The 68495-nt window shown below is 40.1% G+C and overlaps 1 protein-coding gene across 2 annotated transcripts; it reads right to left on the reverse strand.

The window, feature by feature from the left end:
- On the reverse strand, window positions 15420-57754 carry ENPEP (glutamyl aminopeptidase). 2 transcript variants are annotated; one of them, XM_021395700.1, is made up of 21 exons: window positions 56560-57754; window positions 49243-49873; window positions 44044-44185; window positions 41477-41608; window positions 37627-37747; window positions 35425-35579; window positions 34681-34794; window positions 32736-32870; window positions 29496-29561; window positions 27549-27614; window positions 26205-26356; window positions 22443-22522; window positions 21933-22060; window positions 21755-21810; window positions 20784-20934; window positions 19944-20017; window positions 19740-19841; window positions 19463-19633; window positions 17623-17763; window positions 16600-16678; window positions 15420-16350 (listed from the first exon to the last, which is right to left on the reverse strand). In XM_021395700.1, the coding sequence occupies exons 1-21, from the start codon at window positions 56570-56572 to the stop codon at window positions 16201-16203; spliced, it is 2859 nt and encodes a 952-aa protein (XP_021251375.1). In that variant the 5' UTR covers window positions 56573-57754; the 3' UTR covers window positions 15420-16200. The 2 variants fall into 2 exon arrangements, with proteins under 2 accessions (XP_021251375.1, XP_021251377.1); XM_021395702.1 differs by lacking the exon at window positions 56560-57754 and adding an exon at window positions 50005-50347.

Raw genomic sequence — 68495 nt, forward strand, 5'->3', positions numbered from 1 at the left:
TTGTTTTATTCCATGGGGAAAGGAACATGCTGGTGAACATAATCATGGCTAAAATATAGGATAAGAAACTCTTCCCCCCCACACCCATGTGCTATTTTAAGCTGGCATGTGTTTACAGAGATAACATTTGATGTCATAGTTGCCACATTCGACAGAGAAAAGCCTGAGAGAACCATTAACTATAGGACGAGTCAGCAATCTAAGGCATCTTTGTCCTTTGCTAAATGATTAGCCCAAAGCAATGCTTCTTCTGATGTTTCCACCCCAAGAAAATCCTGCAAACACTCTAATAGCTATTATAAAGAATCCTTTATACATAACTAAATTTTACAACTATGCAAAATCAACTCATCTTTATTCCCCACAAGAAAAAATATTTATTTTTCATTCATCTCTAAACTCATTATAGCAAAGTTAACTACAGATTTGAAAGCATCAGAGAATAAAAGAATAGGAATTAGAGACAAATAGGAGTCAGGGCGCCAGATTACTTTTTCTCCTCTACCACTTGGTTGCTCTGTAACTCTGAGTAAGTCACTTAACCTCCCCACCTCAGTGCATTTGTACACAAAAGGGAATGATGATTTCTACTTCACATAGCAATGCTTCTTCTGCCAGAGACCCCATTCCTTGAACCTCCTAGGAATAGACCTCAGAAAAAGAAATTTGCTTGTGAAAATTTTGGGAGAAGCTTTTCCTCTATGAATCCAGGTAATCCCCAATGAGCTCAGAGAATTTGAAGAGATCACATCATTCAGTGGATTAGATGTCGCTGACAAAGATTTGCATAGGAACTACATTCCCAGGAGGCTGCCAACCACAGCTGATTCAGGAGGACGCTGGTCCATGATGAAGCCTTTGGTCACAGGTCTTCTTTCAGACACCTCCAAACACCAGAGGATGCAGTGATACTTTTGCCTGCTGTTCATTTGGCTTCTGGACTGTAAAACTCCCTCCCCATAGCTATGAGAAGGCGAGGATGAGAAGAGAACAAGAACAGCTTAATTTCTCTCTGTAGGGGAGGAGAAGACAGGCAGAAGGTCCTTTGAGTAATGGGATCTGAGCAGCTGGAGCAAGATCCCACCCCCAAGCATACTAACTGCTAATGGGTTAAGAAGAACAAGATTATTTTTAACTCACTACTTGTGAAACATTTTTCCTTTTCCTTGAAGAAGTACTTTGACAAAAGGTGTGGCACAGATGCTTGTAATAGTGAACGCGGTTACTGGGAAACACAGCACTACATCGCATCCATAAGAATGTGGAGTTTCCTTTTGTAAAAGACTATTTCAGGCAGTCAAAATTTTTCCATACTTCCCTTCATGCTAAAAACATCCCTGAAGGATGTCCATATTTGGTTGATGATTTATTTATCTTTTGGTTAAAGATTCAGCAGAAATGGCTCAGCCATTATTTGCAGGGGTAATGAAATTAATCTGATCGTTGGCTCATTTTCCAAAGGGAGAAAAACACCTCTGTCCCACTGCAAAGCATTGACTTGTGTGTGCCTAGGAGCAGGTATGTGAATTTGCTGACAAGGTTACTCTGATGTCAGGAACGTGCCCTTTGCTTTCCTACAAAATATCAGCCATAAATTGTGATATTCTAGTTTGTACATACTCTGGAGAGACTTGTTAGAGCTGGGCAGCTCAATTCTCTGAAGATTACATGTGCCTCTGCCAACATTCATCAGACTCCAGTTTCTGTATGAAACATGCACTGAAGTGTTACCAACCCAAATTGCCACAGTGTGTCCCAGAGGGTTCCCTGTGGCAATAGCAAGGTTGGGGACTGCTGCTTGCTTCACTTTCTGGGACCAGCCAGAAATCCCTCAAACAGCCCTTGAGGCCTCACTGTCAAACCCTAGTTCTCCAGCCCAGGCTCCATGGGGCTGGGCAGGGCCATCCTTGGCCCACTTGGAAGATCTTGAGGAGAGCTGGTGGCCAGGTTTTGCTGGCATTGCTGCTCCTGCACCTCTTGGAGGAGGCCAGCCAAGTGCAGTAGGAAGGCACATCATAACTGGCACCTGTAATATAGAACTTGCCTAGAGAATTAAATCACCCACTCCAGGCTGAAACTAAGGGAGGGCTGAGAACTTTCTCCATAGAGACGGTAGAGAGCTTGAGATGGATGGTTATGCCCAGATGGGGGCCAGCACTGACAGAGGCACCACGGCACTGAGAAGAACTGCAGTGGATTACATCCTTTCTGGAGTTTGTAAGTGCTAGCAGTGGGCAAGCAGCATGGATAAAGGAAGTGACAACACAGCTTGTAGTTAGAAGAGATCTTCATCTGCGCAGTGGAAAGCAGCTCAGCCCAACTGGTTAACTACACAGCTGAGGAGCCTCAAGCCAAACCTTTGCTCACGGGGAGCACAGGGCAGTATTGACCTGTGTGAGGCCTTCAGTACCTAAGACTGTGCCTACATCCTCAGGACTAGGAGTGCTTCAGACATCCGCAGTGCAAGCATGTGTCCCAGGGATGTCCTCAGACCACGTCAGGACAGGGCCCTGACATCCAAAACACTCCGCTTGTGGCTTGGAGGTGCAGCAGGCCCAGGAAAGATGTGACTGTGTTGCAAGTCACTGTTGGCTGTCAGTAGCTTATGTCTGCACATAAGAAGTTTTATACTTATGCATGGCTGTTTTTACTTGTTATGATGGCTAGAGGAGAAAGGTGTGGGGAGCTGTTGTAGCAGTTTGGGGATTGGCTATATTTTCATGCACCCAAATCTTCAAGCAACAGAGTGGGAGGCTATCAGAAGTATTGGTTCTAAGGGAACACCGAAAAATACTTACTTTCTGCAAAATTATTTCTTCAAACCCCACTAACTGCTTGACATGTTACTGGTAATTAATGCCAGCAGAATTTGTACCATGTAGTGGAGAGTACCAAGTTATAGTGTCAGCTCTGAGGTATCCTAGTTTTGTGGAATCTTCTGGACTCTAGCCTTTCTGTGCTCATTTTACCATGTTAAAAACAAAGACAATACTTTTCCTTTCTTTTCTTTCCCCTGGAAAATTTTATTTGCCCTCTACCCTCAGGAAAATAGAGACAGGAGCAAAAGAAAAAAGGAAAAACAAAACAACCAAACAGAATTAGATTTCTGTTTTTTTTTTTCCTTTAAAACTCTGAACATTTAAAAACAAAACATTTTTCATAAAAAAGCTCACATCTGTTATTTATAAAATTCCATTTTTATGGTTTTTTTTTCTCCTTTTTCTTTACTGGCTCCCATTCAGATACCAACAAAGCTAATCAGACACAAGTGCTACATGTTGTACCAGTAAGTGCTAGAGTCCCTGAAAGTATATAGCAGCAATTACTTTTTTTCCCTAAAGACTTGGCAAGGGAAGTGTGTTTGGAGGAGGGATAGAAGGAAGAAAGGTAGCTTGAGAACAAAGAGAAGGGTGATTAATAGAGTACAACCCCCTTTATCTTCTTTGTCTCCAGATACCAAAAATATTCAGGTGAGTAAGGAAAAAGGCAAGTCAGCGTTACATCCCTGATGAGAGCCTGAATCAAATGAAGCAGACTTCCAGATAAATCCATTTTCTACTTCAAATAAATATATTCAAGAAGGCACAAGCCTGTCAGCTTGGGCACTAGACTTATTTTTAAACATTTATCTAGTCAGCATGCCAAGCTCCCAGATATGCTCATCGGCAAAAGTCTTAAGCCCAGTGCTTTATAGCTGCAGAAAGCCTCTCTTGTCTTTCTTGGGAAATTCACTGTTTCGTCCCTGTCTGCACACAGAAGCTGTACTGTGCCGACTGCTCGAGCATAAGAGCACCAGCACAAGCTTTCCCCTCTTCCCCCACATCGTGGCTGCCATTATACCAACATAAAGACCCCATACTGCTATTATTATTCCTCGTCAGGAAAAGGAATGAATTGCAAGGACGTTCTTGACACTGTAAGTGAATTGATACCAGAAGCTGTAGATGCAGTTAAAAGACCCCCCTCGGTCTTCCCCCCAAAGTCTCCCACGCAACCGACACAGCTACATTTGTACAAAATCTACCTGTAGAGCAGGCTTTCATGGACTAGGAGTCTTTACTCCTTTTTAATCCACTTAGATTACCAGCAGTGTACTGCTAATTCACATGGCAAAGGGCAAAGGGCTTTCTGCAAAACACTGCTGCTTCTTATAGCAGAAATAGATGAACCCACTTTCCTCCAAAGAACTGATTGCTTGATACCTTTGTGGGTTTTGTATAGCACTCTGGCCATGTGAATTGCACATAGCTTAGTGACTGTGAAAGCTTAACCTCCCTTTCTTCAACAATGTGCAGAGAAAGCAGGAATTTAAGTTCAGGATTGGAAATAATATGAAAAGCTTTTTTAATTGGTCATATTTTTGTTTTTACACATAATATCCCATATTTTAAATGAACAGATATACAAAGCTTTCTGGAGTTTTCCTGAGATGTCTGTCACATTAAGAAGCTCAATTCCCACCAAAGTGGCAGCTCATTTTAATGAGAAACAAATCAAATCACAAGTATAATAGGGACTAACTTTACCCTGTTGACACAGCTACTAATCCTTGGTCCGTAAGGCAGTTTCTTGTGATATGGACAAGTGAATGTTAGGGAATTATTAAATATTAAAGGATCTTTTTTACTTTACATACAGAACTTGTGTCGTTAGGCAGTCTGGATTTTCACTAGTAGAAATTAAGCAATTCAGAATAAATACTGTTGCTGTTGTTTCAGCTGAGCTATGCTGCAAAAGCCATTTTTAGATGTGATGTGTTCTCTATGTACAACTGACCGTTCAGTTACATCAGGGTTATGTGACCACATGCAATGAAGATAGGCACTTCAGTAATTCTAACAGAACAGAAATACACATATACCGTGATTAGTGACACTAGAAATCATGGGAATCTGGAAAGGTAACATGTTAAGGCAATTTGTGTCCAACTTAATTCACTCTCAGTGCGTCATATTTCACTTCCTCCTTGCCTGATGCCACATCTACTAAATCTCCATTCTCCTGTAGATTAAAGCAACTAGAAACAATAACAACAACAACAAAAAAACAGGACTGGATTTTTTTTTTCAGTGAAAACTGAGATTTTATTTCCTTGACAGTAAAATGCCCGTGACTGCAAAAGAAAGACTGTTTTTCCAGGACATGATGGAGATAAATATTGCACCATTCTTCTTTTCCTTTCCTCTTTCTCAGGCTCTGTTTCAGCTCCTTAGGCTGTGATAAATGGTGCTTAGGTCCAGGATCCTTCAGTATCGAAAATGCAGCCTCCTGAAGCATAACATTGTGCTCTCTGTACCAGTACACTGCCAGTGCCTACAGTGGAGTGCACACCTCCATCCAGCCTGTGTATAGCCTCCTGAAATGCAGCAAAGCTGTGGTTGTAAGTCTGTCCTCTACATAAGTCAAATCTGAGAACTAAAAATTGACTGCTGCTTGGGTAAAGCACAGAGCCAACATCATCACCAAACACAACTGTGATGTTGATAAATTCTGCTGATAATTATAACTTTGGTTTAATGCTATATTGTACATTTCTTGGGGATAGTGATGTTAACATGCTGTAGACCTTTTCAGCTCCGGTTCTATAAATATTATCCCGTGGCTGCTGCCCCATATACAGAAAATTCCTCTTTTGTGGACCAGATGCTAGGTTTAGGGCTTTTAAAAGCTGTATTCAAGACTCACAGAAACAAGCAGATTTAGTAATTTTCATCCAGTAACTCTTTGCTTGGGACATGAAACAAAGAACTATCTTCTGTATTCCCACAGATGCACAAAGCTGATCATTTTGGAGATGCAGAGAGACTGCGTCCCCATATTTCATTGAAGCACAGAGGCAAGACATAGCTGAGGCCATCAGCACGACCCAGGAGCTAAGCGGTACTTGGGGTCAGGCTGCATAAACACAGTCAGTATTAAATCTGTATTGTTTGCTTACACCGCAGTGCCTCGGGTCTCTAAGAACCTTACTGTGCTAGGCACCGTACAAGTCCAGAACAAACTTACCCAGACACAGATTTTGAATAAGGGCAACATAGAACTGTGACAGATTTAGAACACTTCAGTTAAATATATCATTAAAAATATTTTAAAACCTTTTTTTTTTTTTTTCTTTGAGCAACAACACCCCTCACTTACTCCGTTTGGAGGGGATACCTTGTCAGGAACTAAATAAATGTTTACAGAAAAGTGTTTATGACTCAACGTTAAATAATGATGTAAGGTGGAAATGTTGACAGAGCCTGAGTGCTAGCAATGCATCTAAGAATCCTGATGCATCTGAGAATTTATTTCCTTTTACAGCCTATGATAAAAAAGAGAATAACTAAGCACGTTTTAAAGTAAAAGCAAAATTTCGCATCAAGTGCCAACCAAAATGATCTGCAGCCCCTTGAAAATGGAGATATCTACTAGAAACAGGGACAGGAACTCTACTGTAGTTGGTTCAGAAGGAAAAACAACATAAAAAACCCCATCCCCATATGTTGCATGGATTCCTTTTCTCATTCACAACTTATAGTTTCAGAAGTCAGGATTTTTAATTAGTGCTGTCTTTTCTCCACTCCTCTGGTTTGTCTTCTTATCTTAAAATGCCTATTTGCTTCAGAACAGCCTTCTTAATTCTGACCCACCGGTGGCCCAGCTAAGCGCTGAGCTAATATTGACTAATATTTCAAAATAAATTGCTCCCTCTAGTGAGACTGCCTCAGCACTGATGCTGGCAGTCAGGGCAGCTCCGTGCGGCTCCACCAAGCCCGTGGCCTATCGCTGGCTTGGTGCTTGCTCCAGGCGAGCTCCCAAGGAGCCTTGCCTGGGCAAGGAGTGCTTGATAAGGCCTTCTGCATTTAAGATAACATTATTTACAAAGGGTTATGCCTCGTACATCGTTAAAGCCTTCCGTTAAACAGCAGACCAGTTAACCAGCAGAGCTTTGCAGAGCCACAAGAGCTCACTGAATATGGACTTCATAAGCATATGGGTGCCTTTTCTCTTTTTGATTTATTGGAGCTGCTCTGGCAGCTTGATGCTGTTAGTATCCCCTCAGGGGCCCCAGGCCGGGCAGGGGGCTTTACTGTTCTGCTCTGGGGACGCAGAGGTGTCTGTGTTGGGGCATGGGCTGGGCAGCCCTTGGCAGAGAGCTCTCCTCAAGATGGCAAGCAGCATGGAGATGCTGCTGCCGGTGAGGACAGAGCAGGCCTCGGTGCACACAGATGCCTGCCAGGCTGTCATGGGCAGCAGGGCCAAACCTTGGTTGTGCTCCCAGAAGAGGCTTTTTGTTTAAAAGAGAAAAAAATGGTCTCTGTGCAGCACAGCTGGAATAAGACAAGAATTTGGAAGAGGCTGCAGCCACTCCTGACCGCACTAGGAAATGACTGCCTCACAGAAGTAGGCCCAGGGGGTGTGACATGCCCGTATGTGGCAGCCTTGTGCTTCACGCTTGTGTTTCTGTCAGGGCAAACTTACTGCCCTTCCGCTGAGACATTCAGCACAAGCAATTTCCAAGACCCCTTCTTGCCACCATGCAGAGGGACAGGGCCTTCTCCTCAGGGCCCTGTGGCATTGCAACGAGGCCCCGCTGCCCAGTGCACCCACTGCACCCAGGGACATGTGAGTGATGGCTGGATGCTCTCCCCCATGGGCCACGGTCTCCTGGCCTCTCTCCTGCTCCTCAGCCTCCCCTTTTGAACAGTGTTAAGGTCTCATGGAGTCACTGAGGGCTGCAGGTGTGGTGATGAATCTTGGTCCATTTCTTGCGAGCAAAGCTCAGCTCGCCCGGTTGGCTTTTTGAGGTCAAAGCAGGTGTGTGCTTGTGGGAGGACAACAGCCACAGACAGAGATGGTTGACCTGTTCCTCTGTAAAGGCTGTAATGACTTAAAGGCAGGTGGTATGTTTTCTTAAATAAATATTTCTTAACTTCTTTTCATTGAGGAATGAAAGAACATATCAATCTTAAAAGCGGTGGATTACACAAGACAAACACAAACCTGTTTTGGAAATACTGAGCTCAGATTGAAAGCGCTTTGTTGCAGGCTGTTGTCAGCTGGGCAGGATGATCCTGCACAGAGATGTCCTTTGGGGCATGATGTGGTTCCTCAACCTGGGCTCTGCCATTCCACAGACAAACCTGACTGCAGCGTGGCTCTTGCTGCAGCTCCATCATGTTTTGCCAAGTTCAGTGAGGTTATCTGGCAAGCTCAAGGGCAACTGCTTGTTTCCACAGCTCCTTGAAACACATTTGGGTGAAAGTTTATAAAAATGTCAAGTTTGCAAGGAGACCTAATATATTTTTAAGGAACCAGTTGCATAAGTTGAAAGAGCTTACAAATATATGGTGCAGAACGGTGTGAGTTTATGTGCATTTCTGATTGCTGCAAATGACACATGGCTGTTTTTGCAAAAACAACAACAACTTTCTTTGGCTGCAAACAACTCCTTGAGGTAAAACAACCATCATTCCTGAGCTCAATGCACCTGCTCAGTACAGGTGTGCATCTTATGGCTGTCTCAAGTTCTGAGTGTTTTACTTCCTGATCCTTTATAGCAGTTCCTAGCATTTTTTGAAACATAACTTGCATTTTCAGCAGTTCATAAGAACTCATATGGCTAAACAAAATTTTGAAAAGCGACAGAGAACCTTATGGCTTTGTTTTTTTGTGTTTTTTTTTTTACATGCCTGCACATTTTAGCTTAATGATAACTGTTAATTCTAGGTTAAGCAGTCTTATGCAGTGTTCATTATCAGTGCCTATATGTCCAATTTGTCTTATTGTCTTATTATTAATATTATTAATTAATTTGTCTTATTATGTCTTATTTCTAAGATCCTTAAGGCAAATTTGTTCTCTTGGATGTATTTCAAACAGTTAGACATACTGTGTTAAAGCCACTATAATTTAATGCAATGACTGCTAACTGTCACTAGAGGCCGCTCTTAATACATTCTGGAGAAATAAAAATAGGAAACCTTTTCATTGCATGCTCTCTTGATCGTTTTCTTTCTTTTACGAGGAAGCAAAACGTTCATTTCAATTTCCACGATGCTTCTGCATATTTATCCTATTTATTTCCATCCTTTAAACTATAAAATCATTCTAGATATTTCAACCCGGTGAGATTAGGCAAGACATGGATAAACCACAAATCCCAGATCACCAATATTTGTTTTCTTTTCATTGTAATTTTTAAGTTGCATAGTGAGAAGTATTTGAGCAATAGTTCCTAATTATAGTAGTTAATCCCATAATATAAACTGGACACTATTATTTTTCTAACGTTTTCTGATGCTTGCTGTTTTCCATCCTTAATCTTCCCCATCTGATTTGTCTTTGATATATTGCATTCATCTCCTGTGTAAGGAGTCACAACTAAAATAATTTGAAAAATATGTCAGTATTTTGCCGCGAGCTCTAAAATAACTTGTGTGGATCTGTTAACATTTAAAATAGGCAATACCCAGGATAGGATATGTATGTCACCAGGACATGTACATCAATTTACTTTGGCAATTTATATGCCTCTCTGGTACCCTATCCTGCACACTGCTTCCACGTTCATTTGGACATCCCAGAAGGTACTCCAGAAGGGCTCTTTTTTTTTTTTTTTTTCCCAAGTGAAACTGCTCATCCATTAGGTCAGAATGAGCAGATTGTTTTGGGCTAAGGAGGTGTTCTTCAGGCTTTCAAAACACACAGATGGCCAAACATCTGTTATCTGCTCTCTTCTCTTTTAGTCCTGCCTCTAAAGAAGCATTTGTGGGGAGTGGACTGTCCAGGATGCTCTGTTCTGGAAGCTGCACTGTTGCGTCAGCACAGCACCACGCTCACATGAACAATGTCCTCCATCTTAGCCCTGACTTTTCTGGCCAAGCTGCTCTGGTGCCAACTACGACATGCTATTTGGCCACATACCTGATTTCCCTCTCCTGCAATCTGATCTTTGCCATGGCTGACCTTTCCGTTGGTCGTGTTGTTTCAATGCTAATTGTGTGTTGTTGGCTCTGCTGGCTGTTCCATATTTGTAATAATGGAGTCACTGATTCAGGATTCATTAAAACCAGTCCCTGCTTGCATCAGCCTCTCTCAGATTGTGCAATGGCATGTTTCTGTTTTGTGGCTAGGGCAATACCTGAGGGTGCAGTTTGCTCTGGTTCACCTCCTAGTTTGTGCTGGTTCACTTTCCTGCCTGGAGCTCGTCTTTCCTCTCTCGCAGTCTGGCTGGGGAGCTCAGCAGCCTGTATGTGAAGCCAGTGGTCCTGTTATTTCGGGGCACTCGCTAGGGGAGCTCATTTTTGTTTGTTTGTTTTTCTCCTGAACTAGGGAGGAGGGGAATGATTTTGTGCAGCTTGAACGAAGCTTTGTTTTGTGCTGAGGAAATGAAAAGCTGAAATCTTGTCTAGCCTGACACAGAAATGTTTCCTTCCACAGGACTGAGTCTTTTGGCTAGGGGTCCTTGAAGTGGTGAGGTAAAAGAAGGGCTGCATTTACCAGAGTGCCAGTGCAGAGGAACACCCGTTACATGCAGAGGTTGGAGACCTTGAGAGGGAGGTGGGAGGCGTGGTGAATTACTGTTTCTGCTGGAGAGAGTTTTTAACCACATGCCTTTCCTTTCGGGCTATTGCTCAAACCACTGTACTACAGAATTGTAGTTGCTCCTCAACATTTGTAGTTGCTTGGGGCGTACTGATGGAGATCTGAGCTTGTTAGCACCTCTGTTAAAGACATCCATCTTTACTTAAAGTAATAATAAAATATAAGGGTCTAGTGCTTCTGTGTTTTCAGATACTCATATGACAGACTGAACTATAAAGCTATTCATTTGCTTTTAATCCTGACTATTATTTAAGCACCATGTGGGAATTCGAAAGACCAGGTTCAGTATACTGTCATGTGGAAGAGTTCATGTGCATTTCTGTGGAGGAGACAGAAGTGAGCCCTGATCTGTTTGCTTTCGTTGTAAATGCTCCAGTCCAAAGGCAGCTGATGACTTTTCATCTCTGATTTTATACCTTCAAGCACACAGTGTTTTCTCCATCTGAAGTTGCTTAACAAACCTGGGTGGGCCTTAATTTCAGTTTGATGAAAGAGACTATTTGCTAAAATAAATGAATCAAATCTGTTTTTGGCTACCTACCAGACACCTGCAAAATCTGCTCCCTAGACTGCCACAGCAACTATTTCAGCTCATAAGAACGTGACCATGGCATAACAAGTTCTTACCATGACCTTGGGAAACTTTTGCTCTGGCTGATGGCTACACTGACTATTTTCTGGAGAGCATCCTGGTGTTGTTTGGTTTCAGGCTCCCTCTTGGCAAAAGACAAGGAAATATTCTCACGGTGCAGACCTACTACAGATATGAGATCTGTAGCTCTGGGGTATGTAGTTCCTGGTTGGATTGACTTCTTCACCAAACTGCAGTTTGTGAGTGCATCTAACAGCAAGCAATACAGAATGGGAATGTTGCTGTGACAGGACCGCATATGCACTTGGCCTTGCACTCCCTGGAAGAAAATATATCAGTGACCAGTCTCTTGCTCACTGTAAACTGTTTGAAAAATCCAGAAGTGCTGGAAAGAATGGCCATTTAATCCATCTCCAAAGCAAAGCTAGCATTGATGGCTGAAGCTAGAGTGAAGGTTGTATGGTGGATATCACATATACAACTGCAGCATCTATTTCAAATTGAGGATTAATTCTTACTAAGAAGAAAAATCCTGTACCCCCAGTCTTCCTCTTGTAGTTAGGTTCCAGTCTTCTCTCATGTCTGGATCTCTTGCTTTCCCTGCCTGCCTGCTTCTTGGGACCACCTGTACACACTGCTTCAGTATCATTAGATCACCTGTAAGCAGGTGTCAGCTGACAGCAATCAATGTGTGAAGAAGAGAAAGTTGATGTAGGAAGGTTTTCTGTGTGCAAGGGATTACTAAAACAACTACTTAAGAGCAGGATCTCTCAGACAGTACGTCATGGCCGTGTTTTTCAGGATTTGTTCCTCACTCACAACTTAGAATATATTCCAGGAATCCAAAACCTCTTAGATTTATCTGAACCAACTGCATTTCAGGTGTTCTTGTAAACAGATTTGTATTTTTTTCCAGGATACATCCTGGAAAAGTTCAAACATTTGGGCAGCCAGGTGAGCCTGTGAGCTGGAGAACATTTCCTTAGTCTGATCTAGCTCTACCTTCCTGAACCAGTTTTCCACACACAAGTGTACATTCAGCTGCTGTAAATGTGGGTGTGAAATTGGGATACCTCCATGTCTCCTGGCTTCTGGCTAAGTACTAGAGGAAGCAAACACAGCCTTGTTTGACAAACTTTCATACTGGACACATATAGCACAGGATGAAGTCAGCCTGGAAGTATGGTACTGCTGCTGATAGCAATGGAATGAGGCCCCATTCTTCTAACCTTGCCAGGCTGGTCTCTCCCGTGATCACCACAAACTGGTTTTCACCTTAAAAACTCAAAGCTGCTGGAAGATGCCATCACCCAAAATGGTGCTAGGTAGGAAATAGCTCTGATGACTGTAGGATGACCGTAGGGATATTTCCTAATAATGTCCTATTTCAACAGTGAGACATAGGTATATGGTATTTCTTTATGTCTGAATACACTGTAGAGATCTTAACTGCTGTTTTAAAAACTGACTCAGCTGAGGAGTTGTAGACCCCATGGCATCTGCATCGTTGCTATTCATTTTTTGTTTTCTTCTGTGAGGTAATATAATTCTGTGGGGTTTCGGTTGTTTCTTTACCTGAATCATCAAGATAAAGCATTTTCATGTGCCTATCAAGTTTATGGTCTCTTGAGGCCCACAGGCTTTACAGGACATGCAGCTGTGGCTGATATGAAAAAGATTTGTAGGGCAGGGGTAAGGCAACACTGGGACAGTCACAACAACAGTGGCCCCTCTTAAACTCCACATCGCGCTTAGGTTACTCAAAGTGTTCCTCTACTTCTCTGCGTGCAGTGGTTTTCACTCTGCTACTCTGAGCCTCCAAAAGCTGTGTGGGTCTAAGGGGCCAGCCAGTTCTGCACTCCCTCACTTGACTTTATCAGTGGAAATTCCTTCCTTGCTGATCAAATGACCAAGGGAAAATTATCTCTTTTTAAAACAGTTCACATTTCTTTGGATTCAGTTTCAAATTGGCATTCTTAAGCTTATCACAGACCATTTGTAAATGCACTGGTTCCTGACCGAAAGATTTAGCATGTACCAGATTTGTTATCCATCTAGGACAAACAGTCTGAAAGAGACACATGCCATAGAGAACATTCTCCATGAACCATTTAGAGGTAGCAAGAGCACTGCATAATCTAGAGAACATTATTTAAAATTGACAGGATCTTTATCCTGCTATAAAAGCAGCCTTCTTCTGGGGCTTTTGGATTTACTTCCACATTCACCTACCCACTTAAGATCAATGCAGACATCTAACAAACCTTTCTATAGCATCAAAAGCACCCAAGTACTTGCCTAACATCTCTCTGATCCAGTACCACTCAGACACAAACCCTGCGTATGGTCCTCTTGTTAATTCTTGAGTGGAACAGGACTCTAATGATGGGAGGCCATTGCTTAGTCTGCTACTTTAAATCCCCTTCTCTCTTTCAACACAGGCAAGGTCACATGCCCAGTGCTTGCTCAGGCTTGTCCTCAGCTCCCTGCTCCGGCTTTGCCTTGGTGGTATTTTTCTGTCTCTCTCTCCAATTGACTTTTTTTTTTTTTTTTCCTACAACAGTGATACATAATACTGCCAATATGTGCCCAGTGGTATGTCTGTGGGATTTGGTTGAAGGCTGCTTTTGCTAGAGCTTTCCAGCACTGTTGTAAATCTTCCTGACTGCTTTCCCTGATGACAGCTTCCTACTGTAGCTAACAAGGTTGGCAAGCTTGATCCCACTCCATGGTAGTAGGATCTACATATAACAAAGGATAGAAATCTCTTGAAGTAACTATTTAATCTTAGCTAATTCCCATAGTACCTCATACGTTTCTTCCTACAGTGAATTGTGGCAGAAGCATAGAAAAGGCTGTAGGATCACTTATTTCTGCCACATTTCACTGTCTTTTCTTAAAGGGGAAACCACAGATCTATATACTTGAGCATCTTCATCTCAGTCCTCTATCGTTACATGTGACACTTGGCTGGAGTTAAAAACCTGCAATCAAAGCATACAGCACTGGTAGAACAAAGGAAATTTCTGTGCGCTGATCATACATACTGCTATAGAGTCACAACCTTACGACATGCTGATAGTATTACAATGTGGGGCAACGAAACCAGTCTGTGACCTTGAAACCAAGAGAGGTGCCTTCTATTGTTTCAATTTACTCCCTGACAGAAGGAAATGATGAAGGTGAATTGGCATGTTTCTTCTGAGCAGGCAGCTGAACAAGGCCAGCCCTCTCCCCACATCCTGATCTGCTGGTGGCTTGCATCTGGGTAGCTGTTTCACAGTTCTCTGCGTGTCAGTGTGAGTGGTAAGGAAAGCTGGGAGAAATTGTTTGGCCCTTTGCTGACTCTTTGCCTTGAAGAGAAGCTGGCATCTACATTAAGTTGTTACTGCTGTTAGTCAACACCCTGTCGTGTTTTGTTTACATGAGGTAAATGGCTGCTGACATTTTCCTTTCACAGAATGACTGGCTTGGTCACCAGGTCTGTCTGGACTTGTCGCAACCGTTTGGGTATCTTGGGAGAGGCCCAAAGCTATACCAGCCTGGAATCTCCTGAAGGAAAGGGGTAAAGTCTTTCCACCTGGGGCTGTATATGCTTCTCTTGTACCCAAGAATTTCTGTACATTAGAGCCATCTCTTCAGTGCTATCCCTTGAATGGATGAAGGAAAGAGAAGTGGATGCATTTCAGGAGGCTATACACAGGCTGGATGGAGTGGAAAGAGAAGCTGGGATAATGGAAGCATGCTTTCATCATCCCAACCCCTGCAGAGTTTACAGACAGCTGTGCCTCACCTCTCTCAGATCTACCTAAAGGAAGATGCTTATGGTACTGCTCGCAGGGCGTTCAGACAGGGGCCAGCTCGAGCTGACTTACTCCTCCTGTTCCTTTTCACTCAGGAGAGCAGGGAAGGAGGCAATGGGGATGGTGCTGATGCTGATGTGTGGTGTGCCATGTCATAACACAACCAAGGGCAGTCAGGCAGAGGCTCCCCAGTGCCTTCTCCAGTCTAGCAATGACAGAGGGACTAGGAATGGGGAGTCATTTCTTTGCTTACTCTGCTTCTGCAGTGGACTGAATTGGTCTCTCTACATGATTTTTGCCATCTTTTTGTAGTTCCTCAGAGGCGATAATAAATTTTCCCTCCTTAAAGGTCACTACAGCTGTATGTACTATATAGCTGGGCTATGAAACAGCTGCTTTTCTACATGCTTTTCCCATTATTAGAAAAAGGCAAATTTCCAGGTAGATTTTTAAGTTTTATTTTTCCTTGAGAAAAGAGACAGAAAGTACCATCTGTCTTGTTTGCAGTAATGGCTGCTATAAGTTCTTTTGACAAGACTTAGAAATAAGACAAAAATAACCAAGACAACCACTTCCCTAAGCAACAGAATCTCAACTAATAACATTGAAAAGGAAGCTGATAACATTGATCACTTGTGTACCTGTAGTTAAACTTCCAAAATCAGTGGAGAAGGAAGTTTAACTGGCCTTTCTGTAGTATAAGAACGCAAAGCTAAATTCCAAATGTAAAATTTTTATGGATATAAATATAGGGGATGATTTTCAGACAAAGTTAATATTGCTGTTTAATTCCCTTTCCTTCAGAGCAATGGTCCCACAAGATGCACTTGGAAAGGAATCCCTGAGTTTAGTAGGTATACTTCTGTATGAACCAAGAAGTAGATTTTCAGAGTGGTTCTGGAAGATCTGAGATGAGCTTGATCAGCAAGGACCCCCAATTCTGCCATCACTTCTGCCTCGAGTAACTTGAAATATTTGTGCTATTTGTTCAGGCAAATTAATATCTCAAAATATAAAGCTATTCATGCGCACAGGCACCGGCAAGATCCAGGATCAGCAGCTACACAAACTTTGCTCTGGCAGTGGTCTCCTGAGTGTCTGTAGAAGAAGTATTAGACCTTGGTCCTCTAAGTTACCTAGTTGAGAAGTCCACATTGCTAAATATCTGAGGATCTGCATGCACAGAATGAATGCCTGATGTTTTTAACAAAGACTTTAAGGGCCTGGCCATGCCTCTAGCCACATTCGTATCTCCTCCTTGTTTTCTTTCAGCCACTGAATATTGTTCTTCACTTGCTCGATTGACTGACTCCTGGGCAATTGTCCTGCCCCAGCATTAGGATATTTCTCAAAGAAATTTAGCATCTGGAAAAGAGAGAGAGAAAGAACTGACCTGAAGCAAATAACGCTAGTGTTGGGTAAGAAGGTTTTTATGGGGACCGGATAAGTGCAATTTTGGCTAAGTGAAATATTAAAGCTCAGGCTTGTAGTACTGGAATAGTTTTACAATAATTCATGCTTCTATACACACTTGGTAATAAAAAAATCAAGATTTCCAACAAGTAGATTTCAAAATACGCTGACATAGAACCAAGAGAAATGCTGGCCCCATACCTGCCAAAGTTGGAGGTCAGTGTTGAAGTTTTGGCTGATAGTTACTAAGCGACCGAGGTTTCTATCATTGATAGTGAATCTAGGAAAAAAAAACACCAAACAACATTTGATGCAAAACTGTTCAAAATAAAAGGCATAATCAGTTATCTGAAGCTTAAACTTCTAAGCACAATACAACAAAACATACACCCAGATTTCGGTATTTTTGGAAATACTTGAAAAATAGTGCTCCTACAGAATAGCTATACTGTTCTAAAATATATCTACTAATGGAATGATCTTTTCTGTTTGTTTTGTTTTGTTTTGCTTTTTAATTATAGAGTTAATAGCTTATTGTCTCACGTTGGAAATCGTGTGTTTAAAGACTTTTTTTCCTCCCAGGACTTCCTGCTGTTTTGGAATCGAACTGCTGAGCAACAGAAATGCAGTCTGGTTCACCACTCTGGGCTGGCAGGTGTGTTCTTCTTCTTTGCCCTCATGGATTGTTTAAAAGGGGAAGAAAGGAGAGGAAAGAGCAAAACTAAAAGGTGCACTCTTAATTCTGCTGCTCACCTTTACCTACTGCTGCTTGCTATTACCACCAGAAGGAATTCTAATATTACCTCTCTGTACACTGTTTTCTCATTATGAAATCTATAAAAATAAAACTGTGTCAGAGTGGAGACACGACTGACTAATTGCAGAGTATTTCCGTTCAGTTACAAGATTTCTACACATTGGTAGAGCTTTTTATACTTTTTTAATCACTATTTATTGGTAGTGGTCATTTAGGGAAAGAATGGCTTCTAAGTTAGCAGCAGAATCTTTTTTTCACACCAGGTGGCTATGATTGTGTTGAATATGCTTTTGGTTTCCATAATACAAAGAAGCTGACTATAAGAACTGCTTGCTTTTGTAGAAATTAAAGAACTATCACAAACTTTGCCTTTCCATAAACAAGCAGAAGGCAGTGATTACAGCTGTATAGTGAGAATATAGAAGGACTTGGCAAATGGGAAGACACACAGGTTCCTTAGAGCATACCTGTCAACTAAGTATTCCCAGTTAAGCCGAATCCAGTCCCAGGCCATTGTTTTTCCATAGGTGTTGTAGGAAATGTACCTCACGACTGTGAACACATCTTGGCTTTTGATGAGGCTGGAGTTGTAAATGTAGTTTAGATACCTAAGAGAAATCCCATAAGAATCAGTGCGAACCTTTCAGGAATGTCCAGGGAAAGCAACTAATAAGTTAACACTTTCAGTGGAAACCTAACTGATGACAATGAGAATTAATGCAATGTTAATGCTTGTATTTCCTAAGTATTTGCTACCGCACTCTACAGCTTGTTTCCAAGTAATGATATTATTTTTGTCTAAAGCATCTTAAAGGTGTACTACACCAATCTAAAATGTAACTATCTATCTGTTGAAAACTGTATCAAGAGATAATAGTGTATTGAAAGAAACCTGAACAATTAGACATCTCTTCAGAAAACAAGCAGAGCTTATGCATCTAAAGTTTCTTCGAAATGCCCAAAAGCCATTAGTATTTCAGTATTTTAATCAAGTAGTGAAAACAAAGTTGGAGCAGTCAGCAGCCCATCCAAGCATCTAAAAGTAGTGGTCCAGGCTATAAAGATCTTACTGGGACCATGCGGACACATGCTCACACTGAAATGTGAGCTGTTGCTTTGTTTCTGAAATCCTTATTCACACAAATGAATTAATTTGGGCATAGCATGTCTGCATGTGCTGCAGTTTTACTCCCAGTCACAGCACAGATGATTTTGGCTGAATGAGAAGGTGTCCCTTATCATGCACATGTGCAGGGCGATGAGGAGCATGGTCTTGGCTTCACAGCAGCAGCTGTAGAAGACCACCCTTTGGCTGTCATGTGCTAGGATTAAGGCTGTTCCTTTTTATCCTATATGCTAGTGACAGGAACAATTTTGCTCTTTTTCCCTCCTCTATTGTTTTAATAGTAAATCAATAGATAAATTCTCCCTGATTTAGGAGCAGTTTTTAATTTCTGCAAATTTACATTGATCTAGATAATTAATTTATGTCCTCATCATGACAGTGATTAGTTATCAAATGTCTTTAGGTTATGGCTGTCGTGGATACAAAAACTATGAATAGAGTTACCTCCTACCACTATTTTAATTATCTTTTATATTTACTCTTTCTGAACCTCCTGTATTTCCTTATTCCATCTTGTCTGAACTCGAAACTCTTTCAAGCAGAGACTGCTCCATCTTGTCATGTTTAGACAGGGCTCCAACAAAGTGGTTAATGGCTCCAGTGAGAACATTTGCCAGCAGCTCTGCTCTATGATACAACTATATGCCAAGGTATAAGATACACTTAAAGGATTTGGTGCATCCCAGCATAGTGGCAGCCTGGAGAGATGCTCGCTTGGTCTGAGAGCTGCACCAGACCAGTACAGTATCCAGATTCCCCAGTGCTGCTGAAAGCAATTTTTCCCTTTGGCGGAGTCCCATTCCTGGTCTGGGATGAACAGTGCTCTGGAAGTCTTGTCTTTCTCCCCTGATTATAGAGGAAACATAGAAGAATCTTCTGATGCCTCACTATTAGGCAGCTAAAATTACACAGGGTGGAAGCACTGTTGGAAAAGCTGAAGGCTGTTGATCATGTGCAGAAACTACCTTGTGTTCAATATCTGGCCACTAAAGTAGCAAGGCTTTTTTCTACTATAATGCAGTCTCAGAAGTGGGTGTTAAATAACTGTTCTTGAGAATGTGTTGCATCCTACAGGCTGTAATCTGACAAAAATGACTGCACAGGAAACAGGAGAGGTGAAAGAGTGAACAGTGAATAGCTGCATCTCTAGGGAAGGAATAATCTTTGTGCATTTAAATCACCTGTCCAAAAGGGTGATGTTAGTCACTGATGCCAGGCCATACAGGAGTTTTTCTTTTTCTTGTGCTAACGAAGTTTCCTGATATGTCTTGAACATGTAATTCCATGATGACTCATTGCCTGAATTCTGCATCCCATAGCGGTATACCAGGAGTCGGAGATTTACAGCAATGCTAGAATAACAAAAAAAAAAAAAGTATTTTAGTATTCTTCCCACTTTTTTCTGCTTGAGATCTGTGACCAAGTCCTTCACCAGCCACAAAACCCATGAGAACTCACGTTTGTCCTTGTAGCCATTGCTCAAACTGTTGAGAAGCATTGTTAAGAGATTCTGCATCATTCATACTGCACGCAAAGTCTAGAACAGATGCACGAAGAAGCCTTTAAAAGAGAGGGGAAGAGAGAGAGAAAGATTTCCCTTCTGCTTAGCATTCCTTGAATCCATCAGTAATATGATAAAGAAAAGTAAAAAGATCGTTCAACCTGTCCAAATGGCTTCCAGAATCAGTCCAGCTCAGTTTATTCACAATGGGTTTTACCAGATAGCGAAAATATTCCTGAGGTAGAAAAAGAGAGATAATTATTTGTAAAAGTTTCATTAAAAGACAGTATAGTTGTATTTATAGTTTATTCCCTTTCATTTTCCAAGAACTACTGTATCTTAAATGAAAAGGGATACAAGCACATACACGTGATCTTTCCAGCTCACCATGATGTGTCAAATCTGAACATGTTCATGCATCCTTTTTTGCAACACTATGTGCAGGTAGGACAAAAGTCAGCCTGCTTCTCTCCATCTCTGTCTGTGCCCCAAAATGAAAGCCAGGGTATAGCAAGGGCACACTGCCATAACTTTTTCCAAAAGGTAATCTTGACTTGAGGACATAGTTACTTTAGTGACCATTAAATCATATTCAGCTTCAGGTCAGCTGTCAGTTCTTCAGACTGCCATGTTGAGATACAGTCATCCTTCGTGCTGAGGACAGGTGTCAGAGTTCTTGCTGTGCTGTATGTACTTATTTGTTGGATGCAGGTCAGCCTTGACAAACAAATCTCTGTATTGTGACTTACAGTGATTGATTATAAGAATAATCAGGCATTATTTCTTTCCTCCAAATGCATAGACCTGAATTGGCAGTTCAGGTAATTCAGAGATCAGTGCTAAGCTGTTTTCAGCATTTGTTTAAGAGTACAGTAACAAAAACTAATTACTGTTAGCTCAGCAACTTTGCAAATCAATTGAACTTTCAATATTATTGCCATTACAGATTCTCAGCTGTCAGATTCAGTGATCCCATGCAGGAATATATTTTGCTTCATCACCTGAAACCGGAGATAGAGATTTGTATCGTCTTCAAGCATGTCTGCGATGTAAGTCACAGCTGATATAACTCTGTGCCAAGGTAAATAATCTGTTTCATTTATTAGGTATTCTGTGAGATTCAGAGGAACAGAGTAATCCACAAGTCCAGCTCTGAGAAGGGAGAAAACAGAACTTGTATTATTTTAATGAATTTGGAGAACTTGCGTCTTTAAAGATCCTAAAACACTGCTCTCTTTAGAAGGTCTGAAATAATAAATTTTAGGAGGGGAAAAATAGTCTGGAAGGGAGTCTGGGAGGTGTTTTCCAGAGACACCACTGAGAATCGCTGTTGGTCAATGCCTAATTGCAGGAGCTTTTGCTGTAATTAGGAAGTTGCCCATATTATGCAGGAGCCCAGAGTGCCCAGAGGTGAGTAGCCTTTAACTGACTACATTAACTCCTGTCATACAAAAGAATTGCTAGTTCTGTAGACATCCTGAAATGCTGAGGAGCTTCAGATCTAGAGGTTGTTACAGAGATCACCCAAAGTTTATCTGCATTGGTGAGGCTGCGTACAAGAGCTAGGAGTTTCCAAGCACATTTCTAAAGAAGATAGCTGAGGTGGTGGTAACTTCCTAATGCCATGCTGTGCATTGTAGGTATGCCTCTGATTTTCTGGACGCGTAGCTTCTTCTGAAGTACTTCTATCATTGTTTCCTACATGAGAAAAGTACCTCTTTCTAAAACCTCTGCAGTTAAAGACATCTTTATTCCTCCACTGGGTAGAGAGGGAGCATTTCTTTTGACTACATTGATACTGCAAGTTACCAATGCATACTTTTATTTGCTCCTTTGAAAGGGCAACATAAGGTAAAAAACAATTAAGACTTGCAACAAATTCAGAATTTTTCTTTTGACCACTTATTTCTAGTTAATAGAAAATGGAAAGTGAAAAAACTTCTGTTGAACTCTCTGCAGGGAATTAGTTTACCTTGCTAAGGAAAAGGCATCATCCAAAATCCCTGCACGGTCAGCAGCTGAAAGAGTCTGTACAAAAAGAGGATGAGAGTCATCAAGAATATGTAGATTATTTGCAGAAAAAAAAACCAACCTGCGTTTATAAACCTCTGTTAGAGACCAACCAGACAAGTTAATATTGTGACACTCACTTTGTGGTTGCTGGTCAGAAGAGTGCTTAGTGTGGCCCAATTTTGACTATCATAATTCACACGATAGAATCCAATGTGGTCTGGATTAATATTCACAAAGGAATTAGCAGATGATGTTATTGTAATTCCTGAAAAACAAACAGTGATTAGTCAGTGCATCTTAACACTGAACTCGTTGGAGATGCCTTGATTCCAAAAGTAATATTTGGTTTTAATGAGTATCAAAACAAGATCCAAACCTCAACTTAGTTATTTTTTTTTAAATGGCATTGAGTAAAGATGAGATAGTAAAGGCATTATGAGTAAAGATGAGTTAGTATAGGCATTATGAGTAAAGATGAGTTAGTATAGGCATTATGGACTGGATACCGGCTCTTGTGTTAAAATAGTGAATTACATTGGGGCAGCTGGTTTGTTAAATTTAAAAGGGAGACCTCTGTGATTAGACTGAAGAATGATACTGAAAATCTTTATTTATTTATTGCTCATAAAAGAGTTGAGGAAGTTTACCTGCAGAATCGGAGGTGTTGTAGACCATGTAATTTGTTGAATTCCCCAGTCTCCATTTCACTGGTATATTCCATTTGTAACTGAAATTATTCAAAGAGAAAGAGAATCAAATTATATTTGAAATCAAATGCTAAAAATAAAACTTCAGTGTATGCTTTTATTGGGCTAAATGTGTACATCATGTTTTTTGAAGCCAACTGTGTGTTTGTGCACATACTCATCTACCAGATATCCCTCATAACTCACCCTCCCCAGCTTTTTACCAATAGCTGTTGTCTATGTTATAAAGACATTTCTGTACTATGATACTCTATTCAGAGAACAAAATGTCAGACATTGCTGCGGTATGATTGGGGCAGTTATTTTCCTTGAAAAGCAAAATAGAAAGCATGAAATGTCTGAGTGTGTTCATGTTCTAGAGATGGAGAATAAAAATAGCTTCTCTTATACTTTGTATTTATAGAAAGTTCTCAAAATGCATCCGGTTGACTGAGAAAGGGAGTAGAGTAAGGTTTTGTCCAGAATACAATGTTGATGTGTTAGTCTAAGTTACTGTGGTACTTTGTTGATTACGTGCCTACTGAGAATCTTCTGTTTGTTTTTTTTTCAGAAAATCAGTATTAGTGTTAGGGGCATATCCTTCTGAATACAGCCTCCCCCTCTTGGTGACTATGCTGGAGAGGGTAATTACCCATAATCAGCAATTGTGTAGATTGATTTCTGGTGTGCTGTGCTGTGTAGCTAATTACCATAACACTGGAACATGCAGCTCTTTTAAGTAGTGTCTTCATGTCATGTCAGAGAATAATCTAACAGGGAGTACAGCAATTAATATAGTAAAAGGTGATTGTACGTGGATGATTCATGTCAATGTTAATATGTCCAGGGCTCTGTGCAGGCACCAGTTAATCTTCACAATGCACACTTGAAACAAGTGGCTAAGTGTTATTAACAAGTGGTTAAGGGTTATTAAACCTTTTTTACAGAACAGAAAACTGAAATACCTTAGGCAATCACTGCTATACAGTCAGCAGGACCTCTTGCCATTTCCAGCCTCTTCTCCTTCTCTGAGACAACCGTAATTCCTCTACTATAAAGCACAGAGCGCCAAATGTGACCTTACTTCTCACTCCTCACATCCATGAGAAGCTACAGTGGCTAGATGCAGGCTTCTCAGTGTGGGCTGTGTCCCATGCCCAAATGTGTTGTGAACAGCCTGAAGGTTAGACATTATGGCTGTAAGAGAGCCATAGCACAGCCTGACCGAGACTGTGAAGGGGCAGTCAGGGAAGCAGGATGGCAGAGCATGCTGTGAGCATACTTGCACAACCACCTACATAGAGCTGCTAAAATTATTAAGCTCTTCTGAGTAGTCATCTGCTGCTCCATGTTAGCATATTACAGTCCAACCCAGGGAGATTTTTCTTCTATCTTAAACACCTTGGTGACAAGTGCTATAGGAAAACTTGTTTACAACTGTGGATTAAATGACTGGTCATTAACTTTCAGGAAATACCAAAATGAAGGTAATTGTATGTCCTGCTGCCTCCAGGAAGAAACATCAGCTATTGCTGTACATCTTCTAAAAAAATATATTTAAAGGGACTTGTACACACTGAGTTTTTATGAGTCCTCTTATGGGGCTTACTGCCATAGAATTTAGAGAGGTTATTGTTTGGCCAGAAGCCTCAGTATTGTGTTTCCTCAAGAGAAAGCACATAAAAGATTATTTTTTTAAATGGCTTGAAAATGCATTTAATAGGGGAGGGGGGAGGGATTTTATTTAGTTTTCATTATTTGTTCTTGGAACTGCACACAGAAATGCTTTTCCTGAGCATCAGATGTAATAGCTGTGTTCTCCCAGCTGTGCATGTTGAGGACATGTTCCTGATGTGCTATGCTGCAGCTATATATTTGCCCAGTAGCACTACTTTAAGAGCGTAAGGTTTCTTTTTCTTTTGAGTGCCAGCATTCAGTGGAGGACTCTTTCAAGCCAAACAAGCTTGAAACAAGCAGGTAGATCTGGATACCATACCTGAAGTTGTCAGAGGATAAAGCATATACAAGACTTAAGAGTTTTCAATGCTTAAATCAAAACCCTGCTTCCAGACATTAAGTGAGCCTGTCCCATTTTTGGGGTAGAATCTCTCAGGACCTTCCTCACCCTCATTTGTGAGTCTGGAAGGGGGAGGTACTGACTTTCAACAGATCAGCTTTTAGGCAAGAGATTAAGTCTGTCCCAGGATAGATAATATCAGCATTATGATATATATTATTGCAGTTTATTTTGAAGACATTTATAAACATTACACAGTCAAAAACAAATTCCATTCTCACTTTAGGAATAGCAGGTACAGTACAAAGCTCAGCTTCCTGACAGGTTAAGGCAGGAACCATACTGGGATTTCTACTCAAGAAATGACAAATAGTAAGGCACTCCAAGTCTTGAAGTCAGGCAAAAGTAGGATTCCTGAGTCTACTATCTCAGAGCTTAGTGCAGTAAGTCAAGATTTTAACACAAAGAGGTATTGTTTGCCTGCATAATCTGTAACACCAGTCTTCATATGGTATAGGGCTGGGGTTTGCAGCTAGAGTTTATTCAAAAAACTGCCAATTTTTCTCCTTATGTTGGGAGAAAACAACATCACAAATACTTGGGTAATAATCTCATCTTAACTCTTTTGATACCTATCTAAAACTGCCAATACTGTGGGACTTCCATTGCTCAAGTACTTTCTTTTTAATAAAAAGTACAACTATTTCTTCATTTTCTCCTTGTTCCTGCTCTTTGTATAAAAATAACTAACAGCAGTTAGTGGGAAGATGTATTTGGGCAGAGTTAGTTCCTGTCCATGCAGGCAATTTTTACTGATTTAGTTTTATCAATCTAGCTGAAGGAATTAAACCTTCCCAATACGGGTTAATTTCGATACCTTTCACTAACTACTAGCAAAGTTGTGTTGCCTAAAAATGGGGACTAAGAATACATACAATGCCAACTTGGAGCAGTTATTCATTTTTCAATACTGTCCCTCCAATCCCAAGGCAGGATTCATCTCCCCTTAAGTTAGTTGTCTGATAACATGCACTTCCCTATAGTATCCCACCTGTCTTGAATAGGGTAATAAATGTCTGCGGCCGGTTGTCTGGCTACATAAGAACCTGAGAAGGGTGCCTTTGATTCTTTCACATGGCTAAGTTTAATGATGCTAGCCTGAGCCAAGCAGGAAAAAAACAGCTCTGGGTAAGGATCAATATTATTTATTAATGACTATTTCACAGTAATTCATGTTTTTAAGAGATGTAGAGAAGACTCTGTATTGTGTTACATTATACATCCTACATCATGTAGGAAAAAGAATAAGCTTGTGTAGTACAAAATACCTGGATCGTGGTATCTAATTTCTGGGTAAAGACAATTTTGTGGCAGTTTTCTTTATTCTGACAGACTGTAATTTGCAGTTATTCAGCAGATGTCTTGCAATCATCTGAGCTGTCTACGTGTGGAAATGAGATCTTGTGAGAGACTTTGTCCAGTTTCATTCTGCTGTGCTTGATAGTGAAGCCCTGAGACAAAGGGCTGAGGCTGTCCTAAATTTGTAATATTTGCATCTAAATTCCTGCTGTTTTCTTTTAAAAACAAGCGCTGAGAGTAAGTTTACCAAGAATGAGTATAATGCTGCCTAAATGTATCTCAGTAAGAGAAGGTATCTGTACAGGATTTCTACCTGTTTTGGACAGATGTTTGCAGTAGGGTCTTACCCAAGATCAGAAGGAGGAGAAGAAGCATCTGCACTGGGATCCAAGAGAAAACGTTTCTGTCTTAGTACTGAATTATTTCCCATCTCCAAAACAGGGTATCCCATCTGCCTTGTCCATGTGTCCATGACTTCACTCACAGGTTTATTACTTGCCTGTGAATGATGGGAGAAGGTTGCAGAGCAAAAGCAAACTCATGCCAAAGAGAAAAAGAAAAAAGGAAAAAAAACATCCAATGATCTCTAATAGAATTACCTAGAAACTTGAACTCAGGTGGAGGAAATGAGAAGTATGTGGGAAGGAGACTGGCTGGTAGCATGGGCAAGAAATACTAAGGGCCTTTTGAGGCCCCTTGCAAGCTGTAAGCACTCTCTTAATAATAATAGAAGTATGTATTCTATAGTAATAGAACAGGACAGGAAGGACATAAAAAGACTTCTCAAAGCTAGAAATTACCTTGCAGCATGCCCTGTTTCAAGTGTGAATGGGGAGGCGCTGTTATCACCAGCAGCTAAACTGATGTAAAATTGATCCGTTCTGTGGATCAGGAACTTCTGTTCTAGAGGCTGGAGCTGGAGAAAGTTGCTTTTGCCTCCTCAGACTGCTGAGTGTGAGGGAAGGGTCACACTCTGCATCCTTTTTCAGATAAAAGTTGGTGACATGAAGATGTGGAGAACCAGAGAGAGAGAGCATAGTTGAGTAGGAAGAAGCATGAGATCAAGGAGAAAAAGTGAACAAGAAAGGGGACATAAGAGTGCAACTTGGGTTGGATGAGTGTCCACCTTCCTTGGGAAGGAAAGGAAATAGCATTAGGGAAGAACCTGGTCATGTGTAGGTAGGCTTCTAGAGGATAACGAGGTAGAAAGAAACAGCTCAAAAAGAAAGGGAAAGATCAGAAAGTGGTGGCACAGAGAACAAGCCCACTGGAAATTGGAAAATAGAGATGGAGACAAGCACCAAGATTAGTTGGTAATTTATAATATTGAGAGCTTGCAAACACATGAATCTGGTTAGAGATGACTGAGAGTATGGCATGCAAGTGTGAGGAGTGTTTTCACCCATCAAATGAGTTTGGAATGCAGGAGGGATGTTTCAGAAGCAGGCTGTTTGTTAACAAGGCCTCCTTTCTCTTTCCTTATTCTACTCCTCACACTCTTGTGCCAAAAATGAAGAAATAATATCAAGTTCCTAGAAATAAGTTGTGTTCTAATATGGTGGGAGGCTGTTTATCTTATAATCTCTCATTGACAGAAGAGCTATAGAATATAAAGTGTTTAGGAAATTGAAATCAGTAGAGCGAGACCTGAAAGTTGTATAAGCGAGGGTTTGGATTGCTGCAAAACATACCATTTCCAGAGCTTCCCAAAAATGTTGTGTCTTGGCATTCTGGAAATGGTGGTTCTTCAAATATGCCTAGAGGGAGGTAGAAGACTGTAAGAATACTACCAGCTCTTTCTTTGTCACCTTTGAAAACAGTACATGTATTCAAATAGGATCAGTTGCATGGGGTATCTGTGGGTGACGGTTTATTGAACTTGGAGGGACTTTGATCTATTTGTACACTGGTTTATTTCTCCATCTTTACAGGCAGCATTCACCACAACAGAGTTCCTGTACAATACCCCTGGAATGTTTTAGGTTGCTCTAAAAAAGGAGATCTGTTGCCTTAATTTCATGAGTAGAGGAAGCAGACAGTTGCTTTAAGCAATGCTTCTAGCTTTGCCTAAGGTGAAAATACAGAGAAGTTCCTCAGAGAAATACTGAAAAGGTCTCTATTAAATAAAAAGAGGCACTTTCTAGTGATAATGTTGTAGGTGGGAAAGTATTGAAATACTTTAAATCACTCATAATACAGTATGATTGATTTATCTACATATACACTCCTACACATATATCTACATATATTTTCCAGATGAGAACTTCACATCGTATGAACAATTGTTTTAAATATATCCATCTCAAGGAGAAAACCAGCAAAGTTGAAAATAACATCAAGGAGGATAAAGTTGCTCATTGAAGAGATGTTTCTCTCTGAGCATAAATCTCCCTGATACATCCATCTTGTATTACCACATGGTTAAATGGATCCATATTCATCTGATAAACTTCCTTGGTATGTACTCCATAATGCTGAAAGTCAGCGTGTTCCAGTGTGTTCTTTGTATTTCATTTGAATGGACAGCAGCACACCTTGCTGCAATTCTCTGTATAATGAAAGAGGTTGTTATAATGGGGAAGCTATTTCAGGAGGTTTCACTAGCTGTGGACTCAGAGTGGAAGCAGGGAAGTCTGGTCAACTCTAATCTGTGATCAAAATGGAATAGAAAAATAGCATTATAAGAAATAATGGCGTGTCTGCCTGCCCTAAACACTGTTTCTGTCCTGTGCTTTACCTGTCAGTTTAACGTGTGCTTTCCTACCCTGTACACTGGACCTGGTGAGGTTTAGTCAGTAGGTGGCGCTGTTTGTCTCATTGTTAGCTACAGCTACCTATTTTTCTGTTTTAAAAACTGGGTAAAGAAGAAGCATTTATCTTGTTTTGGACAATGTGGCTGCATTTTCCTATATTGTAGGAATATCCTGACTGAATATATGAAAGAAAAAAACAATGAAAATGCAGCTTTCCTGTAGCTGACCATAAATGCACTTTCCAGAAGGGGAGGAACTAAACGTATTTGGTAAATCTGCATTGTAACTTTCCAGAGACATCAGATGTTGATTCAAAGGAAAGGGCAGATAACCTTATTTCTGAATGGGCTCCACTATCCTACTTTCAATTTCTGTAATTTCATAGCACCACATTTTTTTCCCTCCAAGAGAGAAAACTATGAACTGGACAATGACTCTCTTTTCTACTCCCAGTTACTTCTGCTCACTAAGGCTGCATTCTCCAGCATCAGGTCTCAGGATGTGGAGCAGCTTACATCTGTAAGAATTTTCCTGCAAAGCTGGCTGGAGTCAGCTGGTCACATAAAGCTGCAGACATGCTTTACAGCTGAATGAAGGAATTCTAGCTGACAACAGGACAAACTGTGGGGTTGAAGAGGTTTCTCTGCTATCAGCTGTCATAAATTTTGGTCCTCATTGGCAGACTATCAAATCTTCCTGCAGTTCATGTTCCTGTTTTATAGGAGAGTGGAGCTTTCCCTTGACACTTGACACTCAGCACTGAAATGAGCTGAATGTTTCTCCTACTAATACTAGAATTTCTCATATTTACTTTTTGTATAATGGCTTTGCTACTGCCCCATGAGGAAGGGCTGCACTCCTGGCATGTTTTGGTGCCACTCATACCTGACACCCTTTCTGGAAGACTTCTGGTGTAATCCAGTCTTGAAGCATCCTGAGAATCGATGCACCCTGAGGGGAAAGAGAAGAAGGTCATTCCACACTGCTTTAACACTGGATTTCTATTCACCTGAAAAACAACTTATGAATTAATATTTTATAAAGCAAAAGTAGAAACCATCCATCTGACAAAAGAAGTGTTTTATCTCATTCTATATATATTCTATATTCTTTATCCTTTGCAGCACTGCCTTCACAAACCTGATTATGCATGTGAAAGTTGGTCTTCAGTAGTGATTCCAGCAGATGCCTGCTGCTGGAGGTGACTATCCCACTGCTCTGCCAGATCATACAAGTGGGGCTCCCTGTTTCACTTCAAACAGGGCGAGGGAGCCAGTCCCATCCAGCCCAGCAGCATGAGTAAGGAAGTGAGTTCTGCTGAATGCCCAGCAGATAGGGAACTAAAACACTGCAAGGCTGGGGGTATCTCATACTGGGGATGTCAGCTCCATATTCAGAATGAATTTTGCTGATCTTTGATGTGAGTGCTTTAGTTTCTGAAGCAGGGTAGAACTGGGATCAGATAAGTGACTGGCTTTAGTGCCACAGAAATAATTAGGACCTTGAAAGAAGAAAAAACAAAGGGAATACAGATGAGAGAAGCAGAGAGCAGTGTGGGTCAAAGAAAAATATAGGCAAAAAATGAGGAGAGCGGAAAGCAATGCAACACAAATCTAAAATGCAAAATATGATTTGGGGATTAGTGCGTTTTCATTTTCCCAACTAAATCAAAGGGCAGCTGAAAGCCTAATACTACGAATGGTTTAAAAATCCTGTTGTCCCATGAAAATAACGAATTTTATATATGAGTTCTTGGTAAATCCTTTCTCCCTTATTTCTGTGTTTGAGAATAAAAACTTGGATGCACTTGTCACAGGAGGGTAACCAAAGAGGTATGTATCAGAATGCTTTCCAACTATTGTTGCAAAGTCAAAGTGGTTAGTAGATGATTCTTTTTCTGATATAGTAACAATCTATTTGACACAAAATATGTTCAATAAATGGTTGAATAAAACTTAGTGGCTATCATAAGGCTGTTGATGATTAACAGTGATCATAAGGCTATGTGTATGCAATAGGGTATCTCAAATTTATCAGCCACTTATTATCTGATATAACCTCCCATAGACCATCTCCTCCCATTTATATTAAAAATCAGAGGAGAATTATGCACTTGTGCCAGTATTTGGGGCCAGTAGAGGTTTCTTCTCCATTAAATTGCAGCATGTACTTAGTTGCTGCATCTTAATACAGTTGCTTTTCAGTCTTTTCGCATGTCCATTCTCTAAAGTTAATAACAGTGCATTTGATGAAAAACTCATGCTAACAAAATTACTAGTTATAGGAACCCTAGTGTTTTCTTAACTTCTCTGTATTTCAAATATTTGGGAAAATTCAAGAGAACAACCTTGACTTGAATAGCTGACATCTGATGATGTCTCTACTTCTTTGATAGAGTTGGAGTAATTGCCAAGTATATGGTTGGACTGCACATAGTGGAAATGTGGAACTTTTAATTCTAAGCTTCTTTGGCTGGGAGGTTCCAAAACTGTGGGGCTCCCAAGAGAAAACTTCCAGCAGAACTCTTAAATATTTGTTTTCTTGAAAGATAATCAATGCTTGAATTACAAAGATAAAAATATCTCTTTATTACTTTAACACAATCTTCTGCATTAAGAGAGATGATTAAACTGGAACACAATTATTTATATTAATTCTGCATTCATCCAGCTCTTTTCTTATACAGTTTTCCTAGTGCATAATGCTGTCCTGATCATGCAGCAGCTAGACGTTCATTTACAGAACACACTGCAATGGCTCCACCGACCCTGGGGCATTTCATTAGACTTCTAGGATTGTGTAAGCCTTGTAATTGCTCTGGTAAAACTAACAGAGAACATTCCAAATTATGCTTTACTAGTTTATTGGTGGATATTATAATGAGGAGATTGTTTTCCTAAGAAAAATGCTAAAGAGAAGCCAAAATAAAACCAAAAAGAAGCAAGTTAATTTTATCACGCATTTATATATAAATACCAACAGTAATTTTGAGCTAAATCTACGTGAAGACTTTCTCATTCAAGCCAAATTATATCCCAAGCCAAATTGTATCCTAAGCAGACTGTTCCCAAACAATGCGTGAGTCCTCAAGTGTTTTTCCTTAAAAAAAAAAAAAAAAAGAAAAACATGTAGCAGTTATCTATGCATAAAGAGATGAGTTAAAGCTACAATTCTTTTTTCTCCATTGTTTTTTCAGACTACGCAAAAATGTCTCTTGCTTAGCTCACCAATAAAATACATTTTGGTCCAGTGTATTTAATTTAACTCTAGATGTTTCTTGACTTTTGTTAGCTTAAGAACATCAGTGTTACACAACACAGGTTTTTGAAGGGTTTATAATTTGAGTGTGAGGAATTTATGATGCAATAAATACTGATTGTATTGTTGGGTAGAGGATTTAACAATTGAAAACAGAAAACTGATGGAAATGAATGGATCAAGTCTAGCTAATAAAAGTAATACCTACGGCTATAGATTTTAGCTGAAGCACAAATAAGTTAAAATCAATGAAATACATAATTTTTCATTAGTTGGTAATGAGAACTTGGAGAGGAACAAGTAGGACTTAACAATGGTGGATTTTGCGTGTTCATAGAAAACATCAGATAGAAACCACCAATAGTCATAAGGAAGCTCTCAGTACAACCATGGTTATCAGCATCATACGCAACATGGTGTGGGAGATGGCTGGTTGAGCTCCACAACACTCAGTGAACTGTGAATTTAACTTCCCCAAATTTAGGGGCAATGCTTGTAGAGTCTGGTGATAGCCTATATTTGCTATGACTTCTAGGGTGCCTGGGATCCTTTGAGCAACACAGGACAAAAAATTACTTTTTTACTCAACGCATAAGGTGATGGGAGAGGAAGTTGCTTAGCGAGAGGCTTAGTATAATTTTAACTCTAGTACTACTAGTAGCAGATACTGCTAGTATCAGTGTCTACTCTCACCATTGTTTTTGACTGAATCATCAATGACAACAGGGAACATCCCAGAGAAAATCTCTGTGCAAACACAACCCATGCTGGCTTAGGAACTGTAACTATGAACTCCTCTGACTTTTATCTCCTCTCCTAAGCCTCCACTTCCTTTGCAGCCAAAGTCACTGCAGGAGGATGTCCTACCTTACTGTAGGATATCCCATCAAACACGGAGGTGATTTCAGCTGGAGATGACACATCAACCACAATTGGGTGGGAAGAAAGCAAAGAGTCATCCTTCATTACAGGAAGCACATCATCAATTAGAACCTGTTCAAGCTGAGAAAGAGAAGATGTTAGAAGAGAAACAAAGGCAGGACTGTATACTTTACAAAATAAGTAGCTCGAGCTGCAGCTTCTCTAGGGGGAGGCATTTGGAAATGGAATGAAATGTCACCTCCTTTAAAGAAGACTTGCAAATTCATACTTTACCCCTGAGATGGCAGGGATACATTTTTTCCTAAACTGTGATAAATCACCTTTTGCAAGTCCCATTTTGCATGTGTACCATACCACAATAAAGGCCTCAGTAGGCATAAAAGAAGCCTATGTTACCGATTTCAGCAGTGTGACAATATCTCAAAGCATTATGGGTTCCTCTTGCAAAAACGGAGCCAGGGAGGGAGGAAAGAAGGAAGCAGGCTTCTCCATCATACTAGTAATTATAATTTTTTAAAAGATAAAGTAACCTGTAAGCAAAATCCCCTTACTTTGTAACCAATATTTGTACAAGAGTAAATTTCAATTTAGTTTTCCTCTTCTAATGCTCAGCAGGATGAAAATGCTGAAATGGTGCTAAGTCTCAAATGGACATGGCATCTACGTGTGAAAAAGACTTTTAAATTCTATGCTCAGTAATGAAAGTTGTTGTTTTTTTTAATGGAGGCAATACAACAGATCTCCTACTTCAAAGACCAAAAGAAGTGGTGCAATAATGATTTTGTCCTCAGCCTCACATAACACAACAAGAAGAGAAATCTGTGGAGTAGCAGGTAGGTGCTGCCTGCTCCAGATATCACTAGACTTGATGATGGGCTCAACCTGTGCAGCACCTACCGAACTTCCTTCCAGTTTATGTGTTGTACATTTTCTAGTAGCTAGAATGTCATTACTCCTTGATGGCTAGGGGAAATATGAGTGCTATGTGCCATCACATTTGTTTGGCAGAAACCTCACTTTACTCTCACACTGCTATAATTCCTCACAGCGTAACGATTATTTAAGGCTACCCTTTTTGTCTGGGAGCCCTAGAAGCAAATTGAGTTGTTTTTGCTGAAGTTAGCATCACAGGCCATTCGCTGTCACTGCCTAACTTTGCATTGTGCAGATTAGAGACACTCTGAGTTGTGAAAAGATTCTACAACCCAACTACCTAAATAAATAGGATTTTCCATCTTCCAGTGCTGGATCTTTGAACAACCTTACAAAATCTCTAAGGCTTTGCACAGAATCCATCCAGGTATTTTTTGCCATAATAATAACTAAATAATTCACTCACTTGTTAAAAGGGATTTCTGTTCCTAGTAGCCTAAAATTTTGCAAAGTTTACTTTGATTAGTTTCAGACTATAATGTAGGGAGGTAGAAATGTTTAATCCAACTTTTTCTTTAAATTGCACAGCACTACGTTGCTGTTGTTATTTTTTTATCAGTATATTTTAAGTCCTCATCATCCTTGCCTAATTTTTATGCTACAGTGGAAATGCTAAGTCATGGGCTGAACCAGTGATTGAGCACCTGGTAGGAGGGCAGGGCCAACCCAGGGGAGCTCAGGTACATGCAGTGCACTTGAGTGACCGGAAGGGGTGGAGCCAGGATCCACCCCTTCCCAGACCTCATTTAAGGGTGGGTGGTGGAGTCAAGGGTATCCTGCTGGAGATTCCTGTGTGCTTGAGGCCTTCCTAGGGTAGGCAGATTTTTTCCTTTGTTTTTGTGGTTGCAGCATTTGAGCATAACCTTACTTGCTGTAGCTTAGGACTTTGGTACTCTGCTATCGTTGCTGTGCTTTCCACTGCATTATGGTACTACATATGCTCTTCCAAAATGCTTCTCCCAGCCCTACGCCCCCTCCCCAAGACAGAAATAATTACCATTTGCCAATCGGGTTCTGCAACATTTACTCCCAGGAACTCAAAGTAACTGGCGAATCCTTCATTCAACCACAAGTCATCCCACCAGTCCATGGTCACAATATTTCCAAACCACTGTAATTATAAACATTGAAAGATGTAGTTTTACTTGAGTAGTAAATGTACATTCCTGTATTTCCCATCTTCATGTAGCATATTTGTTTACACTTCTTGCTGTTGCCAGATGAAAATTATCCTAGTTCTGAGGTTTGAATTGGAATTCAGTCTTTGCCTGATGTTAAAAATTTACTTTTTATTATAAAATTATGTATTTCTGGGAAGATTCCTAATGAATCATGTGCCACTGAAACTATTTTCAGTTTTTTCCTCTTGATTTGATGATTTGTGCTTGTACGGATATTTTCAGACAGCCTCCAGAGTGTACAGTTGTTCATATTTGCTTCTCTAAAAGAGACATCTGCACATGCAAATTAGTTAATTTAAGATATTTCCAGCAGATTTTCATAAGCTGGCTCACCGTATGGACCGAAGCATCTAATTTCCTGAGAAAAATTCAAAGCCAGGAGAGTAGTTCTGGTAATGTAAAGCTCTAACAAGGAGTGGTTTTAACGTGACATTTGCAATCAAAGCATGAGCACACATAGAGTATCCTGAGGTGAGATCAATGACAATGTTTTTCTGTTTAAAGAATTGTTACTCCACATTTAAAACACCTTAAAAAATGAACTGTGTCCTAAAACATACCTGATGAACGAGCTCGTGGGTTACTACAGCTGCCACTCTCTGTTTGTTGGAACTGGCAGACTCATTGGGGTCATAAAGTAGGTTTGTTTCTCTGTATGTGATCAGCCCCCAGTTCTCCATAGCACCTGTTCCAAAATCTGGAATAGCTATTTTGTCTGTATTGAAAGAAAGGGATCATGTTTACTACTGTATCTTTTAAGCCACCTGAATTGCCCTTTTTCTGTTTATTCATAGCCTGTTTTGCTTGCCACATATGATTCTGGCTTACTGCTGTGGACTGCAGTCCGTAACCTTTGCTGAAGAAGCATAGGACTGGCCTACAGCAGATGACAGCAAGTGCCTGAGCTCTGCTGGGATTAACAGAGCTACAATCAGTTGCACTAGCTGAGGATCTGTCCTGAGACAGGATGCTGTGCTGCCTCCTGAGAGTGTGCATATCATACATTACTTAATTTGGCTCTAGAAATTAATAGTATTATCTGGGGATGTGCTGTAGGCAGTAAACCACCTGAAACTCTCTGTGGCATAATGAGGCATGTCATTGTTTGTCACTCTTGTATTAAAAATATTTATTGATGTGTTAACTGAAGTAAATCCCCCATGCAGTGAGCAACATCTGCTTCTACTCCTGGCAATTTGTGAGGGTCACTCCTTCATGGTCAGTAATCAATACAGGTTTAAATGAGAATTGTGAATTAAATTGGACTGGCATTTTCTTCTGCAAATAATGACCACAACCTTTCTATTCAAGTGAGTGGAAAAAGTACAAATGGATTTAAAACTGAATAGAACAAACAGCCATCACTCCACCCTAATAGAAGACAGAAATTAATCATCTTAATTTAAACAACTTGATTATTGAATCAAAGGCGATGGTCTGGCAAGGGCTCCACAGAGAGTCAAAATGAGCATTGCAAGGAGAATAGCAATGCCGGAAGCCATAACTCAGTAGGAAATATCTCAAACATTTTGCAGAAACAAATTTGATTCATCGGGTTTGATCTAGGTGACTTCTAATACAAAGGGAACAATGCAGTAAGTTGAAAATTGTGATTCAACAAATAGACATTCTGAAAAAAAAAATATAAAAATTACAAGAACATCTACTCTCTGATACTGCTGACCTGGTGTTTTCAGCTCTGGAATGCAGACAGATCTCTAATCATGTGCTGATGTGCAAAATTGTCAGGCATTTATGGAAATGAAAGCTTGGATATGCAGCATGAGAGAGAGATAGTCCCAACTATTAATAGCGACCCGTGTGTGAAATGACAGTGTACTGTACTAGTTTCCCTAATTCAGTTTTTGTTGAAATGCAAATAGATATTTCTAGTAAACTCAGCCAGTATTTTGAAAGGAGGTAAGTATCTGTTGTTGAAGTAATATGTTAGACTGTTAGATGTATTTATTTGTAGTTAAACAATTTTTTTTTTTCCCCTAGCCTTTTAAGTTTATGAACCTGATTGAATTACCTCTTTGGAGGTTTTAGCAGGGGATGTTTCCAATGCATTTTCACAATACAGATTGCATTCCTGACTTTATTACTTCAAACTGCGGAAATCATATCCACAGTCCAGATAGCCCAAATTAAAGGATGCCCAAAGGTACTTTTTTTTTTGTGGCTTATTTTGTAATCATGGGCATTATCTGATACTTTACCTGCTTCTGTTTTGCTCTGTGTCTTTTATCAGTCCAGCAGTAGCAACTTTGAATTATACACTGGACTACATTTATCTTCCTAAGATGTGGTTACACACCCACTTTGCAGTGAGATGAGTAAATAGTACCACGTACTCTTTGGCAGTTTATATTTTAACTTATCTCATTGATGACTTTTTTCCAGAAGTTTTCATGGAAGTTACACATGTTTTTCTCAGTCTTAATCTGGCTTTATTTTAGCTCATCAAGTTCCTCTGCTGATGTCACCAATGATTCCTCTGATTTTCCACAAGTCACTCTAAAATAACTGTGCCAGGATCTGTTTATCTGTGAGAACTGCTAACAGAACTGTTACTGAGACCAGTTCTCTCACCATGACACTTAAGAACTACATGGGTACAATTTTATGTCCTGAAATAATATTAGTGGGTAGCAACCAAACACTTTCATGTTCTGCTTTCCACCAAAGCACAGGGAACAGTAGAAGAAACATAACAATGACAGTGAATTAACAAAATGAAAGACAGAAGTGCTAATAATCACCTAGTTTTGGAAGAGAGTAGCTCAAATTAAAGTACTCTTCAAAGAAGTCAAACACAATTTTTGTTACATCTGCTGCATATTCTGCCGTGTGTAATTGCTGTGGCTGGGCATAAACTCTCAGCTGTAAAATAGAGAGAGACAATTAAAGTAGTCTTCAATTAAGAGGAACCAGAAGGTAGCAGGCATTGAAAAACAATTTAACATGCACACCTATAACACTGCATTTTTTTCCTCTAAGAGTCTGTTCTGAATGCTGAATTCTATTCCCTGATGCATCCATTCAAAAAAAAAAAAGAAAAACTTAAATGCCATTTTGTTTTAAATGTCAAATGATTTTTTTTTTTTTTTAATCTTGTAAGAGAGACAAAGTCAGTGTAATCTGGGTACACTTTTGATAGTATGCCTAAACTGTGAAACTGGTAAGACCCCTTTCCAGAAGCTGGCAATGGCCATCTCCCCACTCCAAAGCTTGGGAGAGGGCCTGAGTGCCTTACCAGCCTCTCCTTCTTCAAGGCCTTGTTTTCTTGAGAAGGAAACCTGCATAAGCATGTGATTGGGCCAGAATAGAATCATAGAATCTATGCAGCAGAATTCTATGATAAGCATCCTGAAGGAAATCCACTTGATCTGGTCTGCTCATTAATTTGGATGGATCTCATCAGATCCCTTTCAGGAGGCACATATTTTTTAGCTCTGTGTGTAATGAGTGATCATTTTCATGCTCCTCTTGCATATCTGAACCTGCGTTTCTTGATGAAGGCAAAAGATGGTGTCTTGAGTGCTGGCTTTTATACTCTTGGATTTGGTGTCTGGGACTGCTTTGGTTGTTAATGTCAAATAATATGAAACTTTGAGCTCAAGAGTCCTTTCGATATCCATAACTATGATGAGGAGTCCTACAGTGCGAAAAGGCCTTTTGAGATGTTATTTCCATATTGGAAAGACAAAATTTCCCTTCAGAACTCAAGAAGCCTCTTTTTTTTTCTTTCCCCTTTTTGTCCCAGTACTCCTGGGTATCTAACCTCAGAGCTGAACTGCAGCGCTGCACTTGCAGGAGCTGTAGGATGCCTTCTTCCCTGTCCCTGAATGTCTGCAGTGTTGAGTGAAGATTCTGGCTTTGGGATAACTGGTCCATCTTTCTGTAGGCTCTGTGTCTCTTATGAATGGGCCACATTCTTCTGGCTGTGTTGGTGTGGCTTGTTTACTACTCAGTCCTGTCTTACAGCCAAGCATTTAGGATCCAAACTGAGCGAAGGAGCTGCCCTACACTAGGAGCGTTCTTTGAGCCTGACAACACATTGGTTTCAATACCATGAAATTATATTTTCCCCAGTGAAAGGGGAAGATGGGAAAGTGAACAGAAATAGGAAAGGAATAAAAAAAAAAGGAAACCAAAAAAAGCTTATAAATTCAGTCGGGAATCCATCCCAGCCAAGGGATTTCCCTCAGGGTCGGTTTGCAATTACAATTTGTAATTTCTACTTCAGTAAGCTCTTTACCCAATTTAGCAGTCTTCAGTCCACTAGCTGATCCATATTAATGGGTTCCAAAACCTTCAATGCGCACTAGAACTGACTTTGAGTTTCAAATCTCTTCTTCTTGTAATCTCTTCTGTGATTTTTTCCAAAGCAGACATTTGGTACCTGGCAGGTAATCAGCTCAGGAGAGTTGTTTCCAGATGTGGGCACGTTTTCCACCACTGATTCTGTTAAGGTCTTTGTTAGGGTAATGATTTTCAGGGCAGATGGCAGAGTTTTTAAATAATGTATAATGAGTTATTTACATGCTGTTACTGTTGTTTATGACAGAAATATGTGGTTAATGTGGATACTTTCTATTGGATGATTTATTGCTAATGATTTATATAGCAAACCATGGAACATTCTTCCCAACGATCAACAGGTCTCAATATCTCATTGCTCAGCTAAGCAAATCCATAATCTTCTATAATCTATAGTGTGGCACGGATAAGCAGTTAGTAAGTGAATTCTTACATCTAGAAAGCAAAGAGTTTTCTGCCTTCTTCAGCATCCATGTCTTCAACGCTTCTTTTTTACGTTATTTTTTTCTACAACACTGTTCTACAAAAGTTCTCTTCAGTTTTCTTTCAGGTGACAAAGGATAGGACACAGGGAAATGGCCTCAAGTTGCACCAGGGCGGTTTAGATTGGGCATTAGGAAGAATTTCTTCAGAGAGAGTGTGGTCAAGCATTGGGATGGACTGCCCAGGGAAGTGGTGGAGGCCTCATCCTTGGAGGAGGTATTTAGGAGCCATATGGATGTGGCAATAAGGGGCATGGTTTAGTGATGGGACTTGGTAGGTCAGGTTGATGGTTGGACTTGGTGATCTCAAGGCTCTTTTCCAATGCAGATGAATTTCTACAGCTGTAGAATCATAGCAGCTTGTTCTTGAAATAGCTAAACTCTAGAGAATATCTATTGAGAACAAAAAATCAAAATCCCTTTCCTGACAATGAGTGGAACAGCCAAGCCAAAGAGCATCTTGTTAACAAACTGTGCTGCTGAATGTCCTAAAACATTCTCTTATTTTGAGACTAAACCAAATAGCAGGTATCTAAGAATATTGCATCACTATATCAAAGCAGACTCTATTTCTTTGGCTAAGTGTAATTTGGCTTCAATTACTTGTCAAGAATTAAAATAAGCTTACAGTATGATGCTAGCATAGGTGCAGAGGATGGAGGTCTCAGCACAGTGCTATGCCAAGAAGTCTCTGCTGAGAGTTGGCTCAGCACCCTGTTGCCTTATATGAGGCAGATTTTCATATCAGTGGACAACCTGAATTTGCCATGCTGCTTTGGATAGAGAAACTCAGAAAGAGTTTGCTTGCTGAGGGAGGAGTGACATTGCTGGGGACATGCTCTAGCTTCCACATCCATCAGCATCCTTTCCTCCAGAAGGGGGAGAGCTGCCAGCTGGACCATAGGAGCATGTGTCACAGTGTTGAGGGGAGAGGAGGGGAAGCATTCAGGGCACACAGCTCTAGCATTGCCCTCTGTCTCAGATAGAAAGACAATAAACCAATAAATAACCAACAGAGGGCTGATTGTCCCAGACTAGTTTTAGGCTAAGTAAGGAGTTTATGTTGAGGAGCAAATTCTTTCTATGCTGTCAGTTTGAGATTCAAATTTATCTGCTTATGCCTGATCAGCTGCACCTTCAGAAGATTCTTACTGAATCCGGGCCAGAACTGGATTGAAACAGTTGTGTCTGTTGCATCTAAATCGAGGAGCTTGGATTTTATGGATTCAGATTCAAACATACTTCATTAGGGTGCCTGCCAAATAGCCAGGCACTGTCACTTCTGTATGTATTTGTACTTGCACTGTGGCTGCTTCCTTTAGCTACTGTTGCAAAATGAAGAGTATTGTAGCCAACGTGCAATTGCACGTAGCATGGTAGTTCTATGCCACCATCACTGTAAATAGGACAGACATCACACTCAGTATGTATTCATACCTCTTAAGCTTCAGAAAACTACAAAGTGTTTGTATCTCTGTGTATCTCTTGCATCCTTGATTTGTACATTCCCTCAGCCTCTGGCTTTCAAGTCAAGGATGAGATTAGAACATTAGTGTGCCTTCCTCCCCTGTGTGCCTGTATGAGAGGTACCAGCTGGGGTCTCACTGAGATGGGAGAAAGACTGAAAAATAATGGATGTAGAGAAGACTGGAGGGACTACTGAGGACATTTAGTTTGATCTGCCATGTAAAATACATTATAGGAAAGGGAAAAATCCTGCTTATGTTATAAAAAGAGCTGATTCATTAAAGTGCAAATCGCAGTGTATCTGCCCTCTGAATTGTGTTTGGGCTAGAACAGGACTTACGGGTATTCCACTAAAAGATCTTCTCTCTACCCACTCAAACTGGTGCACTGCAAAGCATACCAAGTAAGTGCTCATGGGAACTGACTTCTGAAAAGTTGTCCGCTTCCAGCCATTACCCAGTGATACAGTTTCCTGCAGAAATGAAAAAAAAAAAATTGATTTTGAAATTGCAAACTTGCAAAAGAGGGTATAATATTTTTATGAAGGGTAGAACTACATGGATATAAATCACCTCTCCAGATTCACCTCTTTTGGCATCCCATTTGCGATGGCATGAGAACAGACAAAATACACAGGGGGATTTTGTTTTTCTCTATTAAATAAGTTTACCTGGTTCTAATTTTGCAACAAGGATTTGAAGTCATTCATATGCATAGAAATTTTGCCAGCAGGAGTTTTCCACTATATTTCAATATGTTTTGTTCTTAAAATAGTTGCATAAAATAATATCTCTGTGGATGGGTCAGAGGAAACACTGGATTCTGTCCTCTTTTAAATTTGTGCAACATGTAGGCATCAGGGAGTGCAGAGATGTTAGTTAGGTTAAAGTCTACACTAATATTTCTACTTTGTACTTATTAGTACTGATAATTGGTGGGTTAAGTATACATAAGATGTAGAGCTAATCATAGCTTTTTATTTTTTAAATTAATTAAAAAGCATTCCAGGTTTTCTTGTCTGAATTATATGAACAAATTCACAAGCATTTTTTATGTGCTTCATCCTCTGAATACTAATTTCTGCAATCCATTATCTGCTATTAATAGTCTGATAATTTTTTGAGCCTCTGTCTGGATGACTAAAATAGGAGAAAGGTGAACAGTGTATAAAAGACACTAATCTTCTGCTAGAGATAAAGTATTTTTTGAGGTTCATTTGATATAAATGTAGTGTAAATAAAGCATGCATAGTGGATGTTACCACTAAGATGTTTTCATGAGTGAAATTTTTTTCACAGATATAGTCACAATCTACTTTTCTGCTATTTGACTCTAATTTACTATATTTTGTGCCTTCAACAAAGTCAGAATCTTACTGGAAAAAAGTTAAACAAAATTCACTCCAGTGAAAAATGAAAATGAATTGAACGTGGTCCTGACTTTACTGAACTGATTTTGCTACATAGATTATAAAGCTCCACACCACCAAAACTGTTACAGAATATGTAACATGCAATATGTCCTGCATTTACAAGCCACTGTTACATCCATTGAACTGGTTCCCCAGAGATTTTCACTGCAAAGAACAGAGCGGCTGACCTTGTGATCTCACCAAATGAAGAATGTTCCTGCTGTTATCTTTTAGTCAAACCCTAGGATGAACCCTGTATATTTCCCTGCCTGTATTTGGATGTTAGCAAAGTAATTAACAAGCAGTACCTAGCCCTCCGAAAGCTTAGTTTTAATGTTTGTACTAGAGACAAGATCCACACCTTAAGATTTAAAGTGAATCTCCAAAGCTACTAAATCTTGAAAATAGCTGGTTTTACCCCTTCATCTCCCATGCTGGTACCCTCACTTAGCTGAAGTCTTTAAGGACAGCTACCACATATGCTCTCCTTCCATGTGTTGTTTATCAAAGCACCTGCTTCTCTTTTAGGTACCTTAGAAATATTTTTAATAACAGTAGGTTGGAGCTTTAAATTTGCAAGAGGTCTGTGAGTGAGCTGCATCAGATTGGTAATAGTTCTCTCAACCACACTGCAAGTGCATAGTTAAGGTTTGGGTACAGTACACAGCAAAGCAGATCTTTGTTTTTTGTTTTTTTTTTGGATGGAGAGTGATTGGGAAGATGCAAATGTCAACAGCTCCAAGGCTGGAAGCTTTTTTTTTTTTTTTTAATACTTGGCACATTGTCTCCCACTTCAGAACATACTCATTAGAAATTAGACATTGGACTATTCAGTTAAGCTATTCATTTGAAGCTGTTTCTGCTGAAAGCAATTCAGTCTTCTTCCAGAGTGCCCAGAGATAGGTAACTGATGCCATTGAATTTCATTCCAAACTTGGAATTTGAAGCAGCTGTTCCAGAAATAGATTATTTAGGAAATTACAATCAGGGTGGACTGACAAGTGTCCATAGCCCTGAGATGACAGAGGGGTTTTTAGATTCTGTAATCCTGCTAGCAGGATCCTTTGCCATTAGGTTGTGATCAGCAAGTCCTTGCTTTGTAACGTTACATAGGGTTAGTGGTTATTATGAGACTCCCCACTGAGGAAGCAGCTGTCTTCCAGAGTATTTCTTCTCTGAGTCCACCTGGTTTGACTGAAGAAGCTGCCATTACCTGCATATGGTTAGTAGGTGATACTCATGTAGAATATCTGAGGAAAGGGCCAGCTAGCTGAAGACAAAACACGTCATATCTGCTTTGAATTTGGCTCTGTACTGTTATGTTGTGTGCTGACTGACCAAATTTCTAACCAAACAACCTGTTGTATTTTATGGAATATTTATTAACTATTTGTTTTACAGTGTCTAGGTGGTAGAGTCTGTAAACCTACAAGGACTTTGATCCACTGGCTTTACAGAACGATTCCCTGTAGGCAGTAGAGTTGGGAAATACATACCTGTACTGGCATGTTTGAAAGTGCTTCATACGCGTCTTGATGGATGATAGATATATTGTAAGTTGCCTTTTTGTTGGGCTCGTCAAAGCAAGGAAATGATTTCCGTGCATCTGTTGGCTCATGATCAGTAGCTGCAATGCTCCTTAAACAAACAACAGATTGGCAGGTTGTTCTAAGCCTTCACTTCATACTTTTTGAATCTTATTTGCAATGCATAAGTATAGCAACTTCATGAACTAAAATAAAGTACAAATATTTTTCTGTACTTGCCCATTCATAAAAATAGGTGATATCAGAAATGCACAAGTTAACATCATATAGGCTAGTAGAAAATGTGTACCACAAAATCTGTAATCAATATCCTCTAGTGTTTAGAGCAAAAATTCAAGACAATTACTCATCATGAAATATTTTTAGAAGCCAGGTAATAGGAGTCAAATCACCCTTCCTGGGTGGTAAAAAAAAAAAAAAAAAAAAATTTGCTCACCTTCCTGTTGAGCATTCCCACTGATTTCTGTGCCTAAACTAAACTACTGATGATATTATCTAGAAGGAAATTTAGGTCCTCACGTGAGGAAATTTACTTAAGTAACTGCATGTGTTGTTTAGAATTCATCTTGGGTTTGGAGTGTTGAACATCTCCAGGAAGTCACCTTGGAATTGCCTAAGTGCCCCTGAAATCTCACCCTGCCTGTGTGTTTCTTTCTCTACAGTTACCAAATACACTTATCTCCTGGTGCAGTTACACTTCCCTGGCTCCAGTGAGAAAACTGCTGGGGAAAGCATGGAAAGTCCAGGTAAACATCCTAGCACAGAACTTATGCTATGCTCACTGTGTTTGGGTGGGTTTAGAAAGATTTCTCACTTTTGCAAAAACTGCTGGAGGAACTAGACAATAAGGAGTCATGGAAAAAAATAAGGTGAAGGTTGTGAAAGTTCATATTGTATGCTTGCTTCTCGCAGTGGCATCAGACTCCCCCATTAATGAACTGTTCAGTGGCAGAGTGTGTTCACCAGTGATTAATGGTGGAAGAGATCACAGATGCTTTTTCAGTTAATCTGGAATGTTGGGCATTTTCTGGCAGCACTTCTACCACTGCTCCAACTATGTTAAGGTAGTGTTTCTTACCAAAAAGCAATTAGAAGTGTACATCATAAATTACAGATCTGTGGCAAGCCTACAAGCTCACTTGACAACCAAGTTTTCAATGTTTCTATCGCCTTTTGCTTTTTTTGTGTTGCTTAAATACTGAACTGGTCATTAGGAGCTTAGAGCAGCAAGTTTCATTTACAAGCCTGTTGTAGATAAGATGTCTGGGTTTTCACCATTTGTGCTCATTGGAATAATAACTCTAAAATTAATGGGCAGAAAGCATAATGAACATTCACCTTAACTTCAGGCTCAATAGAATTTCATTTGCTTGGTGAATTGTTTGATCTCACTCTTTACTTTTCGTTGGATTTGAAAGCTATTTCACAATGAAGTTAACTGCAAGTCCTCAGGGCAATGCTTCACACCTATTGCTTAAAAATTTGGCTATATATTTTGATACATTTATATTTTGTTCCTAAAGACTGATAACACTGTGATAGCTCTTTTGATCTAGAAGGTGATTATCCATCCTCATATATTTGTGGAGGCAAACAGAAATCAGCAGTGCAAAATCTCAGCACTGCCATTTATATACAGGAAATCCAGGATATGGCATGCACAGAAGTGGCACTAGAAACATGAGGTGTTGTAATTTCCTTTCAAGCTGTGTTATGTAGTTTTTAGATAAGATTTTCTTTGTTGCTTGGTGGCTTCCACCCTTCTACTTGCTTTTGATATCCAGAACTTTAAATATGAATTAGAGGTAGCAGTTGTAAATACCATAGTAATAAGAAGTGAAGATCTGGCTGAGATTGCATCCAGCTGTTGTTCCCAAAATAAAACTGTGCTGCATTTAGAATTATGATTGATATCCTTTTTTTTCCTCCAAAAACAAGGTTCCAGTATAAAAAGCTCTCCCCTTGAGCTAAATGGGGTGTTTTTTTTTTTCTACCAGCCTTTCCTTAAATTCATATTCATTGCTTCTTTCAAGAAAATTTTGTTCCTGAGCTGCAGGAGTGTCACTTCCTTACAACAACAAAAAAATTTTGCCTTTCTCTAATCAATGAAGTTCTGAATGCAAATCCTCTTATATGTTAGAGATGTGCCCAACTGATTATTCGTTTACAAGCCTCTTGTTCCACTCTTACAGAGGACAGATAGAATTCCCATAGAAGGGAAAACATAAATTGTCACAAATAGTAATGTAAAATCAAAACCAGATGTCTTGACATGTTTGTATTATCTGTAGTATCTATGCAAAAATAAAAGAAAATTTTAGCACATTCATTGACAGGAGCTAGTGAGTTAAAAGAATCAATAATACTAGGCAAAAACTCTTGTGCTCTTTTCCCCAGTATCTGAAAATAACACAATTGTGATGTATTCATACACACTACATTATTTATACTAGGAGAAGACTGTTATTCCCCTTTCATCAATGGGGAATGAAGTGCCTAGAGACAGAGGAATAGCTTTAGGAAACAACTTCAGTGCTTACAGCTGGATTCAGGCACCCCCCGGGAAAATCTAGGCAGGTCTATGCCTAAAACCTTTATTCTCAAAGTTTCTGCTTTCCTGTTCCCTACCTGCTTTTTCACATCAATTTAAGCAGTTGTGTTCCCAAGGTATTTGCAGATCCACTTCTGGGCATGTCCAAAAACATCCCTGTCCTAATGGGGATAGTACAATCTCTCTGAACAGGATTTGTGAACGAGGTGCTCTTCTCCCCAAGCCTCCCAAGGTTCCTGGACTTGCAGGCACATTCATCACAGATCTACATGTTTTCCACGAAATATGGTGGGAGGTTTGAATCGAAGCAACAGAAGAGTCTGGACTTCTGCCCACTTTGTAAACAAAAGGCATTACAGCAATGCTTTGGCAAACCTTTGCCCTTACAAATAGATAGTTCTATCCTGGAAGCTGACTTCCAGGGCCATTAATTTTCTCAAAAGGTCCCACTGCTTCTAATACTGCCCAGAGGGGCTGGGGGCATAGGTTAATTACAAGTTGGCTCTCATTTTCACCTCAGCTTCCCTTCTCTCTAGCATCTACTATTAGCAGACTTTCTTGACATTTGCTGTTTACTGATCCAATTTGTAGCCACTTGGGTTGAAATTTTGCTAGGGTAATATCTGCCTCAGAAAACAGTCAAGCAAAAATTGATGCTAGTCAGCTTTGGCTTTGAGTAGAAAGCCAGGGGAAAACACATTTTCCTCACCATCCTTCCTTAAACTGTCATAGAACCATAAAATAATTTAGGCTGGAAAAGACTTCTAAAATCATCAAGACCAATGCTCATGCCAAATAGCAGCAGCTTCAAGTCTGGCTAGTGGTTGCTTTCATTTCGAAGCTGTGCTTACCACTGTCGTGCACATTGTCTCTTCCACCCTAGAGACAGTCTGCCCAAACTTAACCACATTGAAAGCATTTCAGAAATCACAATTCACCCATTTATATTAGAGCCCTTCTCAAGCCTAAGAAACAAACTCACACACTAAAGTTCCTTTTTGTCTTGAGTATTTTCAGACTGCTTGCTAGGATCAAGGCTGGATGTGGCTCTGGGCAGCCTGGTCTAGTGGTTGGCAACCCTGCCCTCAGCAGGGAGGTTGAAACTAGGTGGTCTTTAAGGTCCTTTTCAACCTGGGCCATTCTATGATTCTGTGATTTATTCTATGATCAAGGAGTAGGAACTCAATGAAATGTACTCACATTATACTGTTGTTTTTTTTTTTAGATTATGAACTTTTCCTTTCTTCCTACCCTTAGATGCTTGGTCCTTGTCTTTCTACGCTGTCTGAGGAATGGGCACACCTCTCCTGCTCTGTGACTCAGGAGACCTGCATTCTGGTCCTGCTGTTCTGGTGCTGTGACAAACATGGGACGATTCACTTAATATTGAGGGTACCTTCACCAACAAGATGGAAGTAGCATAGCCTAATTTATAAAGATTCTAACGGGTTACACTTTAAACCTGCTGTGAAGGTGTTAGTTGCTCAAAGTATAAAAACAAGACACATTTGAATCAGAGTAACACTGAGATAGTAAATGGAGGAGAAGGAGGAGAAGAATTGGTGGGGGTTCATGCTGTTCTCCACATGGCTGCTTCCCAGATCTGATAACCATGTTTACATATGAAAAATGAGTGCTTGCTTTTTCCTCTGCCTCTTGGATTTGCTTCTGCTAGTGCCTATCACTGATGCTGCTCCCAGTCTTGCCTGCCAGCAGCTGCATGGAGCTGATGCAACTCTCACACATGACACCATTGTCCCAGGAGGGCAAACAAGTGCCTGGAAAACAGACCAACATTTGGCTTGCTACAGGGCCCTAGGAGAGTCTAGCCAAGTTTATCTTCTAGATGTTAAGGCTGGAGTAAATCACATCAGAAATGTAAATATTGTAAAATGGATGGCGTTGTGTCCTCTCTGTATACTAACTGAGAAGGATGTCCTCAGTGTGGATAATGGCTTTTTCAGGCTCCCCTTGAAGCAGTGCAAATCTGGGAAGTGAAATGGGTTAAATTAGCCTAATTATTCAATAACTATTGATATGTCAAAAAAAAAAAAAAAAGGGAGCTGGAGCACAGAAACTCAAAGTCAAGGATAACCTTCGTAATTTGGATCTCCCTAACTCATAATTTAAACCAGCTGCAGGAATGACAGAATTTGGATATTCCTCAGACTTGCAACATCGGGGAAGCACGATGTCAGGAAAACTATCACAGGAGTGTTTCACACCAAAACTATTAACTTGGGAGTGACAGGAGAGAGTGGTGAGAGCCATGTTGTCTTTATTGGACTACAGAGATAAAAAAACAGGCCTCAGTCCCTCTGTCTCTCTGAGGGAGCTTTCTGCAAAGCTCAATGGGGGACTGGTAGAGTTTGAAAAAGATTTTCAAAATAATAAATAAAGCCCCCAGCTCTCCTGCCCATTCTTGTCAACAGCGAAAAGGTTTTAAATACAACATCGTCCTTAGGGGAATGAGAAAGAACAGTGCAGAAATGTCAGCAAGTTGGTGAGAAACAAGTCTGTGAAGCTAACATGGGAAAAGAGCAGGTCTTAGAAAGTAGGAATAGAGAAGAAAATTTAATAAATAAAATCTGCTTTACTTAGTCTCTCCATTCTCGGTGTAGGTGGTCCTATAAAAGCCAACCAGGGAACCATTCAGCCAGCCTTGAAACTTCAGGGTGAGTATATAGGGATTACTTTCATCAGCGACAGTGAGTTCCACTTCTGCCTTCATCACTATGTACTCTTGTGCCTCATACTCAAAACAGTCACTCAGAGCGATCTGCTGTCCTGAGGATTTTCTGAGTGTAGGCATTTCTGTAATCTTGGTCTCCCGCAAGTGGAGCCACAGGTGGCTTGTAGATTGTTCCAAAGCAATAGAAATACTGACTGTCCCAGTGTAAATGTCTGTCTCCATCTCAGGCTTCACTTCCAGGTCATAGTGTATAGGCTTCACATAGGTGGGTAGCCTGAAATTTCTCCAGTCTCCAGACGCATCGCTTTTAGGAGGACAGGGACCTGCATCCACTGTGGGTGGAGAAGTTGCTGGCTGATCCGGCTGGTCTGTGTACTCTGGAGATTGCTGAGATTTGCTCAATCCCACGCCAAGGCCCACAGCAAGACCTACAACAGCAACAACGCCACAGATGATAGCCACATGCTTTGTCTTGATGCAGTACTTCTTGGCCTTCTTATCCTCAAAATCCATGTCTTCCATCTCAGCTCCTGGGTCTGTTCTCAGAGCAAAACATGAACCATGTAAAGCTTATTAGTCACTTCAGCACTTACTTTCAGTAAACTCAGCAGACTTGGTTTGCACATTAATTGTGTAGCTATAGCTGTTCTCTGTCTGTCTCCCCTACCTTGCTTTCCACAAGGCACTCAGTTAATTAAAGATAACATGCATTTAGAGGAAACATGAATGATCAAAAGGCGTGCAGCTGGACAGAGAGACTGAGGGAACTGACACAAAAGAACATTGTTCCTGCTGCGCTCCCCTTTTAAGCAGCACAGCCCCACCCCCAGCCCCTCCTGCTCTGGCCTCAGTTAAATATAAAACAGTGCTATGTTAATCAGCAGTTAGGAGATGATCAGATGCCAAAGCTCTGTCAGCAGCTTTCTGAAGGAGTTCACAGATAGAGGTGTAACTGTTCCAAAGCCTCAACCTTTGCCACTACCTCTTCATTTTTCTTTTTTTTTTTTTTTTTTCCTGAGCTGTGTCTTGTTTGGGTTTTTCAGATTAGGCTTTTTTCCTTTTTCCTTTACTAGCAAAGATTTCCTTGAACTTCCACCCTACAGTTTGTGAAATAACATCTCCAAAGTCTCAAAAATCCAGCAAAATCACATACATCTTTCAAGGCAGTTTCAACCATTTTCCCTCTTTTCTAGGCTCATTTACCTTTGCTGAGTAATTTGAGGCAGTCATGGGCAGAAGAATGCACAGTGGAATGATAAATCTTGATCACCGACTTTAAAATATGTCCAATTCTTCTCCTTGTCTCATAGGGCCAGTTTTCCAGGAGATTGCTCATGGCTGTGCATACATGCAGGCAGCCTGGGGTATGGCTGGTCAGTGCAATTGTGGTGCTGCCCGTGAACCCTTGCTAAGAGGGACACTTCTAAATATGCAGTTATGTGATTTATTCATTGAAGATCTAATTCTGCATTTACTGCATGCCATCATAACGTAGTGCTTTGTTGAAACAAATTAATTGAATAGAGCTCAATTCTGCCTGGAAAACCCTGCTGTAAGTAAAGCCTTGCTAAGCCTGCAAGCAAGGTGTTGCTAGTGCAACACCAAACTGAGTAGGCAATACTCTTGACCTTGTTTGACACTGAACAGAAGGAGAAACGGAAACAGAAACTTCAGTCTTCTTAACCCTTTTCCTCCACTTAGAGAACCCATTTCAGTAGATTTAAATCAGGCACATCAGTTTGGCTTCATGCCTCCTATTCTAGTTTGTAGGGAGACAAATTAACATTGCTGTTCATATCAGTTACAATTCTCTGACTACTTAGACTCTTTTGTTTCTTTTTCTTTCTTTCTCGTTCTTTCCTTTCTTCTTCTTTTTTTTTTTTTTTAAGACAGATACATTTTCACCTGGACAGGGGGATGCAGGACCTGGACTCAGTGAATGCACTTTCACAGTGAGACAAACTAACCCAGGAAAGGAGCCTTTCCAGGGTAGACTTCGTCCAGTCTGTATGGTCTTTTTAGAAATGAATCTGCTCGCAAGCTTTGTAAGTCTCCCTTTGGAATATTGCCAGCCACCACCAGGAACTTTAGCCACCCAATCCACATCAGCACTCTTATAGCACGCTACTATTTACATAGCTTCTTGTTTTAAAGGCAAAGTTTTCCATAAGGAATTGAGAAAAGTCGTGGTTTGTTTTTTTTTTTGTTTGTTTTGTTTTGTTTTTTTTTCAGAGCATCAAGTTAACTCTTACTCAGATATTTTCAAAAGTGAAAAACCAATAATAATTAAAAAAAAGTGGAAAGCTGAAAATCTGTTTCTTATTATGTCTGTTATTATTGTTTCCCATTTCTCTCTCATGATCAAAACTAGATATGACAAGGAAAACCAATGCCCTTTAATGGATTGGGTAAGAATTTCACTTCTAGCAACAAAGCCAGCACTCAAGATCATGGTCTTAACATTTAAAACCATTTCTGCCTTTGTTTTGTTCTGATTGAAGATGACATGGAAACAGAATGAGAATAGATTTTAAATTAGACATCTTAAGCCAAAACAGACCATAAATGATGAGATATTAAATGTGTCTTGATTTCAAGCATACTTTTTACGTCTGGTTTTCCTCCTCTATAGTCAAGAGGTTTTCTGTTACATTTTTAGTCTGAAAATTAAAAATTCTGTCTAAGCCTATGGGTTGCAGAACAAGTTATTTATTTTAATTATGAAGAGTCTTGCAGTCTTCTTCACTGTTAAAAATTACCTCCTTCAGGGAAGAGCTAGAAAACACATCTGGATGAGTTGTTCCTAAGTAGCAAAAATATATGTATTTCCCATCCTAAGCCTTAAAAAATACAGTAGCAGTAAAAGCTATTACAAGCTAATGAGGAGTGACAAATGTACTAGCTCAACAAGTAGCAGAGATTATTGGTGTTTTCTGCCAACTGAGAGCAGTAGCACAGTTAAACACACACTCAGTATTGATCTCTTTATAAAAACTGAGATTCAAGCCTAGTTGCAGCCAAAAATGTGTAATGCATTTCTGATAGTGGCAGTTAAGTGCAGGCTTATCCCTCCCACACAGGAAATATGCTTTGTTCCTAGCTGGCACTATGGTGCAGAGCAAGAGAAGAAACAGCAAGCAGCTGTGCTAAGAAGCTGTGTAGTTGCCAAGACAGCTAGGTAGCAATGACTCAGTATGCATGTCCAAGGATGGGATGATGCTTGAACTGTTAGTTGAACAGCAGCAACAAAGAAGGGCAGAGTGCCCAAAGGAAGTGCCAGTGCTCTCCGGGCTTGGCTTTCCTAGCTGGAAAGGGGCAGGGAGCAAGATCTGCCTCTCCAGAGAGAAGATCATGCAGATGAGCACCATGGCCCCTCATCAAAAAGCTAAAGGTACTTTTAAATTGTCTAAGATGATGAAAATGGAAAGTGACAGAAAGCTCACCCCAAGCCACTTCTGCATAAACCACTAGCATGTCTATTTCAAAACTAGCAAGTGCTGGCTAAGGTTGGGGTGGCTATAAATTGGTTTAGTCTAATTTCTAGAAAACTGGAAAGGGTTTAAAACAATCTTATCAGTCACCTAGACAATACTAGTGCTTGGTATCATTTGTTTTGTATTGATCGTTTGTGATTTTGTGATCCTGTGATTTTTAATAGAAGCAATTTCACCTTGAGTTAGGATTTAGTTCTCCATCTAAACTGGAATTACTGCACAAGTTTAGCTCATCCCCTTTGGCTACCTAAAAAAGAGAGGAGTATAAAATCACCCTGCTGTTATGGTTTTGTGATTTTTGTTGTTGGTATTCCACATCATTACATCATGTAAGGTACGGGCAGTTAAAGAGTTAATTCCCCGGTTACTGCAAACTACCTTTTTTGGTGTGGCCCTCTGAGGGGGAGGGGAGGAGGTGCACTCCCCAGGGATCTTTGCGTTGGAGGGGAGGGGGTGAAGCCGTGTGGGAGACGCGGGGTCTGTTCCTTCCTGCCCGGCGGAGAAAGCACGTGGTTCTCCTGCAGTTTACTGTGTAAGATTTTCAGCCTGTAAATCCTCTATTATAATTCTACTAGCCTCATTTTGATATATTTAGTAAAATTAGTTGTTCCTCCTCAGATTGGTGCCGCTGTTTTTGTGTTAGATCCGCCTACGAGTCCCCTGCTTTTCCCCTCTTCCCTTTGTTTTCCCAGGGTGCGGCTCCGCGGCTTCTCTGCCGCTTTAGCCGCCGGACTGCCCGGGGGCCGGCCCCTACTCGCCGGCAATTTTTTTTTTCCTTCCTCTTTTCTCGTTTTTTTTCTTTCGGGCCTGTCCCCCTTGTCATGGATGCAGACCCTTAGATAACACCGTGACACCTGCTCTGTCTTGACATTGCTGGTGGTGACATGTCCATGGCTGTAGGAGCAACATCCAAAAATCTTTTCAGACAACTTGCCAAGAATGTAAATGCATCCTAAATTTTATCCCCCAAATGATCAACCTCTCTTTTCCAAGAGCATTTCCAATTTTAAGATTAGAAAATGGAATAAGATTTCTGCAGGTAACAGCCAAGAGCAGCACTGGCATGGGCCTGCTGAAGGCTTTCAGGGAGAAGTGACACAAACCCAGGAAATCCTTGACTGAAACCAACAACGAGCAAAGAGCTGCTCTGGAAAGCGTCAAAGACATGGACATAAACAAAGTATATTTAAAATAAGAATAAAAATCAAATTTCACAACAAATCACAACAAATGAAACTCCCCCAAGCCAAATCCATTCTTGGAATAACACAAAGTACTTACTGGGCCCATGCCAAGGAAGTCTTGGCTCCCTGTGCCCAGAGACACTAAGACAATATGAGGGCAGCAGAATCAAAGGACCTCTGATTTCCTGCCTGTCTCTGAGCTGCTCCAGCTATGAAATTATGGGATGCTGCAATAAATAGAGCCCCTCTGCCTCCATCAGGAGCAGTTTGGGTCTCTTTACACTAAACCAACACTCTTCATTAAATCTGTGGTAGCAGAAAAAGAAAGGATGAAGCAATCTCCTTTAGTGACTGCTTTCTGGCAGAACTGCACTTGTAAACTTCTCCCCTGTGGCTCTCTACCCCCAAAAAACATTTAAGACATGAGAGATGTGAAACTGTGATGTTCCACAGGGTCACAAGTGAATTGTACCAGAAGTAATTCCCTTGCGCTGTATTTTCTTATGCCTGTAATGATTGATCTTGTCTCCATATTCAGCTCTGAAGACCATCTAGCAATTATGAATCCCCCAGAAAGTTCTCTAGTCATAGTAACTGCTGGCTTAGAGTGATCCTTGCTTCACTCAGTCTTTTCTTTGACAGTTTTTAACTCTTGGGTTTGTGTTGTGTGGAAATACAAATGTTTCAAACTGGTTTGAGAGATACATTTGGGTTTTCTTCAGTTACAGCTGTTTCCCCCAGTAAAATCTTTGACAGCTGGCCTCAGTTGTGCCATATTGACAGCTGTGGAGCCTCAGGAGGACAGTGTTACCTCCTGCTGCAGTCTGACAAGCTCTGCATATAATGCTTGCAGTCTCACCATCCCTTCTGCTGGTTTCCCCTAGCAGGCTGGTGGTGGATGTTTTACTTCTCACTTGTATCAAGGCTGAAAGGATTTATCTCAGCGCCTCTTCACAAGGAAGTACTGTGAGTTAGTTGTTTTTTTTTCCCTCCTTCCTGTTTCAAATTTCTGGATTTGGATTCTGTGTCCTGAAATATGAACATCATCCTACATTCTTTGTGTTCACAAGGCAGCTGAGACTCTTAATTTGCTTTGCTCTAAAGTATTATTTAATCATCTACTGCCTTGTTACCAGGGTGAGCTTGCTTGGGTTCTTTCATTAAAATCATTAACCTCTAATACAAAGCCACAACATAATGTGGGATTCTGATGAATATGATTACTCATTTGTTCCAGCATGTTTTTTTATATTTATTATAGTTACCCTTACCTGTTTCTTATCAACACTGACAATTAAAAGAGTTACAGGTTATGGCTCTGCACCTGAAAGGCTAGCTTCCAATATGAAACTTCCTCATTAAAAACGGGCCTGAGGTGAGTTCTACTGTATCAACAAAATACAACTTAACTTATATGGACATTTTTCTCAACCTGTCTCAATAGAGCATCTTCCTGCCATTTAGAACATCTTGTTTAACAAATTCCTAATAAAAAAAATGAGAAAAGAAACGGGCACTTAGAGTGTTTACATAACCTGTAGAATATGCTGGGAGACCGGTAGGCCCTCAGGAAAATCTGAAACTTTCAGTAGGAAATTCCCAGATGAACTTGTGCAGTCATTTTTTCCTCCTAGCATTAGGAACTTGCTTCCTTTTGCTTTCTTTTCTTTGTGAGTGAGTGTGATACCTTAGACCTTCTCCCCCCTGCGTGCAGTTCAGGGCAATACTTGTAATCTGTTTCATAAAAGTTGCGGTTCCCTGAGATACCACCTCTGCCCTTGAACATTGCTGTGTCATTTAATAAACAGCTATGTTGATCTGCTCCTATGTCTGGGTCTATATAGCAAGGTGTAAGAAGAAAAGCACTTTTAATGGAGCAGAGATATAAATTCACTTCCTACCTTGACTGGCCACAGGTTGAAACTGTTAACCTTTAGGGCAGGCTAATTTGTATGGCTCCCTCTTCTAGCAGCAGAGTGGGAGTTTGGAGAAAAGTAGAAAAGTATTAACCAGGCCTGTAAGGATGTCCATTCAGCATGCAATGGTAGTTCTAAACCCAAGTAATGTACTAGATTCACTGAGCAGGTGATGGAGACTACTGTGGCAAATATATCATCAGCTGATGGCATGTTTCAACATATAGCAAATTATGGGTTTCTCATTTTCTTGAAAAAAACAAGAACATGGAAAAGAAAGAAATCGTAGAGTGTCTTAGGTTGGAGGGGACCTTAAAGAAAGCATTAAGTTAACTGGCAAGTCAGAGTAGAAAGATCAATCATTCTTCTAATCACTAGAAGAGAGTGAAACACTGAATCCTGCTCTTACAGCTTTGTGCACTGGGAGCAATTATCACAAAGTCAAGCATGAAAGTTCTTGAACCTCTGCTAAAAGAACAATAGGATATGATAATTCTAAAAATAGTAGATGGCTTTGATTAAGATAATTTGACTATTCCATAGTATATAGCATACTTACACAACTTTCAAAGGCAGTGAGTTTGACACAGATTAGAAGAAAAGCTTTCCTAGTAATTTTTCATCTCACCTGTGGCATTCATAGTGAGGGGTCACAGATGCTGTTCCTGAAACTTCTCATGCAAGCCACTATTGACAGAACAGTGAACTGAGAAGGCCTGATCTGTTCTGCTGCATAGATTCATGTGGGCCTTTGCTGCTGAAGAGGCATCAGAAATTGTGCCAAGTCAGAGAAAAATTGCTTGGGTGATTTCTGGTACAAAAGGAGTGTTGTAAAAGGAAACAAGTTAACGGTAGAGAAAACAACTGTTAAAATTTTTAAACAGTTGGAGATACAGTGTAAGAGGAATTCCTTGTCTGTGTGTATTTAGGTTACTTGCAAGTCTGTTACATCTGCATTTGTCCTTGGTTTCATTTTTTTTTAGCCGGGGGAGGAAACTGATAAAAGAAAACAATTGCAATGGCATTAACTTTCATTTGGCTATCATATTAAAAAATAATAATCCTTTTTCCCCTTAGTAAACAGGATTGTAGTTATATTTAGGTATTTGAAAATGAGTTGAGATTAGAGGATGAAAGAAAGTCAGCAATTAAAGATCTATTTACCTTCCCTCGCTCCCCTTGAAATAAATCTATTGCCTGCAAAATGGAAATAGAAAAAGCTGCATCTTTGGGACTTCAGTCACATTTACTCAATCTAATTTGCCCTGCATGGAATCTTTCTCACTAGAACTAGCTTAATTTTCATCAGTCCTCACCTCCCTGTTACTGCAGAGATTGGGTAGAGCATGAGATAGAGATCCGCTCCTTATGTCGCATGGGTGGAGCACTAGGAACACCCTAAAATGATGGGGAGAAGGGTGCAACAGCAAAAAGCAAGATGCGAGTCACTGAAGTTTGTTTGAAGTAAATACAAGAACAGGTAGAGAGTATTTATGTAGGAAACTTTTTTCTCTGAAAGGCTCAAATCTCTACAGTTAAATGAGTTTCTCTATATTAAATGAGACTTCTAGCAGATCATCCACCTCATTTAATTCTGGATGATCATGGCTTGCCAAACTATCTAGAGTCCATCATCAAGATTGTCACTCTTTGTTGGTGTCACTTGTATGAATGGGATCCACACAATCTGTTCATGCAGTGAAGTAACGGAATTACCAACAATAGATATTTGTCTTCTGGGGGTTGTGAAAACAAAGCTCCTTGTTAACTTGTGAAGTGCTTGACTTTCTGGAAGCCGGAAACTCTGTTTGTAAACTACAGATCAAGGAGTAAAGATGGGATCTTTGGAGCAAAGCGATGTCACAAAGCAGAGGATGGAACTCCAAAAAGAAGGTTGGCTCAGAAGAGCCTGAAGACGTTGTACCAGAGAAAGAAGATACATAAAAGTAACAGGTTTGTGTAGGTACGCATAGCTAGTCATATCATAATTTAGTATTTTGATCTCTAAAAGCTTAGTAATTCCATCTAGCTCTGAAGTTAAAATATTCCAGAGGCTGGGAATCTGAAGTTATGAGCATTAATTCCTCAGCCCAATCTTAGAATAGCAGATGGCTTCAAAACTAGGATTAGAGTAGACTGACTGGTTCCCAAGGATGTTCCTAAATTACTCAGCTTCACAAACTGGTGAGGGATGATGAAGTATATGCACTAGAGGACTAGTTAGCAAGCTTGCCCAAAAAGGGGTGTCTTGTTAGGAGGAGGGATTTGACATGAGTAATACTTACTTACTTTTATCTTGGTATTATTTGGGAGTTATGTCCTTCAGAGCAATGACTAGCCAGATCTTTTCACACAGAAATGTTCTAAAATAGTTCTGTTTTAGCAAACCCAGGCTAACCTGGGAGTACAACTTCATTGGCCAACAGCTAACTCCTCACATCTAAATTGATTCTTTTACTATAAGCAACAGCAACCAAAGTAGTAGTAGTTTCTACACAAGGATGAAGATAGCTTTATTCTTCAGACATATAACATTTGAGCTTGTATGCAACCATACAGCTTGCCAAGAGCATAAAATAACAGACAAGCAAGATTTAGAACTTGGTAAAGATTATTCAGAAAAAAAAAAATAGCAAAAGCAATGAAATCCACGAATTCCATGTCTCACAGATGATCAAAATACTCTGTCTTCTAAAACCAGCTAAGGAGCTGCATACTTTTTGGCTCCATTTGGTGTTGAATATAGAGGCTTAGACTTGGAAATAGCCAAATAGTGTCTTTCTCTATCTGAATCCAATTCAAGATTTTAATCCCTTGTCCAGAATCTTCTCCACTGATAATCAGAGTTTGGATGAGTTTAGGTTTTATGTACCAATTCACTTTTAAATTTATAGGGTTGCTGTCTCCGCTTTTCCTGAAGGAGTTGAAGTATCGGTGTTTTATAGGCTGGAATATTGTTGTGCAGCCAAGTATTTCCTGCAAAGCCTTCCTTTCCTTTTTCACTTTAATTCATTCTTTTCCTTTCCCTCAAACTTTGGGGTGTGTGTTTTATGTTTTTTTTATTTGGTTGGTTTACCTCTAGCAGGAATTTTCCTTTCCTAGGAGTTCTGACAATAGAAGCCACAAAAATACCAACAAACATAATTGAAGAAAATGGATATTAAAGACAACTTCTCAGCCTATGTCCTTTAGGAGCTATGTCTTTTAGGAACACATAGTAATAATATTCGTATATGCTGTTTTCAGCCTACTCCTGAAGTCAATAGTGTTTCCATCCTCTTCAGAGAGACCAATAAGTAATGCAATGAATTTCAGGCTTATGTTTATTGCCAAGTCTGGGGGGAAGATTTAGACACAGGATGATTGACGCTTCTTCCTACAGAACATTTTTCTATTTATATGCTTGCATTCAAAAGCAGCCTAATGGTTTTAGGGTAGAAACTTGGTCCTTACCCTGAGAGTACATTTGTTCATATTAGACATGACAAAAAAGTAGGGCACTAACAATTGAAAAGGGAGAATGCAGTGAAGTGGTAGGACAGCAATATCAGCATAGCTGTGTAGGCAGGTAGATACGTAGTATTTGTCTTGGTTATTTGTAATCTAACACATAGTTCATATAACATGCAATTCTTATTGCATGGCGGGCTCTTATCCTGTTGGCAACCATCTCATAATGACAGAAGCCTTCAAATGAAGCTTTAAAAAAATTAAAATAATTCTACTGAAGTATCTGCTTATCTGAGAAGGGCACTTACTGAACTCTCAAGGCAATATCCAGTTGAATTATCAGAACTCATATCTATGGTGCAATCGACAGCATTCTTTAGTTCTGCTGAGCCAGTATCAAGATCAAAAAAATCAAAGGGCAAGCTGCTTGGCATAGTTTTACAGTGATTACACCTAATTTTTTCAAGTAAACAATTATTAACTATATGATTAAAGCAATAATGCAAGGTTCAATCTGTTTAATTCCCTCTTGCAACTTTAAGCCCCATATAATTTTTTAGAAAGGAAATAACATTTTTTTTTTTTTAAGGAAGATACACTAGTACAGTGATGCACAGCAATAAAAAACTCTGATATATTGCTTAATTTCATTAAGTTTATATAAAAATTTTATATCAAATTAACTATGATAGAAGGGCATCACTGCACAAGTTCTGAAGTCTGAGTCATCTCACTGCAGTTGGAGGTTCAGAAAATGTTTTCCAGAAGCTATGCAGCCTCCTTCCTCTAGTTTGCTCTGTAATATATCTGTTACTGACATAGACGTTCAAATATTCAGATATGGCCTGCAGGAGGGGAAAAAAATGGAGAAGGAGTGACAGATGATCTCACATCAGGGAGGCTCAAGTCAGTATTGTCATTCTAGTTGCTTGTCAACACAAACATGCCAAAACCTCTTTCCATCTGCCAGTCCTTCCCGCTTATTCTAGTTGGCCATAATCCTGGACCAGGACCAATAACCTGAATTGCTGATATTCTGGGGTTATTTTGTCTAGATTGCTATGTAGAACATTTCAACAGTGTTGTTTTAACAATACCAAGTGAAAACCAAAATGTTCTTGATACAGCAATAAAAGTAGCGTTTTCTGCTTTAGTAAGATAGAGGTTTGTTTTCCTGAGTCATATCTTCCTACAAGGAATAACTGTACGCTTAGTGCTGGAGAGAATGTAGTGTTCATTGCCTTGCTTTCAGGCAGACTTGCTACAGTTTAACACGCTGCACAAGCTGTTCCCTATTGTTCTGTGGCAATGTTTTGGCGTACCCTCAGCTGAGACTCACAGATTCACATGAAGCATTTCAGCAAGTGGCCTGGTTTTTCAAGTGCTTGCTTGTGAACTTAAGCACTTAATTTAGCTCTGAGTCTTTGGGAAAAAATAAACAAATAAGCAACCAATTTAAACTTAAAATTTTGTGAAGAAAAATAGGATTTTTTAGAATTAAGTAGAACATTTTCAGTACCTGCTTTCCGTGGTTTTACTGAAGGCTTATGTATGGTAGACGCTACACCTCTGAGCTCCTGGGGTCCTACTAAAGAGTTATAATTTATCTATACTATACCTGTACTTGCAGACATAAATACAGCCTCATCTTAATAAAGAGATAAGTTCTGGTTATGCTTATCTGATCACCTGGGTTATTGCCATTGCCACACTGAGCTGGGTGTCTGTGCTCACATTGTGTCAGCCCTTCCCTGAAGTACAGCAGCAGTCAAGACTTCGTCTCCTGCAATACACTGAAGGAGTACTGCAGAGAGGAAAGCTTTTATGTTGCTTCAGGTGATGCTTGTGACAAGCACTAGTGTCCCAGCAAATTCTTTCTATGGCCTGCTAGTGCTTTAGATCTGACTACAAGTGCAGTGCTCAGCCTGCAGCCTAGCCCAGGGCAGACTGCTAGGTAATGGGGATTGGAGTGATTCTCCTGTGCAGTGAATGTCTTAAGTCCAGCCCTGAATCACAGCCTCTTTGAGCAGTCAAGTGGGACAGTGTCCCAACAGCTTGCTAGCCATGAGTTAGCTCCATTCAGGCAGACCACTCTTGCTGTATCTGATTCATTTCTGCAGTGCAAAATACATCTGCTCAAAGGTTTTGAGTTCTTCTGTGATTGATAAAGACCCCTACCTGTCAATGCTTTTTCCAGGGGAAAATTCTAAATATCAGTTACTTGGATGAATTCCAGAACGTGTTTGCAGCTTTAGGAGTGTCAGAAATTACTGTAACAGGGGAAAGAAAGTGCTTTTATGCAGCAAATCACTAAAGCTGCCTTCCCTCTGGGGACATGATGAACTGGTCTCTTAAATACAACTCCAAATCCCCTGATCTGCTGGGATTTACTGGCCTCACCCAGAAAGTGAGGGGTGAAGCCAGGCAATGACCAGGAAGCAGAGGAAACTGCCTTAAGTGCTCTGCATTAAAGCAGGCTGCAAGAGAGTGGCTGAAGGAGGTGGTGGTGAAAGGAGCTTGCTTTCCGAGATGCAGCCTCATGATCCAGTGAGATTTCTGTATAGCTGCTGTCAGGGATTGATACGTGTATAGAGAAATCTACCCTGAATGGACAGTCAGTGAGGCTTATTTGTTATCTTATAACTCAGTGTAACACTTCAGGTTTTTTCCCTGATGCTTGCATTACACGTGCAGTACCTCCTGTCCATCTCCCATCAGCCTAAGAGAAGCCAGGACCAGGCCTGTGTTTATGCTGGCCCCAAAAGCTCTGTGGTTATTTCTATACTTTTGGTAATTGAATTTCAACAGACTTGAGCTAGGGGACCTGCAAGCAATGGAAATGTGGGTTTGAGGGATTTATTTTTTATCAGGTTTTGATTTACTTTCCGGTTCCAGCAAGTGGAAACCCATGCAGCTTTCCTGTGCTACCTATCTCAGAAAAGTTTGCTATTCTCAGAACTACAGGCTTCCATTGTCTCACTCTGCGGCAATTTCATTGCTCATTCATAAACAGGAGTAGAAGTTTCACTCACAAAAATGAAGAACAGGTGTGGAGAGTGAAATTATTTCCTCCTGTTTTAATATTGTTTCACTTCCTTTTCACTAGCTTCTCTGAGAATAATCCACTTCCCTGCTGCCTAGTCACTCAGACTGGAGTGGAAGACCTAGAATGGGCATGCTCCTCCCATGCATGCTGCCCTGAGAACATCTGGATTCAATACTCCTATTCTCCCCATTGCCCAGAAGTATAAAACAGATTTTATTCTTTTTTCAGCTGTGTGAAGGTGGCAGTGAGGGAACCTGAGTCAATATGCCTGATCACACAGATGGTGTCAAGGCACTGTCCAACTACTTTATTGCTAATAGATCTGCAGCATTTTGAGTACAGGTAGCCACAGCTGTTGCTTAAATGGAAACTGGGTCTTCCTGTGTTATGGTAGTAAGAGGTTAACTGTTTGCTCAGAACTCATCGGCACATTTTGAAATGATATAGAAATGGTTCTGACTCATTATATGTTGATGGACTTTACTACCAGTATAAAATAGTGCTATGATTGTTTATTACTGGAGGCAGATTTTCAAAAGTAAACTTGAGCTGAGGGAAAAACTTCAAAATTGTATGAACAAGACTCTTAAGTTTAAAAACACTATATGTTGGAGGGGAGATTACTAAGTACATGACTGTTAACATCTGTACTTTGTGTGCGTTCTTTGCTGATCAGGACTTTCTTCTACTTGTGTAAACGACAGAATGATGTTTCCTTGCCATCTCATTCTGAAGTTAGATGCTTAATATTGCTAAAACTTGAGGTGCACACAGTCATTCTGATTCTGAAATGACCATTTATGAAGTGAACTGCACTATTTTTTTTACAACACAGTTGTTCTTAAAGCCAGATTCTAACATTTCATTACTAAATAACTTAAACTGTGCCCATTCTTGTATGTAATAGATTTAAGTTATTCTTCTGGAATTTAAAAGGAACCAGTGTCATTTTAGTAAAAATGCTGACATACACAGCATTCATTTGCAAGACAATACACATGGTTAGGTATACTGATCTTCCAGATCAGTTCTGGTGCTATCCAAAAGCAGTGTTAGACTTTCTAAAATAACTGAGGTTTCAGTTCATACTTTTCTGATACTGTTCTTGTTGCAGCCACTTTTCCAGATCTCTGGGAGTTGCACTTGAATCAATTAGTCTCTCATCTGATCTGAAGTTATCCTCCTCAACTCTATCATGCTATGACTGCCTTTGAAACCTGGTCAACAATATGCCTTTGTAGTACCTATTGTCAAGGCTTTAATTTTGTCTTTCTTGGTGTTTTTCAGTATGCAATGGCAATACTTCTTCCAGGAGCTGTGGGAGGGAGCAGTTTTTACAGGAGAGATGTTGGAAGCATTTCTCCCTGTCCATGGCGAATGTACCAACTCTAGTAGCATTTCCAGTGTAGCACACCATAAAATGAAAAAGACTGCGTTCTTTATGGAAGAATCAGAATGAAAAGCTTGCAGATTTTTTGTATCAGGCTACACAGTAGGTAGAACAGCTTGCCCTGCTGTGAAATTCTGGGCTGCAGGTTTGCAAAGCATGCTGGTTGTCTGGGTTAGAAAATGAAAACTATCGTTAAGTAGATTAAATTTTTAATGAGGGAAAAAGGATGTTGAATGAAGAAAGATTCATGTAGGAGCAACATTAGACCTCTTGGCATGGACTGATTTAAAGAAATAGTGAAGCTGCTAGGTGTATCATTTGTTCTGCAGTTATGCTGATGATTAATACAACTTTCACATTTCTTATGTCTCTCTGGAGGCTTCTTTGCAAAGAGAAGAAATCAGCTTACTGTGAGAATGTTGATTGTTATTAAAGGAACGTTGATAATTCAGGAGACCTGAATACAGTAGCCTCTTAGAAATCAAATCCAATGTTTCCATAATATTCTTCTCTTATTATTTAGGTACAAGACATGATACAAGATTTCAGTTTCTGTGACCAGAAAGTTTCTGGATTAGTATTTAACTTCTGCCCAACCCCTTCACTGCCAAACTTCTTGTCACAAAGAAGCATACCAGAGCTCACTTCCATTAACATCATAAAACAGAGGAGTCAGTATTCGTTGAGCCACTTGTAAAATTGGTACAAATATGTGACTTTCAAATTAATACTTCTTTCCACAACATTTGTGGCAGCTTCATGAGATATAGCACCTATTGCTGGTGGCCTGCAGTTCACCAGGATTCTGCTGAGATTAGACATTTTTATGCAAGGTATTCAAAAACAAACCAACATCTCCAGGTTTAGTGTTGACTGAATTAAAATAATAAAATGTTTTATTGTACAATAAAATGAATTAGAAGAGCATAGCCTTGGAGTTTGATTTCAGGTAATCATTGCTGAAAACATTTTTTCAATTTGGAGACTTCTTAGATTTAAGCCTGAAATTCTCCTTGCCTATTTCACCTCCAATAGAAGGCTTGCAGAACTGTGCATGGCCACAAAATAGTCACACAGTTTCACAAATACCACTTTCTTCAAACCCTAGTTATTTCATTTGCTTTCATTTTAGACTCAGGATAGGCTTGCTCTTGATGTGGAGGAAGAAGCTGTCTTTCCTGAAAAGGAAATGAGGTCACAGTCCTCTTGAATAACACCAAAATCTCAGCATCCCTTGGAGGAAAGTCTATTCTTTTTCCTTGTCAGAATTATTTTATAAGCTGGAATATCCAAGCCTAGTTTTTTGCTCAGTTTGCAAATGTTTCAGCATCTGTACCTTCCCTATCAAATGGGCAGAGATGCATTGGAAGTCAAATGCTGATGCTACGGTTTGGTTTCAGGGCTTCTGAGCAAAAAATCTAAACAGTGGGGTTCTGCCATATCAGCGAGAGTAGAATTTGGTATTCTGAAAGTGCTGGTATCAGGAGAAGCCTGCCATCTATTTCTGGAGACAAACTACTTTTCCTACAGGGTAAACAAGCTCTCATCTTGTACCTGCTATGCTTTGTTCTGACCTTGAATATGTTTGCTTCTGTTTAATTAGTTTATTTCAAGATTTTAACAGTCATCCCTAAGAGTAATTCCCTTTCTTCTAAAGTACAGCAGTACTGCAAAAATTCATCATATACCATAAAATCTAGCAATGCAGATTACCTCTGAGCAAAAGGCACCTGAATGAAGTGCAGATGATGTCTTCAAAGAGCATTTTTTGTCTTGTGACTGCAATTATAACAGGTCAGATGCTGTCACAAGTTGCATCACTTGAGACACCAAGAGTGTAGAACAATAAACATGAAGTTCCTGTTGAAGTGCAGATCTGTTAAGGAGAAAAAAAGCTGGAATCAATACTTCTATTCAAAAAAAGAGATGTAGGTTATTCAATGAAACTGGTATGATTTAATGTTATGAATCAATGGGACCTTCACCTGTCTACAGGTTGTTTAAAACAATAGAAATATTTATTTGTTGTTTGCTGTCTGGAGGCAACAGTTCTTGTATGCTGATATCGCTGAAGTTTGCTCCAAGGTGCCTGGGAGCATGTTTATTAGTTAGGGTGTTCTGAAAAGGAGTTACATAATCATGCAAATCTCATGGCTGTTATCTTGCTTGGATACTGCAGTGAAAAATTTGTTACAGCACGACTCTATTAGGCACACCTGTATTCAAACAACATTGTTCTATCTCTATCCAATGAATGACAATACCTTCCTGACCTCAAGATTTAGACTACTGACCCTACACACCTTAACATTTAATTGATTCCCTTTACTGCTGAACTTACGAAAAGTCCAAGTGACTGGGAAATCAGATGGGAAAGCATTGTCCAGTCTGAAAGCTGAAGTGATAGGTGAACTCAGAAAAATGTCTCAGTTAAGAGCTGCTCAGTTGCTGATCTCATTTGAGCTTGAAAAAACTGCAGAACACCTCAACTTTTCAGGATTTCAGCAATATGTAATGTTTACATAGAAATCTGTCAGACTAACATACACTGAGAAACTGGGCACCTACCTCCCATTGTTAATATAAGTAATGAGATGTTTTGCTTTACTGTAGATATGTTTCTTAAATAGCAGTAATCAGGCTAATATGGCAGACTATCACTTGATATTGCATCTTCTAGCCTCCTTTTGATAGCAAATAAGTGAGGTTACTGCATTATATATGCATGTTTATTTGAGCAAGAAAAAATCTATTCCACAGTGCCACACATGAACTTCTGGGTACTTAAGAACATATCTTTTATGATGCTCTGTTAACTTATTACCAGGTCCTTCGTTTGGAATACATTTGACAGTAAAGTCTCCATAACTGTTATCTGTGCTCAGTGAGCTTGGAGATGTACAGGTATATTACAGCTGTACATTAGTCCTTGGGGTAATTGTTGCAACAGTGTGCTTCCTGATCCATATCTAACAAAAAATTATCTTAGCTTTACATAACCTTCACCTAACAATTATTGAATTTTGAGATGGGAATTATCCAAGCAGATATCTGGGTATTTACAATACCTATTTTCACATATTGTTCCTTATATTATACATTTTTAGTAGATCATATAAGTGCAGAATCTTCCATTTCTCACTTCTGAAGTGCCAAAGTGTGTCCTGGCTTGCAAAGAAAACTGGCAAATATCACCCCTTTCTATTCAGCTTTCCTCTGGCTGGAATAGGATGTAACAGTGATGGGATGATAATTTCCAGCTGCAGCACAGGAAACCTGTGCTTGGTACAGGTGATTAGCACCAGATACCATTTGCCTGTGGGGTTTGGGCAAACTCTTTGCTGGAGGGGATTGTTGTCCAAAGAGGAGGAAGCCAGCTGAGCAGAGGTAAATGCCAGAGTGGTGCACAGGCTGTTTACTATCTGCTGAAAATGCTAACAATTGCTGATTAATAGTACTGCTGTGGTCTAGCACTAAGTATGCTCCTTTGTAAAAGGTGAAAGATGACTTTCACCTTGAACTTGCCAGAATATATTTCCTACCAGATGAAAAGTAAGGTGAACTTACTGTCAAGTCAGTTTTTCCATACTGTCCAACCCGGGTGATATTCATATCGTACAAACTTTTACTAGAAAGTTCTATTAAATTGTCTCATACTTCAAAGAAATGTAGTGTAGATTTAACAGAAGTTATAATGTTTAATTTAGAGTATGTCCTGCTCTCTCATAGATACTTTTCTGTTAAAAGATCAGTTTTATTGCCACTGCAGGTTATTCTTAAAAAACTTAACGGTAATCATAAAATCTTGCATGTAAGATAGTCCAGGAAGAGCGATCAAGAAATATTAATAGAATAGCAGGATTTCGAAGAGAAATCTGAGCATGTTCTGACACTTGCAGCTGACATCAACTGGCAGGGAGATAATCATTAACAGAATTAATGCAGTGAGGATTATATCATCTACATGAATTATTTATTTATTTTATTACTCTGCTGTGACAACCTTTAGCCAGTTTTCCTTGGAGAAGGCCAATTTAGATAACAGGAAGATTATATGAAGTATTGAGGCACAGGTCAATTTCTTTGTCAATCCACTCTCATCCTAATCTCATATTTTTCCAGCCTAAGGCAGAGCTCACATAGGCAGTCAATACATTGGAGGGAAGGGAAGCCATCCAGAGGGACCGGGACAGGCTGGAGAAGTGGGCCCATGTGAACCTTATGAGGTTCAAAAAGGCCAAATGCAAGGTGCTGCACTTGGGACTGGGCAGTCCCAGGTATTTATACAAACTGGGGGAAGAACTTCTTGAGAGCAGCCCTGTGGAGAAGGACTTGGGGGTCCTGGAGGACGAGCATCTGGACATGAGCCAGCAGTGTGAGCTGGAAGCCCAGAAGGGCACCTATGTTCTGGGGTACATTAAAAGAGGAGTGGCCAGCAGGGAGAGGGACGTGGTGGTCCCCCTCTACTCGGCACATTTGAGGCCCCATCTGGAGTACTGCGTCCAGGCCTGGGGCCCGCAGCACAGTAAAGACATAGAGCTCTTGGAATAGGTTCAGAGGAGGGCCTCCAACACAATCATAGGACTGGAGCACCTCTCCAGTGAGGAAAGGTTGAGCCTTTGCCTTGAGGACAGTTTCCACCTCAGATGTATGCAGGTGTGGGCCTGTCTCCTGGTGG

This window comes from Numida meleagris, chromosome 4, assembly GCF_002078875.1.
Source record: "Numida meleagris isolate 19003 breed g44 Domestic line chromosome 4, NumMel1.0, whole genome shotgun sequence".
In the NCBI taxonomy this organism is placed as follows: domain Eukaryota; kingdom Metazoa; phylum Chordata; class Aves; order Galliformes; family Numididae; genus Numida; species Numida meleagris.

Bases quoted from the DNA above. Each gene is read 5' to 3' on its own strand.
- ENPEP (XM_021395700.1), bottom strand. The intron at 22,061-22,442 runs GTAAACTTCCTC...TTTGTTTTTCAG, and splicing joins CAACACCTCCGATTCTGCAG to GAATTACAATAACATCATCT. The intron at 19,842-19,943 runs GTTGAACGATCT...TCTCTTTTAAAG, and splicing joins TCTGGAAGCCATTTGGACAG to GCTTCTTCGTGCATCTGTTC.